This window comes from Sapajus apella, unplaced genomic scaffold (assembly GCF_009761245.1).
Source record: "Sapajus apella isolate SASKATOON/1434 unplaced genomic scaffold, GSC_monkey_1.0 scaffold67, whole genome shotgun sequence".
Classification (NCBI taxonomy): domain Eukaryota; kingdom Metazoa; phylum Chordata; class Mammalia; order Primates; family Cebidae; genus Sapajus; species Sapajus apella.
In genome coordinates, this window is record NW_022437007.1 from 7,318,482 (window position 1) to 7,390,570 (window position 72,089).

A 72,089-nucleotide genomic window follows, 5' to 3' on the forward strand; every position below is an offset into this window, starting at 1 on the left:
CTTGGGACATAGTCCCTTCTGATTGTTGGGCCTATGATATATCACTTGAACAGGAATCCTCAAATATTCCTATTCTAATCTGGGTTTTTGTTCCATTATTTTAAAAGTCTAACATCTTAGAGAAGCTACGTTGAAGCTCTGAGCCTTAGTTTGATATGTAATAGTATGGGTATTATAATAGTACATATAAAGGCTTAGAAAGGGTGAAAAAATTAAAGGAGATTTTATATTTAGATATTTGTATGTTTGTGTGTGATCCTTAGCAGAGTGCCTGTATTGCAGTAACTTAGCACTCATCTTTATAAATAAGACTATGTAATAATGAAATTGATTTAGAGCACACAGAAAAATGAGTGTCTATTAAAGTCATATGCCCTAATAACAGCTAACATATTTAAAATATCAGGGATTTTTCTAAGAGCTTTATAACCCTTAATTAGCTCATTTTATTGTTAGAACAAACAATAAAAGGTTCGTACTATTTTAATATCCACAGTACAACTGACAAAATGAGGTAGAGAGTAGCTCCCCCAAGGTAGCTTGCCCAAGGTTAGTGGTAAATTTGGGAGCAAACGTTTGCAGGCTGTTGCCAAAGGCTGTGCATTTGACCTACCCTGTCTTCTTGTTTGAGGTGAATGTGTATATATCATCGTCCACTCATGTATTCTTCTTAGGGTGATCTGATTAACAATTATATTTTTTTATTTTGACATTTGGGATATAGTTCAGACTATGTTTTACATATATTTTAGAAATTAAAAACTTCAAAATTCCATGGACCATTTTTAATAAACATTGACTTCAAGGCTTCCTTAGCTGGACTAATCAGATATTAATATCTACCTACAATGTCTCATCATCCCAGCTGAAGATACCACTAACATTTTGTGACACATGTAAAATTAGAATACCCACTTACTATAGCGTGATGCTTTGTTGAACTCTAGGGTTACGTGCCCTGGGTATATTACATTAAAATCTAGGTATTTCTCCCCTTTAATCAATATTTTTATAAACTACAATTAGGTTTGCATGGGCAGCAGAAGCACTTTGGATTAAAAAGATCATAAAACTTCTGCTTAAATATAAGGACTAAGTAGAGGGCATACTTTAAAAACAATGTGTCTATATAAGTAGAAAGTGATTATCAAAATTTTATCAATCCCATATGGCACCCAAGTAAATAAATACTATTGTTTATGTATCACACCTTTTAGGATCAACTGTTGGAACTACTATCCGTTTTTCTTCAATCCTAAGAATCACAGAACACTCAAGTGTACTGGGTCTGAGGCAAAGATCCACTTAGTCTTGGTATAGAAAGAGCTGTGTTCTGTCTGTTCCAGTCTTGCCAAAGTTTGCCCAAATCCTTCTTTCCTGTGGTTGTCCCATAAAACTCCATGACTCTTGGATCAATGAAGAGAAACAGCCAGACAAGAATAGAGGCGTATTGTTTATAGCTTGTGAAAATGGTCCAATTACTCCACAGCTTTGTAATTTATGTTTTAAATGATGACGGAATTAGCAAAAAAGTAAGGGAAGGAACAGAGACATATTTAAGATGGTTATTGAATTTAGATTATTTATTAAATGGAAATATTTAAGAATCTGTTTTCCAAGAATGCTAAATTTAGTTTAGAAGCATTAGGTCATTTATAAGCTTTGATTGTATCAAAAGAGTTGTTATGCCTGAAGATTTGAAATTAGACATAATGATGCCTTTATGTGTGGCAACTCAGCAAACAGTATAGCGATTAGAACACAATCAGCAATATACATTTATTTTACAAAGAAAAGAAAAAATCCTTTCTTTGAGTTCAACTAATAGTGCATATGTTAAGATTCTATAATTCTAAAAGTGACTGCCAGGCTGGTCTGAGGCAGTGATGTTTACAACAAATTGATCACAATCGGTTACAGATTCCTTTGTTCCTTCTCCATTTCTACTGCTTCACTTGACTAGCCTTAAGAAAAATAAAAGCAATAAATAAATTTGGCTGCCAGAATTCCTACCATGCCTTCTGGGTGAAGCCTTCTCAATATTGAGTAGCTATGGCAAAACGTGTGTTTCAGTGATGAGGCAATGGACAGCTCGGTATGACTCCTTCACAGCGGAGTCTCTCTCCTCTGAATCCTCTCAAGTAAGGTAAGCTCTCTTTCTACTGTGTACTGATCTCTCATATGTGGGCCCCATTTCAACCCCACCCCCAAGAGAACGGCTAATTTTGTGTGTTTTGTAGAGATGCAGCTTTTCGCCATGTTACCCATGGCAAACCACAGCGTCCAGCTGACAGTGCTAAATTTTATCAGAGCCCTGTGAGCATGGAAAATAGTGAAGATAAGGAAATTCCCCCTTCCCTGTTTTGTTTCAGGAAATTATCTTGGTGCTAAGGATCACTCTGCCCCATATAACTTATATATTATTCATTGATGATCCTCGTTTGCCTGTGTCAAGGAGAACCACAGACCCTCCAAATTCCCATATTTTGCTCATAATTAGATGAAATGCTTGACCCAACTGAACAGTTGTAACAAAATTCCTGTTAATAAACTTTGGTTAAGTTTTTCTTCTTCCCTCAAGTCCTTGAACTTGGGCTCATCCTCCACTTGAGCCAGCAGACAGCCCTTTCATAAAAGTCCTACCTGAGAAGAGTCAGGTCTCAGGGTGAACATCTTTTAATCTACTATTCAATCATACTAGCATTTTCCCATAGCCTGTTCTTCCCAACCTTATTTACTCCTTCCTATACAAGCAAATCTCTTTTTACCTAGCCCCTGAGATGCTTGCTGACCTTATGGTTAACTTTCTTTCTATTGCAATACTCCCTTTTAGATTTGCAATAATCCTTTTGGATAAAGTCTTGCCTTACTAAGTCTGGATTTCTTTTTATTTGCCACAGCATTAGTTTCTAGGCTTGTGGTTAGAGGGCCAGCATTTCCCCCCACCTTTTTTTTTTTTAAGAAAAAGTCTTAATTCGCTGTGATTTAATATAAAAGACTTTATGACGACCTTTATAGTTTGTAAAATTCCTCATTTTCAGCCTGGCAGTGGTTACAAAGTAAATTAGATGAATTTTCTATTGTGTTGCAGTCATTTTTTAAAAAAGCATTTTACTAATGGCCTCATCAGGACAGTAGATATTTCTATTTCTTATCAGTAATAATTAGAAATAAAACCAGTGTTGTCTCATGGCCCTTTGAAAATTCTCTATCATCCTTCACTGAGGAGATGAGTTTGGAGAAGTGCTAAGTAATGAAATCAAGAAATTTAAAAGTAATGGCTTTGATTCCATAGTGACAGCATTGTTTTTAGAGTTTCTCTAATATGTAAACTTCTATAGGATTAAAAGCAATGCAGAAAAAAGTGTCCCTTTTCTAAGAAGAAACTGATTATGCTAATCACAAGCTACAATAGAATATTTCATCTTATCATTTTCAAAAGCTATTGACAGCTGAAATCTACAATTATGATGGGTCCTGTGGAATACAGCAATGCTTCTCACATAGGCTCTGTCCCAGATTTTCTGAATCAGAAACCTTTTTGATGTGTTCTAAGTATCCATATTTTCAAAAACCATTATAGGTTATTCTTACCATGGTAACATTTATACACTATTGACAGACCAATATGGTATTAGTAGAATATCAGAGAGATGAATAAACATATAGTTTGCTTTGCATAGAATCTGATGACATTTATTATTTTCCTAGAGAAATGCACCCAAAAACCTACATATAATTTTACAAAAAATTTGAGGCATCAAAGATCTTTTGAAAGCTGAAGCCTAGATTCGCTGTTATCAATTAAGAGCGCCTGTTTTCATCTCTTCTGTATTTAGAGTAAAGATGAAGAAACTGTAACCTGGTGTGTTAATATTCTGACCAAGATCACACATACAGACTACATACATTTTCAGTTTTCAACAATTTAAAAGTTAAATTTACCTAGGATTTAAGCAAGCAAAAGAAATGATTTTCAAATAATTTATTCTAAGATAACTTTTTCCTCTGTTGCAAACATAAAATCACAATCAGTAAATTCAGTTTGTGAATTCAATTTGAGAAAAATTAGCTTTGCTTCCTAAAGAACATTCTTATTTATGGAGCTATTTACTACTGACTTTGAAGCCACTGGAATTAATTCTGCTTGTTACATTGCATTTTAGTCCCAATAGAAAATGCATCGACGTGTATTAAAAGTTTTGTTTTGTATTCTGGGCATTTTAGAAATTAAGATACCATGCTAAATTCAGTTTTCTGGAATTAGAATGCAAAAATAGAAATTATAATTCCAGGCATTCCTTTATAACCACATTCTTTTTTGCCCTACCACTCTCAGAAACGATTCCTCTTACTTTCCTCTCCTTACAGAATTCATTTCATTAAAAGCATTCACCCCTTAAAAAAATGTGTGCATAAATATCTTTAGTCATGTTAAGAAAACATACTCCTAAAAATCCAGAAGAAAAGAAAAAAAAATGTAATGACATGCAAATGAGGAAAATGTATGAATAGATATGGAGTAATGTTCAAAATAAGAAAGCCAGTGTAGGGCACATCAATGAATCAGAGAAATCACTAGACAGACTTTCTAACGGGAAGAGAGAAACAAGGAGAGAGAGAAAAATAAACAGGCAAATGGAAGAAACAAGGCACACCAAGCAGACATTTCCACCTTGCGCTGCAGTTTCTACCGTCATTATTTGTTTGGGAGATCCCTATATGCCTGCATTTTCCCACAAATTACTTTAAATTATGTTCCAAATTTAAATTGTGCTAAATATCGGTAATAACTGTGTACACCTGTGCTTCACTGTTGGATGTTCCTGCTCTGTTGTACTTTATAAGCATTTACAGCTTTAATGAGCCTGTTTATTTGTAATTGGTCCCTTTGGTCCCTATAGGAGCCTGCTGCTGCTTTTCATCCAATTTAAGTTATTTTAAGTTATTCTCTGGAGGTGTTATTTGACATAAAATATATGAAGTTGCTTGTGATCCTGGAGAAAGATATTTCATATCAGACATTTTTTAAATAACTGTACCCTAATCTTGCCTTCAAGGTTTCACAATTGCTATTTCCCACACTGCTGATCTCATTCTTAACTGGACACCTCCAGCCTATTTCCCAAAACCAAAGAGGCAGTATGAGGATGCAAGTCAAGAACATCTCTTATTATCTTTCACCTGAACTTCCTCAACATTGGATCTTGGGAAGGTCAGTCTTGCTGTACCTCAGTTCAGTTATCTGTCAACAGGAAAAAAATAGACCTTCTAACCTCACGTGATGATTGTGAGGGTGCAATGAGATGTAAGAAAGGTTAACTGAGCTTTTTATTTTTGAAATTGTCATACAAGCTCTTTTGAAACCCAAGCATATTAAAAGGAGCTTAGGATTCCTTACCTTACTTGAGTGCAGGGAACCATTTTCTCAATCAGATAAAAGCTGTGGATTCTGATTGCTTCGGACTTTGACTTTCTCTCTCATATTTACTTTAATTAGCAGAACCCTTCTTTTGGGCCAGTGATAAGATTTTCGTCTGTGTTTGTTTGTTATTACACTTCAATGTGGTTTTCTCTTGGGGATGTTTTCATTCTTTATTTCTGTGGCTCTCCCTTTTTAGACAGTACTGTTCAACCTCATTGTTCTAGTTAAACATTTTTGAATTTATGGGGGTCTAGTTTTATTTTATTTCCATTTTCTTCTGATCATTCCTTTCTGTTTTCTTCCAAGATGAGATCTTTGTTTATATGTCTTTGATTACTATATTTCTTTCTTTCTTCCTTTATTTCTCATTCCCTTTTCCTTTTAATGCGTTATAATCTTTATCACAGATAGCATGTTGCTGGGCTGTATTTTTCATTTGTTCATAATAAATGTGGCCAGCCTTTCACTTAGTCTATCTTGTAAGTAAAGTTTTCTTTACAAAAATTAATTTCCAACTTCTCTGGGTTGTTTGTCTTCCCTCCAAGCTACAGTTAAAGGGGGGTTTTATCCTGTTTTTGCAGTGAGAGAGTATGGAAGAATCTCCGTTGAATCTTCTGCTGTTTCTGTTAAGATTCTGGTAAATGTCCTATACCAAAATTAAGGTACCTATTTATATGAGGAGAAGAACATTGGGCTTTTAATCAACACCACATTTCTGTAAGAAACGCCACTGGAAAATGTCAACATTTGACACTTTTCTTGCATCTAATAAAATCTTATGTCATATGTAAAATCTTCTGCTTTCAATAAATGAAGTTTGACTTTTCCTCAGACTGCCTGCACATTTCCTTAGTTCACGGTCTCCAAATTCAAATGTTATGATAGTTCTCACGGTTGTGCCATTCAGTCATTCATCTTTCTCTCCAAGTACTAATTCTAGAGGTGGTTGTGTGTGTGTGTGCTGGGCATGGTGTGGAGAGTAAGCTAATGTACCAGAACATTTATTTACCTTTTTGAAGTGAAGTTGTATCCTTTCATTTATAGCTACCACTAGGAATTTCTCCCTTTTATGATTTGTTGCTTTATATTCATTTTATTTGGCATTGGGGGAAAAATTCTATGATTCTAGTTTCTTTCACCATCCTTTTTACTCACCAGTGTATTTCTCAGTCTTTTTTCTGTGAACTCACTGATGACAGAAATGAAATTTTATACTCTCTTAATAACTTCTCTAGTGGAATTCTGTGGCTTCCCCCTGACCCCACAAAGAGCTTTCTAGCTACAGAAAGAGGAAAAGTTAACACTGTGTCTGCATATTCTTTTGTTAATGTATTTAATTGTGTCGTACTCTCCTTTCAAGCATATGCTTATTTAGTGCACAAAAGTAGAAGCTCTGATATTGGTGGAAGTTTAGGAAGGAATGTCCTTTGATGTCCTTAGATCTAAACTGAATGGAAAGCTGAATGCAAATTTGGGAAAATGAAAGAGAAGACTGTCTTCTCCTTTCCGACTGGGGAAGATGAATTATTACAACCCCATCTGAGACAGCAGAAGGACCTAAGCATATTAGTAAATCAACCATTTCCTCTTATTTTTTTTCTGACTAATATGAAAAGAAAATCTTTTAGATAAGTTCTATAAGGAATGCAGGAGGATTAAAAGAAAGATCTTTTGGCATCTGGAATTTGTTTTCATCCTGCATTTGGTTTGTAATATCACATAATGTCACATGAGCCAGGTTCTCTAATATTTAAAGCAAATGATAGCATAAAATCATCAGTATCCCAGCATAAAAAGGTGATTAGGCATGGCGCTTCTGTTTTCCTTCAGACATGATTAGATGCCTTAATTGTATTCTTTGCTATCTGCATTTTCTCTCAATTTACTAAGAAGTGCTGATTTTTTCAGCGGAAAATGTCATTTCTACAAAACTTTATGCAGGTGATTTTTTCAAAACCCTGTCAGGTTGACAGGTGCCATAAAATAATAAACCTCATCTATTATGCATTCTTTCTCCTTCTCTACATAATAACAGATTGATGTGATGGAGGGAGGAGTTGAATAATGCACTTAACATTGTTAACATTGTTCTCTGAAGAATGACTATGCATGTAGTTAAGAACATTTCACTCTCCAAAATATGATTGCCAAAGGGGTTGTCTTTTACCCAAAGGTCAACTAAGTAGCAAGATTTATTCTGAAGTAAATTTTTTGTACTTGAGTGAATCTTCTAATCCTCTTTACCAAATGCATTTACTGACAAAATCTCATTAAGTTTATTGTGTGAAATATTTCAACCTTAATTTTTTTAACATATTGTAATGCATATGTAGAGTCACTGCTCATGTGTCTGGGGAGCACTGAACATGAAGCTGCCTCCATGGTAGAAAATAACATTTATACCAGCAAGAAGGTTGAAAATGGAAGGCATATAGCCCAACAGTACTTTTAAGTATCAAAAATACTGAGAAAAATGCTTTGTAAGATTTTCTTTTTAGTTATACAGATTTCAAACTCATTATTAACCAATTTCTTAGATGCAGAGATATCTACTTTGACTGTATATATATATATATATATATATATATATATATATATACACACACACACACACACAAATACATATATATATTCAGCATAAAATATTTTTTTACAATAAAATAATATATTGCCTTATACTTCTGAGAAAAAACGGGTATCTTATTTTGGAGGGAAATTTAATGGAATATTTGAAGCAATGCTATATAAGAAAAGGATAAGTCAACAGTTCTTGGGAATATTGTTGAGCAAAGTTAGAGGCTCTTTAGGAGATAGTCAAGTGACTCACCTGCTCTTCCAAAGGAGGAAGATGGATGCAGGATACTCATCAGCAGCCTAAGGAAAATGTCAGAAGTGTGTTCCTCCCTTTCTAGTAACTTGAGGTGTTGTAACCCAGCGAGTTAGAAGGAACCCGTGCTCTGAGTTCCAAATTAAGAGTCCTTTATTAATTAGCCGGTGACTGAGAGATGGCTAACGCTCAAAATTCTCTCAGCCCCAAGGAAGGGGCTTATCTTTTTTACCTTGATTTAGGTGGTGGAGGGGAGTACCTAACTGAAGTGGAATTTTACAGAAGCAGAAAAGCAGGTGAGAAGAAGGGGTCGTGGGTACAGGTGGTTTCCATACAATTACCAAGAAGGGGAGTTATTAGGCTCTTTCTACACAATGATCAAAGGGAAGCTTTTTTCTTACAATAGCAGGGGGGTGGTATGCCAAGCAGGATGTGGTACAATGGTTACAAGTGTTAAGAACAGTACCTTCAATGCTTCTAAGTGTAGTATGACCCAGTTATGCACTCAGAGGGGCTGTGGTGGGGAAAGCCAGGTTGGAGTTTTCAGCTAAAATGCAGTCAGTTATGCTAGCCCAGGGTAGGTTATTACAGAGGGAATGGACGATTAGGACTGAGATTCATAAGATTCTGTGTTTATTGTTTCTTTTCCTTCTCCACTTTATACACAGCTTCAGAAGAGAGGAATGTAGTAGTTACCTGTCTCTTTCTCTCTATCTATCTATCTATTTATCTATCTATCTATCTATCTATCATCTATCTATCAATTATCTATCTATCTTCTATCTGTTTCTTTCTCTCTTTAACATCTATCATCTATTCACTTATAGTGGTAATAAAAACTGTTTTTAAAGTCCTTGCTTTTGTGTGGTTAGTAAATACTGCTCAGATTTTGTTTTCATCATCATCTGCATTTTGTTCACTTAAGGTACCCTATTATTATTCTCAGTGGACAGTTGTTCATCATATTGAGTGATCTGGGGTCTCATATGTAACAATATTATCTGACATTCATTATGTAAGCAGAGGCAAAACGAAATTAGTTCTGATGGCATGCAGATAGTAAAAGTTTGAGAGTTGAAGCTGGTAGAAATAAGAAAACTATATATGGCTATGAAAAATTTTATTTCTTATTCATATCATATAATGTCTCACATAATACCTAGTTCTACTGATATTTCAAGTATGAATGTCCCGTTTTAAACAATTGGAAAAAATACTGATAATTGTCATTAATAAAATGCTTAATAGTTACATCTATAGTAGGTGATTATATAAGTAATCTCTAATTCTTATCACAAAAATGCAAGGGAGCCATTGGCCCACTTTACAGAGAGGATGATGATGTTTAGAGAAGTTTCTAGGCAAAGACCAAACAGTAAGTGATAGACCTGGAATTTGAACCTACATAAAGCAGTCACTAATCAACTTTTTCTGTGCCCTTTGCATCATCTCAAATAAACTGTAAATTCTTTTTGGGGGGATGTAGCAATTCTGCCTCATATCTGAAGCCATCCTTGCCTAATCTTTTAAAATTTTATCTCCATCCCCTCTTTAATTTTTAATAACTTACAAAGTGCTTATTCTGTGCCAGGCACTGTTCTAAGTATTTTTCAATTGCTAATTTATTTAATTCTTATGACAACTATATGAGATAGGTATTATTACTATCCAAATCTGATGAAAGCAACAATGTACAGAATAGAAAATCTCAGTATAATTAACTTGCAACTAAGTGGCTGACCTGAGAGATTTCTGTTATACCAGGGGCTAAGCGTAAATCTCTGCTACTAGCATGTGAGGCATTCAGCAGTACCTATACCTGATCTACTGTGTTGTTTACCCCATGTGTGACCTCCATCTCTGCCACCGTGGTCATTCCATTTATGAATCTTTCTCCTGTGTATGTGATAAGATTGTTGAGGAGAGAGACTCACTGATAAACAGAGGATGTCATCCCATCTACCTGGTGTTGGGCCTCTCATGTTTTGGATACTCTTTGGTGGGATTAATGTCAGACACATAAATTGCTACTTCCATAGGTTCATTCTCATGTTTTTTTTTGTTTGTTTGTTTTTTCTGGAATTTCTTATCTCTCATCTTTTTATTATGCTCTTTTTAAACCTCTGATTAACCAGTCACACCATTTATTACCTGAAATTGGCAACCTTTCAAATTCCCTGATAATGGATTGGAGAAGTTTTCCTAGTATGGTATATGTTATCTCCAAAATACAAAGAGGTCTACCAAATGCCATTCCACTTAGTGACTTAATGGTAGAGGAAGCAAGGTGCAACAACTTTTTCTTTAGCTAACATAGGTTGTCCTGGTTTGCCATGGACTTATGAAGTCCTAAAAACTTTACTGCATCTTCATCTTTTCCTGCCTATCTCCAACCGGAATATATTTGAAAAATGTACTTGTCATTTCCTGTCCATCTGGTCAATTTCTCATTGTTGTCATATGGTGGAAAAATGTGGTCTTTAGAAGAACGTTGATTATAAAAGATCATAAAATTGATGGGAAGTATAAATGACTGGATATTTATTTTCTGTACCCTTAACAAAATGTTACATGATTAAAAAATAGTTTTTCACAGTTGTATTATTCTCTCCTAATGAGTCATAAATTTATTGAGCACAAAAATACACATTTTATTTTTTATAACCACTAATTACTATAAATGGTGAATTGAATTGAATAAAACTAGTTTAGTAACTCTGAAGATATGATTGAAATATATGACCTGAGTAACTTGGGGAAAATGCTATGAAATTAATTAAAGAAAATATTCGACAATATCGCTGGCAGAAAAATAAGAAAAATGCATCAAGAGTGAGAAAGCGTAGGAAACTAAGAAAACAAGTATTTTTTAATGTGCCTGTTATGCACTGACCATCTGTGCTTTGTGCAAAAGTCAGCAATGTGTTATGCTTACTTAAGGAGCGAACACCATTACTGAAATTCAGAAATAAACCTAGGGCATTTAGGCACGGCCCTTCAAAACTCTTTACCCTTTGATAAATTTCTGTTGGTGCCAGAAAACACAGGGCATCATTTTCAAGTGTATGTATAGTCAATTACATGAAATTACTGTGAAGAAAGCATAGTTTAATTAAATTTAAAAAGAAACACTCTGAGAGTATTTCCACATATAGTAATCAGTATCATGTGTCTATATCATATCTGTCACAGTTCTTAAAGAACAACCTCATTACGGTTATCATAGGTTCAAGAAACCCTTTCTCATATTCTTAATTCACTTTCTGGAATTAATACACACACATATATATGTGGTTCACCATGTTGCCCAGGCTGGTCTCAAACTCCTGGGCTCAAACCATCTACCAGCCTCTGCCTCTGTGAGTGCTGGGATTACAGACATGACCCACCACACCAGGCTCAGCATATACTGGTGCTACATAGAGCATCACAAAATCCATTTAAAATGAGGCATTGCACTGTATCCTGTAAATATTTACAATTATTATGTGTAAAAAACAAAACGAAACTTAAAAAAAAGTAAGGAACCTGCCGGGCGTGGTGGCTCACGCCTGTAATCCTAGCACTTTGGGAGGCAGAGGCGGGTGGATCACGAGGTCAAGAGATCGAGACCATCCTGGTCAAAATGGTGAAACCCCGTCTCTACTAAAACTACAAAAAATTAGCTGGGCATGGTGGTGCGTGCCTGTAACCCCAGCTACTCAGGAGGCTGAGGCAGGAGAATTGCCTGAACCTATGAGGCGGAGGTTGCAGTGAGCCGAGATCGTGCCAGTGCACTCCACCCTGGGAAAAAGAATGAAACTCTGTCTCGACACAAAAAAAAAAAAAAAAAAAAGTAAGGAACCAATCATGTCCTTGGATAAGAATGATGCTATTTTGTAGGAAAATGGCTAAAATCAGATAAAACCCAAATTTTAATGTGTCTTTAATGACAAATATTTTGTTTCTTAGGCAAAAAAAATTCTTAATTTTCCTCTAAATATCAAGTTCAGTATGTAAGTTTAAATAATACTAAAATCAAGCAAAGTTACTAAATATTTTTTTAATGAATGACAAAACTGGTTCAGATTTCTTCTTGGATTTGTCCTTTTATATTTTACTGAAATTTTACTGAAATTTTTTATTTTTTGAAAACTCCAAGTATTTAAAGTAAAAAAAAAGAACTTTAAAAATTTGCCTTTAAAAATCTTAATGTATTATTATTTTCTTCATATTATAGTACATTCAAGAGACAGCATTCGCTCCCATTCTCCCCATAGGTAAAAAGTATCCTAAATTTTGTTATTTGTATGCATATTTTATACATATCAAAAGTACATTAGTATATATTTTTAAATATTTTCATGCTCTATGAATTAAAATTTTGTTGTTTTCTCAATACTGGGGTTATGGATTTGGGGAAAGAATATCATTGAGATGAAATGCTATCTTTATCTCCTCATATCAGAATAGTCTCCATCACTGAAATCCATTACCACTTTGTTTATGAGCCCATTGGTAGGACATGGGTGACTGAGAAAGGGACTCTTTGATATTGCAGAATGATCATCTTATCCATGTGATTATTAAGGTTCTCCTCTAGTGGTTTCTCCTTGGTGAGTATTCACAAGGGAAACAAATATCCTTATACTCTCTGACTTTGGGGTGAGGTCTCCTAATCTAGTGGATTTACACCCACCAATGCAAATCTGACTATAATAACTGCTTCTTGACATATATATTAATAAATATATTTAATAGTGTTGATCATCACTAGCCTTCATGACACCATTCTCTAGGACAACCATCCCATCACTTTGAGGCAGATTGGGTACATTGCACCACATTCGCCATGGAAGGAGCATCCTTTTGATATCAGTTCTTCTGTACATAAATTTGTCTTTTCTGCTCTCAATGTTTCTGCCAAAATTGATGGACTTGTCATTCTGTAAATGACATGCTCATAGTCTTGGTGTTGCACACAGCATTGCCTCTGACCAATGAAATCATTTTATAATTCAAAGCTTTTATCATGTTCTCCATTAGTCTGAAGTGCCTGAACAATTAGAACAGTGAGATAGCCTTTGGAATATTAAATGTGAAGATTCACCAACTTATTGTCAACACCTTGAAGGATGAAGATTATATCTGTCTGGATGTGTTTTATAATTTAAATCAGTGATGACTAAAAGTGCTGTTTCTCTCATAGCCAGCATAAATACATCTCAGAATCAAGTGGTAGAAAACTACTGACTCTTCTTATATGTTTGCTTCCATTTTTGTGCATGTGCGCTTTGCTGAATTTGAAGTCTTAGTTTCCAAAACAGAAATATTTTTTACCAGAAGACACAGCAATATAATGAATCTGCAATCTGACCAATGGACATCAGGGAAAAAAGGCTTTAATATACTGGCTGGGGTGATTGATCCTCACTATCAAAAAAAAGTTATGTTGCTAACATGCTTGAGTATGGAAATGGGTTGGGAAGTCAGAAAATATCCTGGATACCTTTTAATACCTTCATAGTTCTTTGATAAAAATTGATAATAAACTATAGCAACCCAGTACAAGCAAGCTAGTTAATGGCCTTGACATTTCATGAAGTTTTGGGTTACTGGGTTACCCCCAGGGAAGAAACCATAACCAGCTTGAGATGCTTGCTGAGGACAAAAGGAATAAGGAATTGTTAAGAAAGGGAACATTTCTAAATATCTGCTACTATCATGTATTTAGTTGCAGAAATAAAAGCTGCATTTGTTATGATGCTCTTCTTTGAAAGGAGTATATTTTAATATATATGTATATATGTAAAATATAAAATACATATTTGTATATATATGTCCTATTATATGTGTATGTTCTCTATATAAAATATAAAATAAGATATTTGTGTATGTGTTAATTGTGTTTATATGGGTTAACACATATATATGATTTAATTAGGGTTACCTTAAAAGATATCAAAGAAAGATTGAGCATCAGCTGGGAGAGGAATGACCATCATCACTCAAAGATAAATAAAGTGACATATAAGACTTCGTTCTATATTAGGGTAAGAGCTGTTTTCAACTACAGGAGAAATTATTATATAGATGGAGTTATAACTATGGATTTGCAAATTAAATGCGTCCTAAAGAGTAGTGTACACTTGTTAACTTGTAAAGAAGACAGCTGCAATGGGTTTGTACTTTGTCAAAGTAGCTAAGCTGGAACTACCTTTCCCAAAATTCACTTCTCTTTATGGTTTCATATTACTTTTGGCTGCAAGAAAAAAAATTAGGAGATTCAGAAGGCAGAAGTAAAGCAGCAGGTTAGTGTCTAGTGTTAGGCACTACTGGGTCAACTCCGCATTGGTGATGAGTTTGTTTGCTTCACCTTGATGTGATACAGCACTCAGGCTCTGTTTTGTGGCCTTTCCCAGATCTCCTTTGTCAATGGGGCTAAGCAAATTGTGAAAGGCACTGATTTCTTATTCATGTTACCTGTATTATCAACATCAAATGCAGTCAGAAAAAAATGTGAATTTCTGTTTGCTTTCATGGGTTCTAGCTTTTCATCTTGAATTCCAGTTTTTTCTTCTGGGTTCCAGATTATCTCTGTGAGAACCATTTGTCATTGCTTTTCCCTGATTCGTGTTCAGCTGTTCTTATCAACTACGTAATCTATTAACAAATGGCAATATCAGGCCACTACCAGACTCATACACTTTCTCACCAGCTCCCCTTTGTTCTTCCTTCTTAATGACTATCCTTTGATCATCTGACTCTATGGATCTAACTTACCCAACAGTTATATAAGGTCAAATTATTATAAATTTCTTTTTTTAATAATACTTTAAGTTCTGGGGTACATGCACAGATCGTGTAGGTTTGTTACAAATGTATATATGTGCCATGTTGGTTTGCTGCATCCATCCCCCTTACATCATCTATATTAGGTATTTCTCCTAATGTTATCCTGCCCCAATCCCTCCATCCCCTGCTATCCCTCCCCTAGCCCCCACACCCCCAAACAGGCCCCGATGTGTGATGTTCCTCTTCCTGTGTCCATGTGTTCTCATTATTCAACACCTACTTATGAGTGAAAACATGTGGTGTTTGGTTTTCTCTTCTTGTGTCAGTTTTCTGAGCATGATGATTTCCTGCTTCATCCACGTCCCTGCAAAGGACGTGAACTCATCCTTTCTTATGGCTGCATAGTATTCCATAATGTATATGGGCCACATTTTCTTTATCCATTCTAATGTTGATGGGCATTTGGGTTTGTTCCAAGTCTTTGCTGTTGTAAGCAGTGCCACAATAAACACATGTGTGCATGTGTCTTTATAATAGAATGTTTTATAGTCCTTTGGGTATATACCCAGTAATAAGATTTCTGGGTGAAATGGTATTTCTATTCCTAGATCCTTGAGGAATTGCCACACTGTCATCCACAATGGTTGAACTAATTTACACCTCCACCAATAGTGTAAAACGTTCCTATTTCTTCATGTCCTCTCCTGGCATCTGTTGTCTCCTGATTTTTTAATGATCACCATTCTAACTGGCATGATTATTATAAATTTCTTATTCCATAGCACTCTTATTCTTCTGCTTCCAAATTTCACTTTCACATATCTACCTGTTTATCTCATGTAATACCTGCTGGGTAATTTACTCAATTCTGCCTTGAAATTTACTAATTCTACATTTTCTGGCAATGGGCTATGAGAGCATCTGCTATTATACATTTACCCATTTTTATTTTAAATACATTTGTATTTCAAATATGATTTTTTAAATTCTGGGTTTTTTTATTATATATACGTACGTATGGCATACAACATGATCTGATATACATATAAATAGTAAAAGAGTTACTGCAGTCAAGCAAATTAACATATCGCTCACCTCACAGTTACCTTTGCGTGTGTGTTAAAAGCACCAAAAATCTAATCTCAGCAAATTTCCAGTATACAAAAGAACATTATTAACAATAGTACTCATGCTATGCAATTAGATTTTTAGATTTATCTATCCTACATAACTGCAACTTTGTATTCTTTGGGCATCTCATTACCACACTCCCCACTCCTGGTAACCACCATTCTACTCTGTTTCTGTATGTTCATTTTTTAAAGATTCCACATGTAAGTGAGAATATGTAGCATTTTCTTTATGTATCTGGCTTATATCAATTAGCATAATGTCTTCCATGTTTGCCTCAGTCTGTTTTCTGCTGCTGTAACAGAATAGCACAGACTGGATAATTTATAAAGAATACACCCTTATTTAGCTCATTGTTTTGGAGGCTGGGAATTCCAAGAGCATGGTGCCAGCTTCTGGTGGGGACCTCTATGCTGTGTTATCCTACGGCAGAACAAGAAGTCAGCACATAAGACAGAGAGAAAATTGGACCAAAGTCATTCTTTTTGTGAGAAATGACTCTTGTAGTAACTAAACCAGTTATCATAACAGCATTAATTCATTCATGAGAGTGGAATCCTCATGACCTCATCAATTAATAAAGGCTCTGTGTCTCAGTACCATTACAACAACAATTACACTTCAGCATGAGTTTTGGAGGAGGTCACTCAAACCATTGGCATGGTATATCCTTCTTTTCACAAAAAGATCTCCATTTTTAACATAAAATTATACATATATATATATATATATATATAATTCATCCATTCATCCCTTGACAGTCATTCAGATTCCACATCTTGGTTATTGTGAATAATGCTGCAGTGAATGCCAGAGTACAGATAGATCTACTCTGCTGCTGATTTTATTATTTTTGGGGGTATATACCAAGAAAGAGATTGCTGGGTTATATGGAAGCCCCAAGTTTTATTTTTTTGATAAACATTTACCCTGTTTCTCCTAATGGCTGTACTAAGTTACATTCCCACTAACAGTGTATAAGTTTCCTTATTCTTCATACCCTAGCCAAAATTTATCTCCTGGCTTTTTGATGATGGCCGCCCTAACAGGTTTGAGGCTATATCTCACAGTAGTTTTGATTTACATTTTCCTGATGATTATTGATATTGAGCACATTTTATCTATCTGTTAGCCATTTTTATGTGTTCTTTGGAGAGGTGTCTATTCAAGTCCTTTGCTCATTTTTTTCAGGTGATATTTTTCTTTTTCTATTTATTTCCCTTTGGCTCTTCAATTGCGTGAGTTTCTTGTATATTTTGGATATTAAACTATTGGTATTTTTTTTCACAGAATAAGGAAAGCATTCTAAAATTCATATAGAACCACAAATGACTCTGAATAGCCAAAGAAATCTTGAAAAAGAAAAACACAGTTGGGGGCATTACACTTCCTGATCTCAGATTTTATTACAAAACGATAGTAATCAAAATGGCATAATGTTGGCATAAAAACAGTTACATAGAGCAATGGGACAGAATAGAGAAACCAGAAATAAACTCAAGCATATATGGTCAGCTAGTTTTCAACAAGGATACATAGAAGATACGATGGAGAAGGATAATCTCTTTAATAAACGATATTGAGAGGACTGGATCTCCACAGACAAAAGAATGAAATTGGACCTTTATCCTACATCACAAGATCAACTAAGTGGATTAAATACCTGGATGTAAGTCCTGAAATCATAAAACTAGAAGAAAACGTAGGGGGAAATCTCCTTAAATATCATTGACCATGGCAATGGTATTTTTGTATATTTTACCAAAAAATCAGGCAACAAAAGCAAAAATAAGTAAGTGAGACTACATCAAATTAACAGCAAAGTAAACATGGTAAAATAACAACAAACTAAAAAGGCATCTTACATATTGTGAGAAAATAATTTTTAGTTTAAGAAATTTTATTCCAAGTTGCCTTTTCTTACATTTTGTTTTATTGTTTTATCTGTAAAACAGATTTCCTTTCTTAGACTAATAATTTTAGATGTACCATTGTATAAATTTCATACTTTTTTTTTTTGAGAGAAGGCCTGATTCTGTCACATAGGTTGGAGTACAATGGTGCCATCATAGCTCACCACAGATTTGAACTCTTAGGTTCAAGGAATTCTCCTGCCTCAGTTTCCCAAGTAGGTATGTGTCACCATAGCTTGCTAACTTTTTGTTGTTTAAATTTTTTTAGAGAAAGGGTTTCCCTATGTTGCTTGGGCTGATCTTGAACTCCTGACTTCAAACTATCTTCCTGCTTCAGCCTCTCAAAGTGCTGGGATTACAGGTGTAAGACACTGTACCCAGCCTGGATAATATATTTCTGATTGTTAATCAGGTTGTTAATCTGCTCTTTGCTGTGTCTATTGTCACTCCTTTGTTATAAATTCTTGTGAAATTTTAAATTTTGAAACATGAAGTCATCTTAGATCTTTTCCAGTGGCAATTGTGTGATGAGGTTCAGGATATGCTATTCCAAAATGTGGCATGTTGGCATATTGAAGATTTTAAGCTGAAGGAATTTGAGAAACAAAAGGCAGATGCAGAAAGGAGCCTTTGATTTTCCTTCTTTCTCCCTTCTCCCCTCATGTGGGTCATAGGACCCTCATGTAAGAGATTCCCTCCCTATACGTGGACTAAAGGAGCACCCAGTCTCTAAAGATGGAAAGATGCCAATAGAGATCCAAATCCAAATGAGCAAGACTTGCTAAGTTTCCCCCAGTGTTTTGCGGTTAGCTCATGCCCTGTTTGTCCTACTGTATTTTTCCAGGACTTTCCATACTTCATCAAACCTAGTATAAAAACATGCAGGTTTAACCATTTCTTTGGGCTTTCATTGTTTTATGAAGGCCCTTGTGTTACGTAAAACTTTTAAATTTTTATGCTTTTCTCTTGTTAACCTTTTGTAACAGAGACCTTCCTGATAATCAAAAAGAGTAGAAGAAAAAGACGTATTTTAGTACATAGTGTATATTGTCTAGCATCCTCACTAAATTTACTCTTAAGTCTGAAATTATTTACAGGTGTAGGAATTTAAATGCATGATTACTTTGTTCAAGCCTGGACTGTATAATTCAATAAGGAGAAGCAAGGTACTTTTAGATTTAGATATTATTAGTTAATTTTACTACAATGCCATATTAAATTAAGCTCTTACCATGAACAAAATTTAAGAATTTTAGCATTTTTGATATCTATACTTTTATATTTTAATGTATTTCATTTATTAGGCTTTAATAGTTAGAATGTGAGTCTCTTTTAACTTGAGCTTACTCTGTGTGTCTTGATAAATTATTTAATATTTCTGAGAAATTACCTTATAGGAATAACAATAAATTCAAATACAGAAAATGAATTGATTTGTGGCCTAAATCCTAACGAAGAAGTATGTGCCTGCATAATTACATTGAATGCAGAAGAGATTTCATTCACATTTTAACTGTACAAAAAAATCATCATTTAAAATAAATTTATATATTAGGTGTTTAAAAAATTATTGACTACAGCAGTTACCATTTTCGTTTTCATCTTCAGTAGCTGCAGTTTAATTTTCCATGGTTTCCGTTACTCAGTTACGCATGTGGTCTGAACAAAATTACATAGCAAATTAAAAAAATAAACAATTTATAAATTTTAAACTGTGTGCTGGTCTGAGTGTCATGGTGAAATTACATCATCCAGCTCCATCCCACCAGGAAAGGGTATCATCCCCTTTGTCCAGCATATCCATGCTGCAGACATTAGTCATTCAGTAGTTATAAGTTATCAGATCAACTTTCATAATATTACAGTGCTTGTGTTCAAGTAACACTTATTTTATTTAATAATGACCCTAAAGTACCAGAGTCGTGCTGCTGGCAATTTGGATACACCAAAGAGAAGCCACGAAGTACTGACTTTAAATAAAAATGTGAAAGTTGGTGACGTCATAGGGAAAGAAAAAAATTATATGCTGAGGTTTCTAAGATCTATGGTAAGGAAAAAAATCTATTCACGAAATTGTGAAGAAAAAGAAAGAAATTTCTACTAGTTTTGTTGTCACAACTAAAACGGCAAAAGTTACAAGGACAATGTGTAATGAGTGCTTAGTCAAGATGAAAAGGTTATTAAATTTGTGGGTGGAAAAGATGAACAGAATGGTGTTCTAATTGCTGGTCATCATGTTGTTGGTACTATCTGTGGTTTTAAAAATCCACTGGAGTCTTGGAATGTTTACCCCAAAGATAAAGGGGGACTACTGTATTTAATATGTGTCAAGAAGTGTGCTAGATACTGGGAATTCACTGGTGAAGAAAATCTGACGCATTTTCTACCTGTATGACTCGCACACTAGTGGAAACGATGAGTACTAATGATATGATAACAGAAAACAACATGAAATTACAACTGAGTCATAAATTCAAAAATGGAGTAAATAGAACAGCTCTAAGAGTAGATGGAAGAGAAATACAGCCTAATCTCTAGAGTCAAGAAGTGTTTCCCTGAGGAAGTGCTGCTGGAGGAGATATTCTAAAAAGTTAACTAGGAGAAAATGAAAGGCAATTAGGGGCGGTGGTAAATGTTTGGAAGATGGAACAACGGGAACTGATACATCTTTAATTTCAGGGAGTTGAGAAAAGGGCAACACACCCAAAGCTTGCTGAGTATAAGGGGACCATGATACATGATGAGGTTTGGGAATAGATGGGACATGTACCATGCAGGCTTTTGAGGTCGTAATGAGAGTTTTGGCTTTTCATTCAGGAGTCATTGAAAATTTCACAAGTGCACATAGGCAAGAGAGTTTTCAAGAAAGGCTGTTATTCGAAAATGACTATTCTTTTCACCTGTGGTGGCTAAACTATTGTTAATCTCATCTTAAATATTTTTATCTCAGGTATTGCATTTTTCATCTTTAGGTGTTCAATTGCATTTTAAAAATATCTTTCATGTATTTCTATAAAATGCATATTTTGGCCAGGCATGGTGGCTCATGCTGGTAATCCCAGCACTTTGGGAAGCTGAGGCAGGTGGATCACCAGGTCAGAAGTTCGAGACCAGCCTGGCCAAGATGGTGAAACCCTAACTCTACTAAAAATACAAAATAATTTATATAAGTGCGGTGGCAGGTGTTTGTAATCCCAGCTACTCGGGAGGCTGAGGCAGGAGAATCCCCTGAATTCAGGAGGTGGAGGTTGCAGTGAGCCGAGATGGCAAACTACACTCTAGCCTGGGTGACAGAGCAGGTGCTGTCTCAAAATAAATAAAAGTTAAAATTAAAAATTAAATGCATATTTTTCTTGTTCCTCCTTAATAATATGTAATATGTCCTTAATAGTTTTTTTTTAAGCATCACTGTCTTCTAAACCTACATGTGTCTAGATCTATATGTGTCATTTCTGAGACTTTTTTCAATGATTGATTTTTTTTTTCTCATTAGAGACCTTTTTTTTTTTTTAACTTTCCCTGCAATTTTTAAATGAATGCTGTACATTGTCTATTTTGCTTTGTTGAGTGCTTGAATTTTTGTATTTCTTTATACGTTTGATTTCTTTTCTGAGACATACTTAAGTCACTTAGAAGTAATTTGATGATCTTTTTAAGGCTGAGTTTAAATTTTGTTAAGCAAAATTCAGAACAGCATTTCAGTCTAAGGTTAATTTGGTCCCACTACTGAGACAATACGCTTCTGAGGACTCTAATTTGATGCCCCATGTATTAGGAGGTTTTTCCACTCTGGCATATCTGAACAGGAACCAATCCCAGTCTTTTATAAATTTTAGAGTTTATTACTCTCTGTCATTTCTGGTGGTCTTTTCCTGGGCTTGTATAGTTTCCTTACTGGAAGCTCTTTCCAGATAGTAAGCATGGGCAATTATAAGGCTCACCTTATTTGTTTTGCTTTCCATCCAGGATCACTGTCCTGGCCTGCCTGTAATCCAATATTTAAAAAGTAATGTTTCATATATTTGTTTATTTCCCTTAGTTGTTTAGAGTGGGCTAACGTTTCGGTAGGAAGGTGAATTAAATGTCTGTTAATGCATTAACACATGAAAAGAAATGGCAAACAGATTTCAGATATTAAATCTTGCTATTGTGTGTACATATGCTATTTTTAAATGTTTGTTTTCCACCTCCTCTAATAGAATGTAATCTCTATGAAGGCAGAGATTTTGTATGGTTTTCTCAAGGCCTTGTACCCAGACACTGTAATAGAGTCTAGCACATAGTAGGTACTCAGAGAGTAAAACTGAATCTATTTTGCATGTGGGTCTCAGATATATACATATGTGTGTGTGTGTATAAAAGAATGTATGTAAGAATATATATTTTAAATAAATGTGTGTATACACACACATATTTGTTTTATAGTCAAAATTTTTAACTTTCTGCTGAATAACATATCAACTGATTTTATCTTCTCAAATTTATTATTCACCAAAAACATAGCAAAATAAATATATGAATTATCAGAAATTGGGAGATTAATTTCCAAGTATTATCTTCAATAACTTTCACTTGAATATTTTTATTCTTTTTCAATATTTCTCAAAAATTTAAAAAAATTTAGCCTATGATGTCACAAAGTCACAAATGTATCAAATTAGTTTTTCTCAAGAACTGGTAATACCTTTTCCTACTAGTTGAGGAGCAGGAATTGCTATTGTCGTTCATTTTCTGTTCCTAGTTTCATCGCAGTGGCTAAAATTACCTGGTCTAAATATGTCTCAATCTGATGTTATTGCTATACTTCAATGGAAAAATAAGCAAACAAAGAAACAAGCTAAATAAACAAAATGAAATGAGAAGAGAAATTTCTTTATTCATTATCATTCTAGAAAACTGTGAAATGAGAAAACCTATTTTTTACTGCTGATCAGAATATTGCTGTGAACGAGAAGATTTAAAAATTTTAAGAATGCCTTCTATTACATGAGTTGTGGAGAGAAAATAATACAACCAAACTAAATCTCTTCAGGAAGTAATTGTGTCATTTACTAGGAAAACCAGCCTGGTAGAGAACTTCTGATGAGTAATGTACTTTTAAATATATGTTCATTTTTATTTTTATTTTTTTGAGACAGATTCTCTTGCCCTGTTGCCCAGGCTGCTGGCATGCAGTGGTGAGATCATGACTCACCACAGCCTCAACCTCCTGGGCTTTAAGTGATTCTTCCACCTCAGCCTCTCAAGTAGCTTAAATGAGTGTATTTTCATATATATATATATATATATATATATATATACACACACACATATATATATTTATATATATATATGGTAATTGAATTACATTCTCTGATATTGCACTGAGTATAATCTTATTAATATGTGTTGGATTACAAGTAAAATATGACCAAATTTGATACAAGACAATGGAAACTTTGACATGATTTTCATATGCATCATTTCTGATACAGATGAAATAAAATTCCTATTATTCTTTCTGGAAATTTTGAAAAATGATTATTTATAAAACTTTGAAAGAGCATTATTTGTCCTCCTGAGAATAGTGCAGAAACTACCTTTCCTATTTCATGGTTATTCTTTTATAGTCTTACTGTGCTTACAGAGCCTAACTCTAAGAAATAAAATGAGTAATTCTTAATTATCATAGATGCATCCAAGTTTCAGGAATAAACATCTTATTCATCGCGAAGATAGATGATTTGTTCATGGTCATGAAGTTAAGGGCAGTATAAAATATTTATTAAGTATTGTAAGTTTTTGTTTGCTTAAAAAATATGTATGTTCTCTTGAATTGAGAAATATTCTCCATTGGGTTTAAAAACATGTAAAATGGAAAATATTGAAAATACAAACATTGACATAGACATCCTGTCATTGAGCTTGGGCTCAATATCAATTTATTTAGATACTTTCTAAGTGCTTATATGTTTTTCTATGGTAAACTGCTTGATTCTGTTCTTTGGTCAATTAGGATCGTTTTTTTTTGTAAGTACAAGTAACTATGGTGTCAGAATTCGTTGATGTCTTTTTGAAATTAAATTTCAACTTTTTGAGTAAGATATTATGTTATATAGACACTACTGTGTTTAATGCAAGAATATTATATACATTCTTAAAATCATAACTAAGAGTTTTCATTAAATATTGCTAGTATGAAATAAAGCATAAATGATGTTTTAACCTATATGACAAGTTCTATTGGATGATAATATGGTTTGGATCCATGTCTCCACTCAAATCTCATGTTGAATTGTAATCCCTAATACTGGAAGTGGGGGTGGTGAGAGGTGAGTGGGTCATGGGGGCAGATTTCCTGCTAGGTGCAGCTCTAGTGATAGTGAGTGCTAGATAAATCTGGTTGTTGAAAAGTGTGTGGTGCCTCTCCATTCTCTCTTCCTCCTACTCCAGCCATGTAAGACGTACCTGCTTCCCTCTCATCTTCTACCATTTTTGTGTTTCCCGAGGCTGCTTCAGAAGCCAAGCAGATGCCAGCATTGTACTTCCAGGACAGCCTGCGGAGCTGTGAACAAATCAAACAGCTTTTATTTACAAATCACCCTGTCTCAGGTATTCTTTACAGTAGTGTGAGAAATGACTAAGTATATTTTTTCGTAATAATTTTAAACCACGCATAACAAATTAAAGCATTCTTCTAAGAAACATGTTTTTAAATTAGTGAACCCATCCAAAACACACAGTTCTTTTGGCCTCGGAGTATGCATTAATCAAGCTTCAATTCTTGTAACTTTTCAACTTATGACATAATTTTCCAGATTAAAATGTTTTTAAAAGCCCATAGGCCTTTTTCTTAAAAAAAGTAAACAATTTCAGCATACAGAATAACATACAAATTAATGTATTCTACATCAAGTTTTATTAAATCTTAATTTCAGATTTCATGTGTATATATTCATAAACCCTACCTAGAATTTTTTGAGATTTTTAGGTTTATTTTTTATTTTATTTATTTATTTATTTATTTATTCTGAAACAGAGTCTCACTCTGTTTCACAGGTGTCCAGGCTGGAGTGCAGTGACATAATCTTGGTTCACTAAAACCTTTGTCTTCTGAGTTCAAGCAATTCTTCTGCCTCAGTCTCCTGAGTGGCTGCTATTACAGGCATACAGCACCACATCTGGCTAATTTTTGTATTTTTAGTAGAGATGGGGTTTCACCATGTTGGCCAGGCTGGCCTTAAAATTGTGGTCTCAAGTGATCCACCTGCCTTGGCCTCCAAAAGTGCTGAGATTACAAGCAGGAGCTACTGCACCTGCCTGAGATTTTTAGGCTTTAAATGACTTTTTAATTTTTGTTTTGTTTTGTTATTATTTTCATTTTTAAGAAATTGAGTGGTTAGCTTTAAGTGTTCAATATGATAAACTTTTATATAGATATGCAGCTGCGCCATCATCTATTTGACCAAGGTATAGAAAATTTCCAAAATTACCTCACAAAGTTGACTTGCGTGTATTTTCCATCAATACTTCCATCAACCTCCAGGAGTAACCAATATATTGTTTATCTCTATAGATAATTTTCCACTGTTCTTGAATTTCATATAGCTGTAATCATACAACATATGCCAGTCTATGTCTAGCTTCTTCCACTCAACATTCTGCTAAGATTCATCCATATCATTGCATATAACTGTCATCTTTTCCTTTTTTATTGATGTGGTAGCTTAGGAGCCAGGCAATAACTTACACTGTATTTGTAAGCAGATTTTTGTGCTGCTCTTTATATGGCCCACTCATGTTCAGGACTTTGCCCCTCATTTTTCAGCTACTTTCGTCTTCCCACGTCTCTGGCCTTGGTCTTTCCTGCCAATAAGACCACAGCATTCTTGGGTTCTCAGCTTCTGCAGGAAAAACTTGGAAATGGCCTCACTAAAAGGACAGGGCTTATGTGAATGTCACTTCTTGTACTTCTCTTAAGAATAGTAGACCCTTAGTTACCTCTTACATCTTCCACTTCCTTCAGACCATTTTCTTCTATTTGTTACTGTTCAAATAATTGTTTTTGACAAAAGTTATTTTGATACCAGCCCTTCTATTATCCCTGAATTATGGAAGGCCCTGTCTGTGTAGATGTTTTAAATTGCAGTGTGGTTAATTTTTTTTATCTTTTTCTTTCAGATGATTTGTGTCTTCTTAAAAAATACAATCTAGCTATGAACTCATAAACATATTTAAATATTTTATTCTTGTATAATTTTTTTAAGATTGTGCATTTTTGTTTAAATCTATGATTGGGCTGGATCCAATTCTTGTATGTATTTTCTATTTGGATGTAATTTTTTTCTTATATAGATAAACAGTTGCTTGAGCAAATGATTTATTAAATAGTGGATAGGCTATACAATTCTGCGTAAATATGCATCAGAAGCATTATGTATTTAATAGAGTAAGGATTTTTAAATATGCATTTAGATTACATTTATTGTGATGCTTATTATGCAAGGCACTGTGATGAGTACAGCAGAGACTATAACTGCATTTTTGGGGCTGAATTCTGTTAATTTAGAATGTTTAAATTCTAAAGCAATGCACTATGACTGAGGAATCACTTTGGCTGTATTTGCATGATGCCAGCTTTTTATGGGTGAGGGTTCTTCAGGGAAACAGAACCAATAGGATAATAGGATATGTGTGTGTGTGCTTGTATATATATATGTGTGTACTTATAGGTGTAGTATCCCTTATTTAAATTCTTAGGACTAGAAGTGTTTTGAATTTAAGATTCAGTATTTTTATTTAGAAATATTTGCATATGCATAATGAGATACATGTATATGCAAATATCTTAGAATGAGACCCAAGTCCAAACAGAAAACTTATTTTATGAATTATATATAGTTATACATATGTGCAGAAGGTAATTTTACACAGCATTTTCAACAATTTTGTGTATAAAATAAAGTTTATGTACACTGAACCATCAGAAAGCAAAGATGCCACAATTTCAGCCACCCATGTGGACAATCTGTGATTGTTTGGCATCACTGTTATTCCTGACTCTGAGTTAATAAGTTACTAGTACTATTTTCTTACACTTAAATTTAACAGTAAAAAATATAACATAACTCTAATAAAATTAAAAACAATGTGTTCAGCATAACTAAGCAGCGCAGTAGCATCACTAGATACTTGTATCAGTTATTAAACAACAGAACAACAAACAAGGCCAGCTTTTAGTTTTCATCCACTATGCTGTGTTTTGGTGAAAAGGTGAATGTAAATTTTTAGGTGAGAAGAAACATGAGAAGCAGTTGAGAGACCAGAAAGTGGATCCTCTAGGGATGAGTAGGCATTCTGCTAGATGGCTTTTAAAAATGTTTCCTCCAGAGTCATCTGCCTAAAGAACAGCAATTTTTTTTTTTGTCTCAAAAGTCTCTTTGATTTTATAAACTGCATTGGTTTCTTGTTATGTTATGAATGCACACTGCTCTAGGACTTCACTAAGCCCATTACACATTTTTGGTGGAGCCTTTAGGTTTGGCCAAATATGAGATTATGTCATCTGCAAACAGGATAATTTCAGTTTGTATAGTTTCCATATGTTTGTATAGTTTCCAAAGATACTCTTGTTATTGATTCCTAGTTTTGTGCAATTGTTGTCAGAGAAGATACTTGATATAATTTTAGTTTTTTGAATTGCTTAAGTTTAGCTTTATGGCCTAATATATGGTCTATTTTTGATCATGATCCATGTGCTAAGGAAAAGAATGTGTATTTGAAGCCATTGGATTAAATGTTTTATAAATAGCTATTAGTTCCATTTGGTCTCTAGTCCAGATTAAGTTTAATATTTCTTTTTTGATTTTATGTATGCATGATCTGTCCAATGCTGAAAAATGGGGTGTTGAAGTCTCCAGCTTTTATTGTATTGGTATCTCTCTCTATCTTTATTTCTAATAATATTTGCTTGATATATCTGGGTACTCCATTGTTAGGTGCATATATATTTAAACTTGTTACATCCTCTTGCTGAATTGATCACTTTATCATTATTTAATGACCATAGATGTCTCTTTTTATAGTTTTTGTCTTGAAATCTATTTTGGTGATATAAATACAGTGATTCCTCCTTTTTTGTTTTTTTGATTTGCTTGGATTATCCTTTTTCATTCCTTTATTTTCAGTCTATGCATGTCTTTACAGGTGAAGTGTGCTTCTTCTAAACAACAGATAGTTTGGTCTTGTTTTTTTAATCAAATGAGCCACTCTATGTCTTATAATTGAAGAGTTTAGTCCAGTTGCCTAGTGTTACTATTAATAAGTAAAGACACACTACTGCCATTTTGTTATTTGTTTTCTAGTTGTTTCATCATTTTCTCTTTCTTCTTCATTCCTCTGTTCCTTTTTATGAAGGTGGTTTTTTCTAGTGGTATGTTTTAATTTCTTGCTTTTTATTTTGTGTAACATTTGTAGGGTTTTTCATTTTCAGTTACCATGAACTTTGCAATTAACATCTTATAACCCATTATTTTGAACTGATGACCACTTAACACTGATTACAAAAACAAACAAAAAACTAACAAGCAAGCAAAGAGAGCACTAATAAAAACTACACACTTAGCTCATCCTCCATGCTTTTTAAATTTGGTTGTGTCTAATTCTATCTTATTATACAATCTGTGTCTTGAAAAGTTGTTGTGGTTATTTTTGGTAGACTTATCTTTTAGTCTTTCTACTCAAGATATGATTAGTTCATACACCACAATTGCAATGTTATAATATTCTGTGTTCATGTGCTTAGTATTTCCAGGGAGGTTTGTATCTTCAGATGATTTCTTATTGCCTGCTAATGTCCTTTTTTTTTTTTTTTTATCAGATTGAAGAATTCCTTTTAGCATTTCTTATAGAAAAGGTCTGATGTTGATAAAATTACTCAATTTTTTGTTTGTCTGGGAAAACATTTAATTCTCCTTCATATTTGAAGAATATTTTTGCGGAACGTGCTATTCCAGAATGAAAGTATTTTTTCTTCAGCACTTTAAATATGTCATGCCACTATCTCCTGGCCTGTAAGTTTCCCACTGAGAAGTCTGCTGCCAGAAACATTGGAGCTTCTTTCGATTTTATTTGCTATTTGTTTCCTTATTGTTTCTTTCAGGAGCCTTTCTTTATCCTTGAACTTTGGGAGTTTGATTGTTAAATGGCTTCGGGTAATCTTTGGGTTAAATCTACTTGTAGTTCTATTACACTCCAATGCTTAAATGTTGATATATTTCTCTAGCTTTGGAAAGTTCATTTTGAATAAACTTAACATCCTGATCTCTCTTCCTACTTCCTCTTTAGGGCAAATAACTCTTATGTTTTCCCTTTTGATACTATTTTATACATCTTGTAGATGTGCTTCATTTTTTAAATATTCTTTTTACTTTTGTCTCCATTGGCTGTATATTTTTAAATAGCCAGTCTTCAAGCTCACTCACTCTTTCCTCCACTTGATCAATCTTGCTGTTGAATCTAATGCATTCTTTAGTAAGTCAATTAAATTTTTAGTTTCAGAATTTCTGCTTTGTTTTCAAAAATTATTTCAATCTCTTTGTTAAATTTTATGATAGGATTCTGGACTTCTTTCTGGGTTATACTGAATTTCCTTGGGCTTACTTGAAACACATATTTCAGATTTTCTCTCTGAAAGGTCACATATCTCTGTCATGATTAACCAGCATGCTTAACCAAGCATGTCTGACCGTTGATGAATTATTTGTTGTAATCTTCAGAGTTCGGACTTGTTTGTACCCATCTTGGGAGGGTTGAGCCAAGCACCCTTGTGGCCACCACTACTGGGACTGTGCTGGATCAGACCCAAAGCCATCACAGCACTGGGTCTCACCCAAGGCCTGTGGTGACCAGCACCTGTTTATTGCCAGTGTTCGCTCAATGCCCAGGGGCTCCTTAATCAGCAGGTGAATTCAACCAGGCTTGTGTCCTATCTTTCATGGTGATAAGCTCCCCTCTGGACCACAGCAGGTCCCAAAATGCTGTCTGGGAGTGCAGCCTGGATTCAGGAACCTTAGGAATCTTCTTGCTGCTCTATTCTACCACAGCTGATCTGGCACTCAAGCTACAAGATAAAGTTCTTCCCTTTATTTTTCATACAGAATGAGTCTCTCCCCATGGCCTGCAGTAATTACTGCCCAGCTATCACTAATGTTCACTCAAGGCCCAAAGGCTCTTTAGTCAAGTGAGCCTCTGATGAATTCTGTCAGGCCTAGGTCTCTCTCTCTTCAAGGCAAAGGGCTCCCTTTTGGCCTAGGATGGGCCTAGAAGGGCCACTGAGGGGCTACGGCCTGAAATCAGGAACCCCAGAAGCCCACTTGAGGCTCTATACCACTGTGGTCGAGCTGGTACCCAAGATGCAGGACAAAATTCTCCTCACTCTTCCCTCTCTTTTCCTCGAGGTGGAGCTTGTTCCCATGGCTGCCACAGCTGAGAATGTGCTAGGTCACAACTGAAGCCAGCTCAGCTCTGGATCTCATCCAAGGCTCATGGTGAAAAGTGTCTGGGTGCCACCGATGTTTATTCAAGGCTCCAGGGCTTTTTTTTTTTTTTTTTTTTTGAGTCGGAGTTTCGCTCTTGTTACCCAGGCTGGAGTGCAATGGCGCAATCTCTGCTCACCGCAACCTCCGCCTCCTGGGTTCAGGCAATTCTCCTGCCTCAGCCTTCTGAGTAGCTGGGATTACAGGCACGCGCCACCATGCCGAGCTAATTTTTTGTAGTTTTAGTAGAGACGGGGTTTCACCATTTTGACCAGGATGGTCTCGATCTCATGAGCTCGTGATCCACCCACCTCGGCTCCAGGGCTCTTTAGTCAGTAGGTGATAAATCCTTCCGGGACTGGATACCTCCCTTCAAGGACGCAGAGAAGTGTTGACTGCAGGCTAGGGCCTGGAATAGGGATCTCAAAATTCTGCCTAGTGCCCTGTTGTACTGGGCTGAACTGATTTCCAGTGTGTAAGAAAAAGTTATCTTGAATCTTCCATTTCCTTGCTTCAAGAGGAAGGAAAAGGTCTGTCCTGGAGCTGCGAGCTGCATTGTAGGGGGCTGGGGAAGGGATAGTGTAAGTGCCCCTTGGCCATCCTGGCTGGTAACTCATTAGTTCATGTGCACTACAAGTCCACTGGCTCTGAGCCCAGCACAGCACCAAGACTTGCTCAAGATTGCAGTCCTTGTGGACTAGACTACCTTTCAAGTTTACTTAGGACTCCAGAGCCCTTTACTCTCCAGTGACAGGGCCTGCTGGAGCTTAGGTTTCAATTGCTATCATGGACAATTCCTCTTTGACTGTAGAATAATTCCTTTCCGTCTAAATGCTTCCTTTGTGGGCACCAGCTGAATTCTTTCCTTTGTTGCTTTCTGGCTGTGACAGGACAGCACTGAGTTCCACAATCACTGTGATCTCTCTCTCCTAAGCATACAGATTCCCTCTGCATGCCACATGACCTCTGCCAGAAATGAGAGAAGAGTGGTGTTGGCAATTTAAAACTGTCTTTCCCACGATTTTCAGTCTTTCTTTCTTTAATCTGATGTTAAAACCAGGTACCATGATTATTCACCTTATTTTTGATTCCTGTGATGCTGTTTCCTTTTATGGATAGTTCTTCTATTTGGTGTTATGTTACTGTCAGGAAGATGATCACTGGAGGCTTTCATTTGGGCCATCTTGCTTCACTGCTTCTCATAGACATCTTTTGTTATGAGAATTTCAGCTGGGGATAAGCAGAACAGTTGTCAAGAAATAGAAATTTTGTAGTCATCATCCAGTCCAACTTCCCTGCAGTAACGTAAACTGCTTGTACAAAATATTTATTAAACCAATCAGCAAAGATGTCCCTGGTGATCCATGCCTATTTGTTAGCATATTAACAGACTGGTTAGAAATTTACTTTTTAAAACAAAAGACACAAGCTTTTGCCTGTCACAGCAAGCTTGCACTTATGCATGCCAGTACAGGTATTCTGTCCCTGTCATCCTTAATTCCTATAAGAGGTTTCTCATCAGCTGTAGTCAGTGTCCTTCAAGGCAGTCATGCCAAATAATGATGTTTAATTAGCATCATGGGCTTATCTTAATATCAGATATTTTTATCAGCGATAACGTTGCAAATCATCAATGAATTTCTCTTCAGCTTCATGATCAGCAGATGGTTTATAACCACAAATCTTTAAAAATTTAGCGCTGGTCCTTTCCTTAAATCTCTGCAACCAGCCTATTGAATATACATGATTCCCTTCAATTTTCAGTTCATTGTCATAAATATTTGCTTATTTCATGATTATCCTACCATTATGTGACATTTCTTTACTATTATGCTGACAGATTCATGCTTTCAATACACGATTTATATCTTTAGCTTTAACATTATGCAGTGTTTTTCTATTTTTTATTAACTTCCATTAATCACTTTCAATATAGAACTTCAATAGTGTATCCTTCTGTTTCTTCAAGTCATATATGGTGGTCATTCCAACACCATACTCTTCTGTAAGACGTTTCACATTTACACTACTGTCCAGTTTCTCTAGCAGTTTGACACACTGTGCTATAGATAAACAGAAATACTTTCTCTCTATTTTTTTTTATCGTGGTTACCCATAAGTGTATTCACAGTTTTTTTTTAATTTTTTCAATAATATCTTTATACTACAGAGCAGAACATAAACAATAAAAATGCAGTGAGTAATGCATATAGATCTTGGCCCTATGCAAGTTATCATGGGGAATCTGCTGTTAGTGTGCCCATCCTGGGCATACTACTAAATTACCCTTTGTGGGGAATATGAGCATATGTGGAAAAGATACATAGAAGCTGAAGGGGTACTGGGAGGCTATTTTTCCCTTAGGGATGTTGAATAAATTGAGTGTGTGTTGTGCATCTCTGTTTTGACTGTAATGTGTCACATGAGGTCAAGTGTGGAATTTTCCACTTGTGGCACTCAAGCATTCAAAAAATTTTGGATTTGGGGGCACTTCATATTTTTGGATTTGGAATGCTTAAACTGTGTATGTGTGTGTATCTGTGTGTGTGTATGTGTAAGTGTATATCTGTCTGTGTGTGTGTGAAAGAGAATGAGAGAGAGAGAGAGATTTATTACAAATAATTTGCTCATGTGACTATGAAGATGGACAAGTCCCAAGATATCCTGAGTAAACCAGCAAGCTGGAGACCCAAGAGAGTCAATGACTTAATTTTTCTGAGTCTTAAGGACCTGAGAATCAAGAAAGAAGATAGTGTAGTTCCTATTTGAAGGCTGGTAGGCTCAAGGCCCAGGAAGAGCTTGTATTAGCCCATTCTCACATTGCTGCAAAGATACTATCCAAACTAGATAATGTATAAAGGAAAGAAGTTTAATTCACTTATAGCTCCACATGACTAGGGAGACCTCACAATCATGGTAGAAGGTGAAAGAGGAGCAAAGGCATGCCTTACATGGTGGCAGGCAAGAGAATATGTGCAGAGGAACTCCCCTTTCTAAAACTATCAGATCTCATGAGACTTATTCACTATCATGAGAACAGCATGAGAAAGACTTGCCCCAGTGATTCAGTTACCTCCCAGCAGTTTCTCTCCATGACAGGTGGTAATTATGGGAGCTACAATTCAAGATGACATTTGGGTGGAGACACAGACAAATTGTATAATTCTGCCCCTGACCTCACAATTCAAAACACAATCATGCCCTTTCAACAGTCCCCCAGAGTCTTAACGCATTCCAGCATTAACTTGAAGGCAAAAATCCAAAGTCTCATCTGAGGCAAGGCAAGTCCCTTCTGTCTATAAGCCTGTAAAATCAAAAGAAAGTTAGTTACTTTCTAGATAGAATGGGATTACAGGCATTGGGTAAATATAGCAGTTCCAAATGGGAGAAAATGTCCAAAACAAAAGGACTACAGGCCCCATGCAAGTCCGAAATCAAACAGGGCAGTCATTAAGCCTTAAAGCTCCAAAATGATCTCCTTTGACTCCATGTTTCACATCCAGGTCATGCTGATGCAAAAGGTGGGTTCCCATGGTTTTGGGCAGCTCTACTGTCCACCTCTAGGCTGCTTTCATGAGCTGGCATTGTGTGTCTTAATCTTTTCTAGGTACACTGTGTAAGCAGTGGATGGATCAATCATTGTGGGGTTGGGAAGACAGTGGCCCTCTTCTCAGAGCTCCACTAGGCAGTGCCCAAGTGGGAATTTTCTGTGGGGTCTCTGAACCCACATTTCCCTTCTGCACTGCCCTAGCACAGGTTCTCCATGAGGGCTCCACCCCTTCAGCACACTTCTACCTGGACACTCTTGTATTTGTATACACCTTCTGAAATCTAAGCAGAGATTTCCAAGCCTCAATTCTTGACTTTTGTGCACCTACAGCCCAATACTATGTGTAAGTGCCAAGGCTTGGGGCTTGCATCCTCTGAAGCAATGGCCTGGGCTATATGTTGGCTCCTTTTAGCCATGGCTAGGACACAGGGCATGAAGTTCTGCAACTGCACTAAGCAGCAAGGCCCGGGGCCCAGCCCAGAAAACCAGTTTTTTCCTTCTATGCCCCAGGTTTGTGATGGAAGGGACTGCCATGAAGACCTCTTGCATGTGCTGGAAACATTTTCCCCATTGTCTTGGTGATTAACATTTGGCTCCTTGTTACTTCTGGGAATATCTGCTGCTGGCTTGAATTTCTCCTTGGAAAATGTGTTTTTTCTTTCCTATCCCATTGTTAGCCTGCAAATTTTCCCAGCTTTTATGCTCTGCTTCTCTTTTAAACATAAGTTCCAACTCCCAACCATATCTTTTTGAATACATAAAACTGGATGCTTTTAACAACACCCAAATCACCTCTTGAATGCTTTGCTGCTTATAAATTTCTTCCACCAGATACCCTAAATCATCTCTCTCAAGTTAAAAGTTCCACAGATCTCTAGAGCAGAGGCAAAATGCTGCCAGTCTCCTTGCTAAAACATAACAAGAGTCACCTTTATTCCAGTTCTCAACAAGTTCCTCGTCTCCATCTGAGATGAGTAGCATTTGGTCAAAGCTATTCAATGAGTCTCTAGGACGTTCCAAACTTTCCCACATCTTCCTGTTTTCTGAGTCCTCCAAACTGTTTCAACCACTGCCTGTTACCCAGTTTCAAAATTACTTCCACATTTTTGGGTATCTTTATAGTAACACCCCACTACTCAGTACCAATTTACTGTATTAGTTCATTCTCGTATTGTTGCAAAGAGAATACCAGAGACAGAGTAATGTACAAAGGAAAGAAGTTTAATTGACCTACAGTTTGGCATGGCTGAGGAGGCCTCCCAAACATGGTGGAAGGCAAAGGAGGTGCAAAGTCACATCTTACATGGTGGCAGGCAAGAGAACATGTGCAGGGAAGCTCCTATTTATAAAACCATCAGATTTCATCACATTTATTCACTATCATGAGAACAGCACAAAAAAGACCTGCCCCCATGATTTAATTAACTCTCACCAGGTCACTCCCATGACATGTGAAAATTATGAGAGCTACAATTTAAGATGAAATTTGAACTTTGAGTCCAAAGGCAGTTAAGAAGTCCATGTGTCAGTTTGAACTCACTCAGGCAGGAAAGAATTCTCTCTTACTCAAGGAAGGTTTACCTTTTTGTTCTATTCAGGCCTTCTACTGATTGTATGGTCTCACCTACATTATCTGCTTTCCTTAGTCTACCAATTTAAATATTAATTTTATCTAAAAACATTCTCACAGAAATACTCAGAAGATTGTTTGACCAACTATCTAGACACCTGTCTTGGTAAAATCAACACATTAAATTAACCATCACCGACTAAGTAGAAATGGGTCGTAGCCATCAGACACAGTAATGTTTCCTGCCAATTTATATTTGCCATAATAAGCAACAAAGCAACATTACATAAGTACTATTCATCTATTTGAAAACATTTATTGAGCCTCAGTGAATATCATAGATACTGAAAAGTTACAGAATACTTTGTGACAATAGAGTAAATCCTGGGATATTGCTGGATATTTGACTAGGCCAGGAAGAGATATGCATTCAGAAGGAATGAGTGGCCTGCCAATAATTCTAAGTTAGGAAATGAACTTGGTCTATAAAAACGCAGAAAAAATGCCAATCTGGTGAAGCATAGTATGGATCACATTAAAGATTTGGGTCTATATTCTAAGAAAAATGAAAATAAATTGACAGCTTGTAAGCATAAGAATAACATACCTAATTTTTATTTTTGAAAGGCCATTCTACTGTCTATATAGAAAATATGTGAGATAGGATCAAAATTGGAGGAATTAAGTACAGTTATAAAAAGACAGTGAGATTTGGACAACAGAAGAGCTATGGAGAACTGAATACATATACAAGATAAATAAGAATTAACAGCATTCAGCAATTAACTGGGTTTAGGGTAAAAGAAAGGAAAGTGTCAATAGTAATCCTTGTTTTTTTTGGTCTAAGGAATTGTATCATTTGCTGAGATGTAGACCCTTACAGGAGAAGCAGGTAAGAATGAAGGAGATCACAAATGTGCTGTATGAAGTTCCTGTTCATTGTGAGTTATGGAAGTATATGCTGCTTATGGTAAATACATGAATCCAGCAGTCAGCAGAACAGTTTGGCTTTGTACACATATATCTGGATGGGCAGTATTAAATATCATGGAGATAAATGGGGCAACCTAGGAAGAGTACAGAGTGAGATAAAATGGGAAGATTGACTGCCCTGAGAAATATCAACTTGCATTTTCAGATACGTTAGAATGAACTCCATAAGAGCTGAGAAGAAGCCATTGAAGGAAAACCACCAGAATGTGGGACAACAAAGGCAAAATGAAAAGAATGTCTTAAGAAGGTTGGAAAATAATAATAATGATAATAATGCCTGCAACAACATCAACAATATAAGCTAAACTGCAGTATTTACCAAGTTCCAGGCCCTTTACTAAGCACTTTATGAGCATTATCTTGCTCAGTCCTTACAAACCTATGTGAGGTCGGTTTCTTATTATCATCATTTTACATGTGGTATAACTGGAATTTCAAGAAGTTAGTCCTCTTACTGAAGCCAGACTGAAAGTCTGACTTTACAATACAAATCCTTAACTACTTAGTTAAGCTAACTCTCAAATGTGATAAATAATTATATTATTCAGGAACATTTTTATTTGTAACTGACAAAACACAACTTCAAGAAAATAGCAGATTTATTTGGAAATATGTGTATTAGAGCTTCAAGTGTGATGGTATCTAGGGACTGAAACACACACACACACACACACACACACACACACACACACACGTGAATTTGGTCCTTTTCTTTCAGTTCTATCTTCCATTGTAACAGTGCACAGAGACTAAATAGGTGTGCAGAAGAATACAGAAGCCAGAAACCAAGTTAATGATGATCTCACTGAAGCATTTGCCCTTTATTTTTTGATCCATTTTCCAGGTTAATAAAAAGGAACTTCCTCCTTCATGGTCAGTAAGTCAAAATCAGTAGCGTTAAATGCTAATGGAGTTCAGTTAGTTCATTTGCCTTCTACAAATCAATTACAGATGCTAAGGATATTGTTATACATGCTTCAATTAATCAGGATTTGGCTACATGTTGCCCCCCTAGACCTGGAATGAGTCTCAATTCAACTCCACATGGGCTAAGAATGGCTGAAGATGCCATCACTAAGATAATACATGGTAAACTGTCAACAACTCTGCTTCTCAGGTATCAAGTCAGATGGGGATTTAAAAGTGTCTATTACATTTAGCACCAGTTAGTTTACTTTACCAAAGCAATTTTATTAAAGCAATAGATTTAGAAGACAAATTGGAGTAGGATGAAGGGTTAATGGGAGATAAAGAAGATACATGTATACATAAAGGAAAATGCATATTTGACTGAAGCAGAGCAGAGAAATCAAACTTCTGTTTATATTCATTGATTAGCTTTGCATGAGGAATCATCGGTCAGTAATAAAGATGCAAAAATTTGATGTCTTGCTCAACATCTCAAAACTCCAAATAAAATACCCTGAAACTCTAATTTGAACAACAAATACACTCTTTTAAAACTCCCCATCACTATACACATTAATACATACAATTTTATTGTAAACCATTTTAGTGGTTTAACTAAAATATGGGCTTGGATGGCTTTATCATTTTTATTTTTTGTTTGTTTTATATACTTACATATTGAGATCATTCCATACCTTAGCTTATCATACATGCCCAATCTTTTCATATTTTCATTCATCCTCCCACTTCCTAGTTGCCTTTTGTTATGCTAGACTCTCTCTTGAATGCCATGCTGACATTCCCAGCACAGCTCTCCCATACTGGAGATTCTATGTAGTTGGCTCCCATGCCCTCTTGATTTGGGCTATTGAATCACATTAATATCAAACCCTTTGGTACCTTTTTTTTCAGGTGGGGGCATGAGAAAGTTAATCTGTTGAGACTTTCCTTGTCTAAAAATATCTTTATTTTACTCTTATATTTTATTGGTAGCTGTGCTCAACAATGAAATTCAAGATTGAATGTTTTTTTCTTCTGAATTGTATTATTATTATTACTATTTTTAGAGACAGAGTCTCTGGATTGTAGTGGTGCAACCATAGCTGCAAACTAGGGTGCAATGTTGCAGTCACAGCTCAGTGTAGCCCTGAACTCCTAAGCTCAGGTGATGCTCCTGCCTCAGCCTCCCAAGTATTTTCTTCAGTCTTGAAGGCTTTATTCTGTTGTCCTTTAGCTTTGCGGAAGACTGAACCCTGAACCCATCTTACCATTTTTAGTGTTGATCCTTTGGATATGAGTAGGAGCTTGTTCCCCATAGTTTATAAAATTTAGTAAATCTTCTTTCTACCTTCCATGTTCTAAAATTTCATGATTTCCCTCAGCCTGGGACCAGTTTTATGCACTATGCTAGACACTTTGGTGGCCAGTTCAAATAGAGTTGACCTTTCAATTGATTAAATTTTCCTGAACAATTTTTGAGGACATTACTTTCTTCTGATTATTTTTGCTATTTACCATTAATACTTAATCAAAATGAAAGCATTATCAAAATATTTGGCCACGCTAGTAATAGAAAATAGGTCAAATTGTTTCTTTTTCATATAACTTTGAGATTCTTAGTGCAGTGAAAGAAATGGATAATGTTTTTTCTTATTATAAAATAAGTAGACAGTTCCACTTTTTGCTGTTCCTTGCTCTATAAACGTAGGCAGAGAATAAAGTGTCAATTAGGCTATTTACAGAGTATTTTACAAATAAAACTAAAAAGATACTGGAACAAGTGGTAAGATAAGATAATCAGATATTTCTTTTTATTGTGAATTTGTTGTCAATTGTCAAAATCTGGGAGTCAATCAAAAAGAACATAAACTGTCTGCAGATATCAAAGAAAACCCATCAGTTTGAATCAATTGTATTCACTGGTTAGAATTACTAAGGTCAGGTATAAGTTTACTCATTCACTCTGCTGCCATTGGTTAAATAAGACAGCCCACTTGGTATAGTGAATGAAATACTATACATCATCAATTAAGTCAGACTTTCCCTTTACAATAATTTGTGTGTAAGGTATTCCCCATAAGTACAACCCATTAGTGATTAATTAAATGCCTATTTTTATTGAATTAGTTAAATTTTTATGCATGTTTTTAAATCACTAAAGCAAGGCACATAAACGACAGAATGTGAGATCGGTGAGTGGTCATCACCCAAGCTAGCTCAAAGTGGTAGACTCAAATAAGAAAGGACAGAAGTCTTCTAGAAAAGCATCTGGAAGTCTTACACCAGAGCATGAAGTCCAGTTTTCTTGCACATTCGCAGAGACTCAGTTTGAAGCCACTCATCTAGCTTCCAGTCAGGTGGATAACTGTCAGCCTTAAAAAAACAAAATATCCACAAGCAAATCTCAAAGATAAAATTATATTGTGTATCTGTGGGCAGATGAAGATGATCAAAGCATCTGAATGTTCACTAGGGCTCCTTTGGAAATAGAATGTTAAATACTAACAAAGGATTTAGTCCAATTTAAGTTATTTTTCTCATGTCTTGGAAATGACAGTTTTCTCAATAGCACTGAGAGGTATGTTTTGTACTTTAGCTATATCACATCACATATCAGTTCAAATATGTTGTTAATTAAACAAGTTGCAATAATTGTATAATAATTGAAAGGCTAACATTATATTTGAGGAACTCATAGCAGCTAGTGTTGTGTCTCTCTTTTTAGGTTTTTGTACAGCATTATTCATCTGCCTTTAGCTTATCATTTGAAATATTACAAATTTGGGCCAGAACATCACGTGTTTTCTGTTTAGTTTTTATTACTGAGTAATATGGTTTGGCATCCTCAACCAAATCTCCTTTCAAATTATAATCCCAATAATCCTTACATGTTGGGGGAGGGACCTGGTAGGAGGTGATTGGATCATGGGGGTGTTTTCCCCCATGTTGTTCTTGTGATAGTGAGGGAACTCTCAGGAAATCCGATGGTTTTATAAATGTCAGTTTCCCCTGGGCTTTTCTCTCTGTCCTAACACCTTGTGAAGAAGGTGCCTGCTTCCCCTTCACTTTCTACCATGATTGTAAGTTTCCTGAAGCCTCCTCAGCCCTGCAGAACTGTGAGTCAATTAAACCTCTTTCCTTTATAAATTACCTAGACTCATGGAAGTTCTTTATAGCAGTATGAAAATAGACTAATACACTGAGGTCATATGGTATTACTTATAATATATTTGTATCTTTTCAAAGTTTCTTGCCATAGATTCTTTTAGTAGTTGTCTTTTTAAATTTTTAGACTTTAACTTTTATCAAATTAGTTCTCTCATATCCTCATTTTAATTTATTAAATACAATAATCTTAGAACTGCCTAGAAAATATGCTTAAAGGTAGAAGAAATTGTTCATAATAAATTTTATTTCTGAATCTATTTTTTAGTACTATCTTCTAATGTAGTATTACATTAGAAGTAATCTTCTAATAGAATGTGTGTCTGTGGTTCTGGCTATCAATATAGTTGAAAATACCTGGTGTCTCAGCCAAAAACTGGGGATTTGATTTTACCGGGTTCTGTACTGAAAACACATAAATGGTACATATCTGAAACATTCAGCAACTTGAAAGACGGTTAAGGGAAAACTCATTCTCACTGGCCAAATTATAGTTATGAGAACAAATTTGGTACATGAGATCGAGAAATAATAAATAAATGACTTGGTTGTCCATGGCCCCACTGAGTATTTATAGAAAAGCAGGAACTAAGACACTTACTTATTTTATCTAATTTATATCCATCTATATCATTATAGCTCTGATCAAAGTCAGATTTGTTATCAGAACTATTTGATAAATTTTTCATGACCTATGTAATCAATCTACTTCTTAGCTTCTACAACTTATAGACCATGCTTTATGGCAGCGTCCTTAGTCCTAGACGCACATTAGAATCACGTGAGAAGCATTTACAATAACATAATTATCCAGATCCTGTCCTTAGATTCTGATTTAATCTTTCTATAGTTGTTATCTTAAGACTGATGTTTTCAAAAAACTCTCTGAGAGAATCTAATATGCAGTCCAAAATTAAAAATATCTACTCTGGATTCAACTGGACATTTTCAGGCGCTCAAGAGCATATCAATCTAGATTCAATAATTAAAAGTTTACAAGTAAGATTAGAATTCATTAATTTATCCTCCCCCTCAAACAAGAATGTATCTTATTACATTGCCGATGGATAATTCTCCAGTGTTGGTAAAATCTCATACCATGGCATTTCTGATGACTGCAACGGTCTTTTTTAATCTAAACCAAAATGCTCTTCCTTCTAAGAATTACCTTTGTACTTTGGATTTTTGTTTTCTGAAGCGTGGGATAATTTATTGTTTTTTTCTCACATATTCAAATTTTCTCTCACAATACTAGTGGCTTTATCTACTGAATCTCAATATTAAATATTTTTTCACTGGTTGTGCATTTTGAGTCATTTTATTATTACTTATAAGAAATCTTCTTGTCTTTCTTTTTCTTTGCTTTAAAACAGGTTTGAGTGTTCTGACCTTCAAATTGTAGAGGACAAAAAGCCTCCCTATCAGTAAACCACTTTTCTAGCTCTAAAGACTAATAGTGGTTATGAGTTGCAGTTTTATTCAGTGGAATTAGAAAACCAAAGCTCTATATTTGAGTTTCCACCTTGCAATTAATATATGAACATGGATCTATTGAGTGTCCATTACATGCTCAGGACACTGGGAGTGATCAGAATATACAGAAGAATAATAATAGAAAGGACGACAATGTACATTTATAAAATATATTACAGAGAAATACAAATTTCTTGCTCTGGAATAGCCCTGAGTGAGTTTTAGAGATAAGAATATGAGAAAATATAATGAACAACTGCAAGGAAAATCATTATTGACTTATATGGTAAACCATTGGTTCTGTGCGATTTGAAAGTATAGGAAAATGTATAATGATAAGTATATATGGAAACTCTTAATAAAGAGAAGAACCTGAAGATAAGAAAAGTGTTCTATGTAAAGAAGATGGCATAAGGAGACATTGTGTGTGTGTGTGTGTGTGTGTGTGTGTATGTGTGTGTGTGTGTGTGTAGACACAGAGAGCAGAGCAAAGAGGTGAGATGGTGAAGGAGAAGCAAGGGAGAGAAAGAGACACGGAATTTGATTCTAAATGAAAAGAAAAAAATGTTGACATTAGGAGGAAGTGAAGATAAGTAAGCGGTGGGCAAGAAATAGAGTCGAGTAGTTCAGAGCACCAGCTTTGCAGCTTGGTTGTTATGAGTTATATTCCTACTCTACTCTCACCAGCTATGTCTGACAAGGGGCAAGTTATTTAACCTCTGTAAACATCAATTTTCTTCTTATTGAAATAAGAACAATACTACACCTACCCTATTCTGCATAGTAAAGGAGATAATCCCTGTTGAGCACTGGCTTAGCGTCTGTGCTCAAACAATATTAGGTAAAACTTAAATGAAGCCAGGCAAAGAAACAATGCATTTAATATGGTTGGAAATTAGTTCTCCCTAAGGCTGCAAAGCAGGGAGCCACATTTGAGTTAATTCAGTCTGGCAATAGGAAGCAGAATAAAGGTAGAGAAAGTTTAGAGTTAGGGAGATCATCAAATTGAATATTTCAGTAACTCGTGCTTGAAAAATGTAGAGTGCGACACTCATGGCAGTAGAAATAAAAATGATAGGCCAGATGAAAGAGATTTCGAAGAAAATGTGCAGTATGAATCACCAAGGCTGACTTGATTCTTCGGAGAAGAAAAGAAGCTGTGGTTAATGTTGAGTTTCAAATGGCAGGAAGATACATGAATACAAGAATGTGAAAGATAATTTGAAATAATGGCAAGAGTTTCTATGGAATAACAGAAATGCACTTACAGATATGAAAACTGTCAGTACAGAAATAAGAATTGAAGCCATATAATAGGATGAAGTCCTGGTAAGAAAGTGTACTTGTTCCGCCTTTACGAAAGGGCGTGTGGGTGTCCAATCTATCTAATTGTTATTGGGTGTCTCCTTATTGCAGGCTCTCAAAAGTTATGTTCCAGAGCTTATTGATTACTGTTATTCCCATGCACTACTGGCTTCATTTTTTTCTCTTCTGCATATTCTTCCCTCTCACGTCATTACTTTCAGACTTGCTGAGTTGACATTGGCAGCTTCTATTAAGCAGAGGTGAAAGTTTATTTTTTGTGCATATTTCTCACTTCGTCCCTTATCAAGTGGTCTTTGAGAATAAAAATTAGAGTAGATCAAGCCAAAGACAAAATTACACCTTCTGGTTTCTGTATTAGGCATTTGATTCTAAAAGTATTTTATATTATCAGGCACATATTGAAATTCTATGGCTTAGTTCTTATATGAATACATGAATGAAAATTGTATGTTTATTCATTTTTATTGACTTAAATTTTCTTCCTTTGTTAAATTCAATCACACTAGTTTCTCCTATTCTGGGAAATGTAGAGGACATTCACACCTTCCCTTCTCCCCAAATATGAAATTTGGGTTTTGATGATGTTTAAAGAGACAGTTATTCTTTTTTGGCATACCATTATCTAATAGATGGAGCTTTTCTCTTCATGGTCATACTTTGAATCTGCTGTTGTGTTTGAAGCATACGATCACTGGATATCCCAGGCTGCAGGCTGTACTCCCTGGGTGAGCAGGGACTAAGCAGAGCCTCCAAAGATACACTATTTCTCTTCACAGTTTTATTGTTTGCCTTTTCTGTACTACATAGTAAAACTTGTTCCATGCTATCTCATTTCTTTCACACAGAGGGGGTTGGAGACAGAAGTTAAAAAGAGTGGGAGAAGATCCTTTTTCACCTTGTCGTAGGAGGCCTTCTGGGGGCATATACTTGGTGGTAAATGAATGTTTATGTAGCTACAAAGAGGAATAAGTAGCCACAAAGATGACTAGCAGATGGTGTGCTTCAGAGGACATGTGGTTCTAAGCCAATTTAATGGTTACTGCTTAGGCTCTGGGCCAGACAAGATGTCTACATGGTCATTTTTATTACTGAGGTGCTGAGAATCACAACCTGTCTCAGCCACAGTTGACTTTTGCCAACCTGTGCCTTGCACAGCCTCTATTATGAAGTGCCCTGGGTGGTATGCAACAGATGCAAATATGAAGTCATTATGAAAATGAACCTTCACTCTCATTAACTCATACAAGGTGTTTATGAGGGTCATCACACCTTTCATTTGGCACCTATGTGAAATCTGACTCTTTTAGAGATGATGCTAATTCATTTTCAGTGGTGATTTTTACTGTATACACAGACTGGTTCTGAAAATCTCCCAGATGAATGTGAGAAAAACAGTTTCTTAAAGACTAGGTAAATGACAAATGAGAATAGAATCATTCCTCATATGGATAAGAAAGGATGTTTATTGTACATATACATTGCCTTTATTTTTCAGGACAACTATTTTGGTTTATTTGCACAGTTTAGTAGTCAATACATGTGTGTAGATACAAACCCATCAACTTTACAATAATGAATAACATGTAAAACCAAATTTTGCTTTGAAGGAGAATATAGTTTGGCTTAATCTATATCTTAGACAGGGATAAACTAAACAACCCTGTTTCAAGTGAAAATATATATGTCTAGAGGCATAGAAAATAAATCATAATTAAAGTAAATTGTTTAATTAGAACAAACAATTAGTAGATCACTGTCTGCTAATAATTGGTAGAGACTAATCTTCTCAACTTCAAAAGTTATAAAAGCAAAAAATTTTCAAAAATCCAAAGAAAATGAGGCTACAGTGTTCTTACCACAGGAATGCATATGGGAGTTAATACATGTGTTAATTAGCTTAACTGAGTTACTCCATAATGTATACATAGATCAAAACATCATGTTGTATATCATAATTATATACAATTTTATTTGTCAATTAAAAAAAGTAGGAAAAGCAAAGCTAGGCTACTCTATTTTGAGCAAGTGGATTTTTAAAGATATTTCTTTTTGACAGGTACTCTCATGAAATGTAAGACTTTAAAAATGCGTGAGAAATGAGAAGTTGAAATCACAGGAATAAGTAATTAAATATATCACCCTAAATTTTCTAACCAATGTTGAGGAGATCTTTGAATTGCAAACAATAATTTAAAATGCTGCTTTTACAATTTTTATTTTCAAGTATTAATGTTGATATTTATGCATGAGAAAGTGATAAACAACTTTCTGATTTTACAATTCTACTGGGAAAAAAGGAGCATCTTTGTTATAATGTTCTTCCTTATAAATAATATAATCTTACCTCTTTTAAGACGAAGTACCATAGTTTTTAAGAGAAAGAAAAGTGTAACTTTAAGTCTTTTAATAAACGGTTTATTTTCTAGCACTGAGAATGCTAATTCCAGAGAAGATTATGGTCTAACAATCTTTTAATTAACCACATCTATTTATTTATTAACACTTATTTCTAGCTTTTTATAGTATACTGAGACATTGCCCACCACCTGTGGAAGTCTGGCCTGCAGACCCTGACTCAATGATGGATGAATGAATGCACTCTCACACCATTACAGTGATACAAGTTGGCTAAGGATGGCTGTTGGCTGCTTTCAGAGGGTGAAATGCAACCAATCGACCAAGACCCTCTGTCCATCCACACATTTATTCATAACAGAGGTTCTAAGTCAACACACTTGTGGATAATTAACATGGTTAACAGAGTGGTTTTATGAATGATAAAAGCTTTAGGTTCCGGGCCCAGAGTAAACACTATTAACAGGTAATTTCCTTTTGATCTCCCCCTGAGAGGATCACCCAACACAAAGTTAACGTGAGTAAACAGAGTAGAGACAAAGGGATGCGGGGTAAACAGACTTAAACTGGGAAAAGCCTCTTACTGTCCCAGTCTTCTCCCTAACTTAATGGACCGGCTGGCAGCCTTTGACCTGCCCCGGTAAAACCTTTTGGCCTTCCATAAGGTTTGAGACTACAATCTATAAATTTCCCTAAATATTTTCCGTAATATTTTGCTGGCCACCCTGAGTAAATTCCAACAGTATACAATGTCAATCATAAAGTATTTACTCATGATTTTGATTTGTGATGAGAAAAGATGAAGTAATATAGTCACAAAGATAGAATTTTTCAGTTACATGGAACAAAGCTTACTTGATTCAAGTAGCTCAAATACAGGTATTGTTCGACTTACTACCTTTTCAACTTATGACCATTCGACTTTACGACCACAATCGCTAGCCACAACTGCTCCGCTGTAGATTTTTGGAAACACTACAATATTTTGATGTGTATCAAGAATATTGCTACTGCCTTGGAGGCCGTAACGACAAAGTGCATGAATGGCATCTGGAAAAATTGTGTTAAGTGCTATATTAATGATTTTGACGGATTTGACAGTGAACATGAACTTGAAACGATTCGGGAAAAAATAGTAAAACTCGCTGAAGACCTTTCTTTGGAGTGTGAAATGGAAGATGTCGAAGAGTTGCTAGACAAAGAATCCGGAGAACTTACAAATGAAGAGCTAATCGAACTGGAAGAAGAAAGAGTGGTGGAAGAAGAAAGAAGAGAAGCAGAGAAAGAAGGGGAGGAGCCAGAAAGAAATTTCACCACTAAGGGATTATCAGACGGTTTATCTTTACTGAATAAACTTCTTATACATTTCGAAGCAAATCGAATGATTTGCAAGGATTGAATGGATCGCGCACGATGTGTTTTGTCTATATCATGAAATTTATGAAGAAAAAAAGAAACATACAATTCAGACAAAGCTCACCATGTTTATGAAAAAACCAACTCTGGTAACCCCAACTGCTGCCTCAGATGATGACATCAACGATCCGTAGACAAGAACCAGCGGCCAATAAAATGTTTCGTACATGTTTATATATTTTGACATGTTTTGCAATTGGGAAAATGTTTCCTATGGTATTTTTTAGACCTGTGTTTTGTATTTTTCTATGCACCTGTATTTTGTAATTTTGTATGTTTTGCAAATATTAAACCAGTTGTACTGGTAATGCAGTGTTTTACTTAAACCAGACGAATGTAAAAATAAGAAACAAAATGGTGTAGAGATGATACAAATGGCATAAAATGAACAAAGAAAATTATGATATCTAACAATAATGAAAGAAAATTATGATAAAATATGACTTAAAGATTTTTATAACATCATTTCACAGTACTGTACATATAGCCTACTCAACGTACGACCAAATTGTGTTATGACCGGACTGTCAGAAACAATCGTGGTTGTAAGTCGAGCACTAGCTGTAGTTGAGTCAGTAGTTTAATTTGAAGGTAGATTAATAAAAACAAAATTCATCATATAGATTTAAAAGCTTCAATACTGAACATTTCAAAGGGTTTAAAAATTTTGTAAAGATTTTACCTAAGGTCGTTAATATTTTATTAAGTTAAAAATGTTTGCCAGTTTCAACATGTACCATAATTATCACTTTTTTAAAAACTGGAAAAGTATAGACATAGCCTTATTTTCCTATTAAAGACAGAAATTAAGGCAGATATACTTGTTTCTATAAAAGTTACTATTTTACTAAAACACAAATATTTAATACTTCTAGATATAGAAATTGGCTTTTTCTGTCTCTTTGTTGACTTATATATTCATTTATTTATTTTAGAAGTGTTTATTTTGTTGTCTCCTTACCATGTACCAACTCTAAAAAGTACTTCAAGGTTAGTCAGCATACCATAAGCCAATCTCTTTGAGGCGGATCCCATTGTAAAATGCAATATACGTAATTTTGTCTGCACCACTCTGAATGATGTATTTCCAAACCCAAACATATGGCATATTTTGCAACTCAGATTATTTTTTAGAATTTGCCAATAAACCACAATGCTTAAAGTTAGTCATTATTAGAATTCTTTTAGAGATTTTAAATTTTCAGGATAAAATATTTGAGACTATATTCAATGACTTAAAGCTGTGGGGGGTTTCATTGTCCTTTAGCCTCAGTGTTAGAGTGAGCTAGAAATGATTTTCTGAGTTAGGCTGGTGTCAGACTCATATCTGTTCCCTTCGTCCATTTAAAACATTCGGAATTTGAGTAACCATATATCATGTCAGTGATTTTTCTCAGCCTTCTGCACCTATATAATGTAACAACTTTTTCCAAGAATTTCTCCTTTTTCTAAACTGTGAGGCTGTTTCATTAAAATGTAACATGTGTGCCTGAGCTACTATTTTGGGAATAAAAAACATATCTATCAAGTTTTATTATAAGAAATGTATTGGGCAACCTGAGATTCCAATTTTCACAAATCTGTATTATTCAATCAATAGGTGGAAGCCATTTGTGTGTCATAACATTAATTTAGTTGTTCCTGACCAACTTTTTAATACTGAATGACATTAGAAGAGAATAGAAAATGTCAGATTACCTCTCATACAGAAAGAGTATAGATTATTTCATTATGTGTATGTGTATGTGTGTACGTGTATCTATATGTGCTATTATATATTTTATTGTGTTTCATATAGCACTTTATATTTCATCTTTATGTTAATCTGGGCTATCATGAAATGGTGTGACTGGAATTTGTAGAAATTCTTCTTATCAAATACTGCTTTGGAATACTGTTGTCAGTTTACATCAAAAGACATTATAAAACAACAATAGCACTATCAATACTATTTTTATTTGGTAAAGGAAGTGGTGATGCTTTTATTGCCTGAGTTCTTGGACTATAGTTACGACTTTACAGGAATTCATATAAAAATTTTATTTATTTTATCAATAATGGGAATGGTTGAGATTCTTCTGACAAGTTTACTGTCTTTTCTTTGCATAGGCAGATATAAATATTGAAACATGATATAATTTGGACATATATTGCTGCCCAAATCTCATGCTAAAAAGTAATCCCCAATGCTGGAGGTGGGGCTGGTAGAACGTGTTTGGGTCATGGGGCCAAAACCCTCATTGCTTGGTGCCATCCTTGCAATAGTGAGTTCTCGCGAGATCTTGTCCTTTAAAAGTGTGTGGCACCCTACCCCCCACCAATTCCCCACATTCCTGCTTTTGCCAAGTAAAGTGCCTTCTCCGGTTTGCCTTCTGTCTGCCATGAGTAAAAGCTTCCTGTGACCCTCCCGGAAGCCAAGGAATGTCGGTGGTATGCTTGGGCAGCCTGCAGAATCATGAGCCAATTAAACAGTTTTTCTTTATAAATTACTCAGTCTCAGGTATTTCTTTATAGCTATACAAGAATCACATGATACAGAACATGATTTGCACACCCTTTTCTGACAAGTAGACAGGATATTATGACATATGTATTATCCATTAACATAGAAAATTATTTTATAATTAAATATTCAATTTTCTCTGCTGTATTAATATATTTAGTTAAATCTTGGCTATAGTTAGACTTGTAAGAATCAGGCATGTCATAAGTATATTCATACGTAGATACATTGACAAATCAACCATATGGAATAAAAATGATGTTTAAAATGATGGAGTGATTTTGAAAATGAGCTATTGGTAGGACTGATACCTCCAGGTATAGCCTTGAATACAAGTAACAAGAAACTGTGTGACCTAAATGTTTGGCCTGGAAAATTATTTTTATACACCTAGATACAATCTTTAAGGAAATAATAAATACTTGATTTATAAAGGGTATCCAACATACACAAATCTTGTCATTTAGCATTTACAATTTGCACAGTGTAAATCTTAAGATCACACATTCTGGAGCCTGAATTTATGGATTTAAATTGTTCTTTGTCCCTTGCCAACGATGTCACCTGGAGCAGAGCTCTAAGCTCCACTGTGGCTGAATATCTTATTTTTAATGCTAGACTTTACCTCTTAGAATATTGAAATATTGAACATCTGCAGTGCTGAAAATACTATTTTACTTATAGAAACAGTCTGCTAAATGTTAGTAATTATTTCCACCATATCCCTCCCTATTCATGACCACAGTGTCTTTCTTAGAAACAATTCTTGTAATGTTGCCTGTTTTCTTCTTCTTTCACAAGTCTCAGATCCTTCGTCTACAGTTCAGAGATATAGTTTTAAAGAAATTCAGAAGACTTTGCCATTTGGTTCAATAAATCAGTTTCCCTAGTCCTTTTTTCTACTTCGGGGAAACTTCCGTGGAGCATTGCTTGTGTTAGAGAAGAGAGAATCTTAAGAAAATGAGAAAAAGAAGTGACAAGAAAAATTTCCAGATGAAAAGAAATATGCAGTCAGGCGTGGTGGCTCACACCTGTAATTCTAGCACATTGGGAGGCTGAGGCAGGTGGAGCACCTGAGGTTAGAAATTTGAGACCAGCCTAACCAACATGGAGAAATCCCGCCTCTTCTAAAAATACAAAATTAGCCAGGCTTGGTGGCGCATGCCTGTAATCCCCGCTCCTTGGGAGGCTGAGGCAGGAGAATCACTTGAAGCTGGGAGGCGGAGGTTGAAGTGAGCTGAGATCGTGCCATTGCACTCCAGCCTGGGCAACAAGAGCTAAACTCTGTCTCAGAAAAAATAAAATAAAATAAAAAAGGGAAATATGCTCCGCAAGTTTTGGCATCACTTTGACATCAGTACTTGTCTCTGTCTTTTAAACAGAAGAAATGTTTATACTTAATACTTTTATTGATATATCTTTCTTTTTTGCCCAAGATGGGAGTCAGAGTGATGTGTTGTGTGTCTGCGTGTGTGTGTGTGTTATGGTTTTTTGTTTGTTTGTTTTTGATAAAACTTACTGAGTATTAGAGTTCCTATTTTTATGGTATTTAGTGAGGGTAAATATGATTTATCCTTTAAAAGCCTACTATCTCTTCTTCCAATCTATTTTAAGTCTCTCTTTCTTTTCCAATTTTCTTATTTCTTTTTTAATATTTAATAACAAGATAAGAAAGATGCCATTCATCTTCTCTTCTAGTAATACAATGTCTTGAATATATGCATTAGCCATTGCCTTCTTCTCGGAGTTATTATTGAACTGAATAATCTAGGCAAAGAAGCAAAGTTCATACCCTCTGTGAAGGAGGAATCAGGATTATGAGATCAAGGTAAGATGCTGTCTTTGAAAGAGAATAAGGTAACAACATATAGTAAGAACTGCATGCTAAGAATATTCAGGCTCACACTATATCCACCAGAAAAGCAGAGCTATTTGTGGTCCCCTGGATGTGTCATTTTCTTATTGGAAAGCTTCTACTTGTTTTTCTGTCTACTTGTCATTCAAAAATTAGCCCAAACACTGCCATCTTAAAGATGGCTTTCTTGAAGACCTAAAGGTGGATGTATGCTGTTCTATGAGCCTGTGTCATGCCTCCGCTGCAGCAATGTTGCACAGTATTGCAGGGCTTGTTTACCTGTCTCTTTCCCAGCTTAAAGTTACACAAAAGCAGGGTTTCTGTATTTCACTCACAGTATTCACAGCATCTGTTGAAGAACAGGCAATATAATAGGTTCTACTGAATTTGCTGAATTCATTTTTAAAGTGGAGTAGAATAAATGTTAATCTTCTTTCCTTTCTAATTAAAGGTAATAAGTATTTTTGACTGTTAAAGAAAATAGTATTGAATATTTGGGAGTTCTGCAATAAATAATGTATTCCTTAGAGCAATGAATAACCATGAATAACATTAGGAAACTCATTACTGCATATCAAGTTTTAATGTAAATTTTGTGAAATTTAAATGCAAAATGAACTAGTTGGATTCAGTTAAGTTCATGTGCACTTATAACTAACAGAGTTATTTACTAAAGGCTTTGCCTGATTTTTTAAAAACTTGGTAATAATTAAAATTTACTATATGGATGCCATAATATTCAGTCCAGTTTGTTCTATGAAATGTTCTACAAACTGTTTAAAGAGAGAATCTAGAACAAAGTAGCAAATAAATTTGGCCAATACTGTACTATGCACATATTTTGTCTTGGAGACTCACAATTTACCTTAGCTTTTTAAAGTCTCTGGCAAGTCTGAAAATAAAGAGACATATAATTATAAAGTATATTTCCTAATTGTATTTGACTGTATTTACACCCTAGGGAATAGTGTTTCAAGAAAAATAACTTTGAGAATATTGATCTAGTGAACAGTTTGCATCATTTTATGTACATATGGTGTTTTCTTGAAAGTTTTATTTCTTATATTAAAAAATATTAAAATTAAACTTATAACACAAAATGTCCCATAGGCGTTGTTGTCCTAAAGTTGGGCATGTGGGAACATCAATATAAAAACTGATCTGAAAGTATGAGACCAATAAAAGGGAAGTGGGAAAAAAGAACCTAACAGTGACTGCTTTCAAGGAGAACATTATCAAAGAAAATGGAATGAAATGAAACTGGGGAAATAAAAACCAGGGACAAAGAGTAAAATCAGCCTGAGCTGTAAGATATACACCCTTTACTCCAGGTGAAAGTAACAGAGAGGGTGAATTCTGCAGCTCTTCTTGATCATCTTCATCCCTCAGTTTTCCAGCCAACACATGCAGATTCATTTCTTTAACTCTTTCACCATGAGGTATGGGAAGTCTTGGAAAATTGTTAGATCACCATGTTTGAGTTTAAACATCAAGCTATTTTTGAGAAAGTTGTGAGTTTTACCAGATGGAAGTCATAGGTATTGAAATATCTCATTGTGGTGAATATTTTAGGAAGATACGTTCTCTCAAGTGCTATGAAATATGTACAGCCTTAATGTGTAGTATTCTAAAGTTACATATTTACTGAATTCTATATCACATACTAAACCTTTCTAAAGTACAAATGGAAGTGTATTTTATTGTATATATTTTCCAAAAACTGTAAGAGGAATTTTGCTTTTATGCATACTAAAATACTAATTGTCAGGGAAATATTGTTAAGTCTTAACATGTAGAATAATAATTATAGTCTATGAAACAGGGCAGAATTGGGAAACAATTTCAGGGGTCTATAGTTAATTATTGTAGGATTCTATTATTAAAAACGAAACAAACAAAGAACTTCTAGAAGTTTCGAAGAGGGTAATTAGAATGCCCCTCTACTTGAATCAGGAAGCCTATTCACTTCTCCCCTGCTTTAGGAGAGAAACGATATATTTTATATAGGGAATGGTGAAGTAGAAGGGCTGAATGATTGTGCTGAGTCTTTTTGTTTGTGTAGGTGGGTGAATTATGCCATTCAATGAGATAGGGGGCAAGGGAGAAAGAATGGGGTGGGGAAAATTTAAAGAGAGGAATTTCATGTATAAAACATAAATGTTCTTGAGATATACTGTACTAACAACTGCAAGTATAGATATGATCTCTATACTATTTACATATAGATACAAATATACAAGCATAGATTTTTTTTATTAGATAGTTAAAATATGCATCTGGAGTTCAAAGGAAGGAATGTTGTCATAATGTAGATTTGGGGATTGTTAGAATAAACAGCAGAGGAAAGTCAGAATTTCTTTTCATTATTGAAGGCAAAATAATGGAATCGTATTACAAAGGTGAAGAGATTAGAGATAAGTCTTGACTGATAATGGCTATAAGGATTGGATATGTGTAGCATCTCCACGTGTTCTCATTATGGCCTATCATTCAAAAACATGGTTTCAAAAAGCAAAGCCATGTCCATTTATCTATTTATTCATCCATTTAATTATTAGTTCAATAAGCTAATTGAAATGCACAATTTGTTCACAAATCTTTTAAAAGAAGATTATATGGTAGGAGAATATGTTTCCATCATCGTTTGCTCTAAGACTCAAAACAAATAAGTTGAATTTTATTCTAGGCTAGGCTTTTTTATAATCATTGGTTGGATTCTGGGCATTGATTGGCCTTGACAAAGAAATTTATGACTAAGTCCTCAAAAGCAATTGCAGCAAAACCAAAAACTAGGTGGAACCTAATTAGACTAAAGAACTCTGCAGAGCAAAAGAAACTATCAATAGAATAAACAACATCCAGAACGAGAGAAAATGTTTATAAACTATGCATCCATCGAAGGCCTAATATCCAGAATCTGAGTAACTTAAACAAACCATCATGAAAAATACAAATAACCCCATTAAAATATGGACATAGTACATGAGCAGATGAGTCTCAAAATAAGACATACATGTGGCCAATAAGTATATGAAAAAATGCTCTTTATTGCTAATTATTAAAGAAATAGAAACCAAAACCACAAATGAGATATCATCTTGCAACAGTAAGAATGGCTATAATTAAAAAGTCAAAGAACAACAGATGCTGGTGAGGTTGCAGAGAAAATGAAACTTATGCACTGCTGGGGGGAATGCAAATTAGTTCGGCTATTGTGGAAAGCAGTTTGAAGATTCTCAAAGAACATAAAACAGATCTACCATTCAACCCAGCATTCCTACTACTGGATATATACCCAAAGGAAAATCAATCCTTTTACCAAAAACAACACACCCACTTGTATGTTCATTGTAGCACTATTCACAAGGGCAACGACGTGGAATCAACAGAGACCCATCAGTCATGGACTGGATAAATAAAATACGGTACTGAGGGAAGTTGTTCTCTTTGCAGGTCCACAAGGGGCTGTAGTTTAAGGGGCAAGAACTTCCTAGGGCCATGTCCCCTTGCAGCTCTTTCCATCTGGGAAGATTTAACAGTTTACGTTTCATGAGCGAGGGAAGAAACTAAGTCAATCACTCAAGCGGAAGTTCTAAGGAACTTCTTTCATTGGCCTGGGGTCTTAGAGAAGGTGGAGTTCCTTCCAGGTTAAAAGTCCCCTTCTTCCACACCCCTTTGGACTCCATGTTTGGCTCCCCTTCCGTGGACACTCCCTTCATGGAAGCTGTTTTTCTTTCTCCTGGATTTTCCCTCTGGAGAACCCTTCCACACTCTCTCGTGGAAGCCTGTCTTCCCATCCTAAACTCCTTCTCTCTTTATTCCCTTCCACTCAATGTGGAAGCTGCTTTCCTCTCCTGGATTCCATCTTTCTGGATTCTCTCACTCAGTGAGAGAGTTAGTTGTTTCTTTCTCTCTCCTTCTGTTTCTCTCTCTCTTTAAATAAATCACTTTCTACAAACACTTCTGAGTCTGGCATTAACTGTGCACCATGCCATGGTCCCCTCTCTCATTCTTGAGAGGGCAGGAGACCAAGAACATGGAGAAACATCCTCTCAGTGGAGCTGAGGGCACCCTGAACCTCTGAACCCCAATATTACAGTAAAAATACACCATGTAATACTACACAGCCATAAAAATGAATGAAAGCATGTCTTCTGCAGTAACATGAATGTAGCTGGATATCCTAATCCTAAGTGAACTAATGCAGGAATGGAAAACCAAATATTGCATGTTCTCACTTATAAGCAGGAACCAAATATTGGGTACTCATGGAGATAAACATGGAAACAATACACACTGGGACTGCTTGGGAAAGGTGGGAGGAAGGGTAAGGATTGGAGGCATACCTATTGGGTACCATGCTTACTACCTTGGTGATGGGATCATTCACACATTAAGCTTCAGTGACACATAGTTTACTTATGTAACAAATCTGCACATATACTCCCTGAAGCTAAAATAAAAGTAGAAAAAAAGAGATTATTAGGAAAATTTTTACAAATTCTAGAAATAATTCTGAACCTTTAAATGTGTGTGTTTTATTTTTGTTTTTAGATGGAGTCTTGCTCTGTCACCAGGGTAGAGTGCAGTGGTGTGATCTTGGCTCACTGCAATCTCCACCTCCCAGGTGGTCAAGCTATTTCCCTGTCTCAGCCTCCCTGGGACTACAAGCATGCACCACCACACCCGGCTAATTTTTTGTATTTTAGTAGAGATGGGGTTTCACCATGTTGGCCAGGATGGTCTTGCTCTCCTGACCTTGTGATCCACCCACCTCGGCCTCCCAATGTGCTGCAATTACAGGAGGAAAAAATTGACAAATTCTAGAAATAATTTTGAGCCTTTAAATGTATTTTTGCAGCAACTTATCGATTTCAAATTACTAGAGCTACCTCAATAATACATTTAAAGATTGAAAGCCTATAACCATTAGAGAATTTTAAAAAATCAATTGTTTAACAATCAGTTTTATAAAATCATTGGTTGGGGAGTGAAGTGGCCCATTCAGGCCATATGCATTGTCACATAGGGTAGCATGATTCAAAAGGAAACTAAAGCTGATATCATAGAGCACTAACAGATGAGTCACCTATAAGCAAAAAGTCTTTTTTCTAAAGAAAGACATTTATCAGGGGTTATATGTGGACTCTTCAAAAATGCCATGCAACATTAGAAAAGAAATCATGCCAGTGGTAGACTCAGAAAATGTTTGAATTTCTGGCAAGACAGAGAGACAAGTAGACTGTGATTTTTCTTTTTTAGATCTTTTTGCTGTTGGAGAATTTTCTATAGATATTATCAGCTGCTATTATTTACTTGTCTTCTATTTCTTTGTGTGCCCATAAATAAAACAGGAATTTAAAAATAGCCTAAATTACAAAGAACATCATTGAATAACTCAAACAATTTTCCTTCTATAATTTGAAGACAAATTTTCTCCACTGACTATTAGTTTACTTCACATATTCAAAATTTATATTATTGAATTACAGAAGATTCTGAATATATTTGACTTTACTTTTAACCACCACCACCAATATCCATATGATGATTTTTCTTACTAACATAGATGAATATTTTACTCAAATTATATGCAACTTCAATTACATACTTAATACCATTATGCAAACACACATCTCACATGTTCTATGTGAAGGTTGAACATACTCATGATATTATTCTACAATAAGATAAACAAACAAAACTGGGACTTATCTACAGATTCGAAACTATTTTTCCAAATTGGCTGGGAACCAAACATGTTTGGTTTCTGAAAACTACCAAGAATATGTCCTTGAATTAAAACAATTCAAATTGTTCAAAAATTATCTTACATTACCACAGTATGTTCAAACATATTTTCTTTTTCTTTTTTTTGAGACAGAGTCTTGCTCTGTTGCCAGGCGCCAGGTTGGAGTGGCGCGATCTCGGCTCACTGCAACCTCCAGCTCCCGGGTTCAAGCAATTCCTGCCTCAGCCTCCCGAGTAGCTGGGACAACAGGCGCATGCCAACATGCACAGCTAATTTTTGTATTTTTTTAGTAAAGACGGGGTTTCACCATGTTAGCCAGGATGGTCTCGATCTCTTGACCTCGTGACCTGCCCGCCTTGGCCTCCCAAAGTGTTCAAATATATTTTCTATGTGCTCTGCTAACAATGTTGAGGCACAACCCTTACTCCTTCCATGTAGTAGGTTATCCATTTATAGTAAAAATCCTGGCCCCTCCCTACCTTCTCACTTATTCGTCTATTATCTGATTGGTGATGTTAAAAGAGAAACGTCAGGGCTAGCTTAATTCCTTCATACTCTTTTGTCTTAGGGGTCTGCATGCAAGAAGCGTACTTCTGAACTGCTTCTTCATGCTTTACAGTTTATAAAAAGCAGAGCAGAAAACACATTTCTTGAGTGCAGACTCCCAAGAAGAAAAAGACAGGAAGGAGCTGGCCTACATATGCCAATGTATTCAATAATGGAGTTGAATCAGAATTGGAAAATTTTGAATAAGAAGTTATCACCATACTTAAGCCACATTCTAATACATTTCTCTCACTGGTAATGAAGATGATATTTTGTCCTAGAGTTTGGGTGGAAAGAAGAACGTTACATGTTGAGGTTTCCCCAGTTTTGTAACAAAGAGTAAAAAAGTATTTAATGAGAATATACGAGCATTTATAATATACACATCACTGCCATAGACCCACTAGGAAAAACATGAGTATGTGATATTTCCTGACCTCAAAGAACTCATAATTTGAGGAAATAAAAGTAACTATTTTTGAAACAAATGGAGATTCATGAATTATGAATGCAATAAGAATTTTAAGAAGCATGAAGTAATTTAAGTGGGAGCAATTTTATGTACTATTATGGGGGTAAATTAGATAAAACTAGAATGTATGGAGTAAAGAAAGGGCATATTCCAGGTTGGGAAAAAATTATTTTTAATGAGCTAGGAAGACTGATCTGTATTTGATGAACAGCCCCTGCCTGATTGCCATAGAATAACGCTTTAATTCCTGGTTGAAGATGTTTGCCATAAAAGAGAGCTATATGTATCAGGAACATAAAGTAAAAACACTCTCTCTATATCTATAGTGTATTAAATTTATATAATTTGTAATCTCTTATTGGTTGTGTTTTGATATACTGCTATATGATTCATCAGGCTTCTGCATTTTTTAGCGGCATTTTTATTGTGCATAGTTTGCCAGTCAGCATTTTTTCCTCACAAAACATTTTCAAAAACACATTTACCTAGTGCTTTTTTCTAAAATCAGTTTGGGTTGAAATCCTAACATGAGAGAGGACAAGATGTCAAAGAGAGTATTATTTGTACGTCACTACCAATAGGCTTAATTTTATGGATTTCCCCATAATGAGAATATATGACAGTATTGAATATATGATAGCATCCTCAAAGGGAACCCTTTGAGATTATAGTACTGTTGTGTTCCAACTGAAACAAATTCATTCTAATTTGTGCACCTTATTGTTTGTTGCACTGAATTGCCTCACTGATCTTGCACTGAGCAACAACACCTTCATTTAAGTAAATTTTAATTTTGATGACCGCAGGCAAGAGCACGTATATGATGAAGTGTTATCACAGATGACAAGATGGTGATAAATATGAAATTAAAACAGCATTCAAATTTTGTAGACAGTTTTCTATTATGCTTACTTGGCTCACAGTACTGTGAGCTTATAGAACAAATGGCAGCCCAGTTAATCATCAGCATCATGGGGTAATTCGTTATGACAGAACACCAAGTGTGCTCATTAAACACAGTGACGCTTTCATCCCTTTAATCTTGGCTACTTCCTTTTATAATTCTTGTCTACCAAATCTGAAGACTATACAACAATAGAAAGCAAGAATTAATAACCATGCCTATCATTATATAAAGGCATCATAGAGATTTTTTGTCACTTAAAATTTGGGAAACAATTTCACTAAATGACAGTGAAATTGTCTACATTTATAAATCCTGAATTGACACACTTAATATTTGCCCCCAAACAGTATGATATGATGAAGCTACTGGACTAGGTATTACTGTATGTTTTATAAAACTGGATATTATTACATTAATATTGAGGATTCACCTAACTGTACAAGGCCATTTTCACAATATTTAGATAAAATTTAAGTTCAGATTAGAAAATATAAAATATGAACTTTTAGATTTGCATCTACTTTGTCAAAATTCATAACTTACTTTTGAATTTAGTTTTACCGTATTAACACTTTCATCAACAAATGTAATAGTTCTACCTAGACTCTCGGTTAGGCATTGCATTTACCACGTGCATTTTTCAAATTAGTAACTGTGAATATGAACATTCTTAGTTTTAGGCAAACCCAGTTTTGAAGCCTGGTTTTGTTACTTATCTACTTAACCAGAGGCAAGTTACTTAATTTCTGTGAAGGCATGATAGTCTTCAAAATGTATATTAAAAGAAGCAATTCACACAAAGCCCTGACACCTAATAGGTGCATACTAAAAAATAATCACTTCTTCAAATACTTTGTATTTGTGGATATTTATAAGTAAATAATATTGTATAGCTGAATTACAGAAAAACATTTAAAGAGTATTTCTGCTTATTGGAAAAAGAAAACCAGTAAAATAGTGCATTAAACAATTATCAAAATTTATTTTTGTCTTAAATAAAAACCAGTTTGCCATTACAGGTATCGATCGACTTACGACCTATGCAACTTACGACCATTCGACTTTACGGCCACAATCGCTAGCCACGACTGCTCTGTGTCTGGCAGGGCAAATGTTGCCCAGCTGGGCGTACAACAGTGCGGACCAGCTTCCGGCAGCACTGCCATCTCCACGTGCACCATTTCAACTGTTATCCCAGACTCAGTACAGCAATTTGTGTTTTGTGTCTTGGATATTTTTCATTAAACCCCTCCCAATAAACTTCTTATACATTTCGAAGCAATGGACCCAAACATTGAACGATTTGCAAGGATTGAATGGATGGCGCACGATGTGTTTCGTCCGTATCGTGAAATTTATGAAGAGAAAAAGAAACATACAATTCAGACAAAGCTCACCATGTTTATGAAAAAGCCAACTCCAGTAACCCCAACTGCTGCCTCAGATGATGACATCAACGATCCACAGCCAAGCACCAGCGGCCAATAAAATGTTTTGTACATGTTTATATATTTTTATGTTTTGCAATTGGGAAAATGTTTCCTATGGTATTTTTTTACACCTGTATTTTGTATTTTTCTATGCACCTGTATTTTGTAATTTTGTATGTTTTGCAAATATTAAACCAGTTGTACTGGTAATGCAGTGTTTTACTTAAACCAGACGAATGTAAAAATAAGAAACAAAATGGTGTAGAGATGATACAAATGGCATAAAATGAACAAAGAAAATTATAATATATAACAATAATGAAAGAAAATTATGACAAAATATGACTTAAAGATTTTTATAACATCATTTCACAGTACTGTACATATAGCCTACTCAACTTACGACCAAATCGTGACCAGTCTGTCGGAACCAATCGTGGTCATAAGTCGAGCACTAGCTGTATATCGTGATGATGTGTTATGCTCATATTTTTAAACTCAGAAATTTACTCCTAGGCATTAAACCTAGGGGAATTCTTGCAAACAGTACTCATAGTGGCATTGTGTATTAAAGACCCCAACTGAGGCAGCCCAGATATTTGTTAATATTAGGACAAATAAAATTGTCATATTTTGGTAATAAAGAGCATGCCATAATTCAGTGAACCTGAATGAACAACAGCAATATGAAACCACTTAAAAATTTCACAAAGAATATTGATTCTGAAAAAGGAAATCATAACAGGATAAATATAACATAATTTCAGGCTGGGTGCGGTGGCTCATGCCTGTAATCCTAGCACTTTGGGACGCTGAGGTGGGCGGATCACCTGAGGTCAGGAGTTCAAGACAAGTTCAAGTATAACATAATTTCATTTATATATACCTAAAAACAGGCAAAACTACACACATTTGTTTGTGTGTGTGGGTGCGGGTATATACACACTCAATCATGTGGTTTTACTGCCATATAGTTTACATTATGTACAGATTACCTTTGGTTATACATGTATATACATATATACACAAAGTGACTGCAGGCAGGAAAACTATATGGGCGCATAAGCGATGCTTTTAATTAAAGCTTCTAGTAAAGTTCTATTCCTGAAAATGGGATAAAAATACATAAGTATTAATATTATTATTCATGAAAATGATTATATTAATATATCTTTGTTTATATGAATTGCATGTATTTATCTGTATGTATATTTCCCTGAGTTTTCTTGTTTGCTTTTATGAAAGAAATCTCCAGGCCTTAGATTGGTGCCTGCTTTCTGTTTCTGGCATAGTTCTAAAGTTATCTTTTTATTGTATCTCAATCTATAAAGAGAAACACATTTTAAAATGTTTAGAATAAGAGCCAGACATTATAGTTTTGAAAATGTAGGGAAAAATATAACATTATAAATATCAAGCAAATACAAAAAATTAATATAGTAGTTAGAAAGATTTTTATGTGGGTATAAACAGCCTTATAACATTCAACATTTCCTTCTGCGAAATATATCAATCTTTATATTTGAAAAAAATTCAGTAGTGATTAGAAGTCTTTCAGTAATGGTACTGTGACCTGGATGCAGACTTCGTTTAAGAAGAGGAAGAAAGATAATGCATTTTAATAAATTATCTGCAAAATTTTTAAGATTAAAATGAAAAAGCCATAGGTTATCTGAAAAATGTGGATTCATGAATATACAAATGGGAAGAAACTTAGCCCTAAACTTACCTAAATCTTTTCTACTCTACAAAAGAGAAAATTAAGAACCAGAGATAAGCACCGACTTCCCCCATTGTCATTGTGAAAAGTAATGTCAAAGCTAGTTTTATATATTAAATCTTAATTCTCTATGTTTGCACCACCCCATCCCTTTATTCCCCCAAATTCTATATAAAAGATATATTAAAACTGTTCTTAAGAAACCTTATAAGCGCAGGAGTAAAAAATTATGATTAGATTGAGAAAATACATTAATGTGTTTGTAACATTCTAGACGCTATAAGCCTTATAGAAGTATTGACTCGTTTATTTAATTAATTTACTAATTAATTTTTTGAGACAGTCTCACTCCGTTCCCAGGTTGGGTTGCAGTGTCACCATCTCAGCTCACTGCAACCTCTGCCTCTAGGGTTCAAGTGATTCTCATGCCTCAGCCGCCTGAGTAGCTTGAATTACAGGCATGTGCCCCAGGCCTGGCTATTTTTTTTTTTTTTTTTTTTTTGAGATGGTGTTTAGCCCTTGTCACCCAGGCTGAAGTGCAGGGGCCCAATCTTGGCTTACTGCAACCTCTGCCTCCTTCCCGAGGTTCAAGTGATTCTCCTGCCTCAGGCTTCTGAGTAGCGGGGATTACAGGCATCTGCCACCATGCCCAGGTAATTTTTGTATTTTCAGTAGAGATGGGTGACTAATTATTTTTTATTTTGAGTAGAGGCAGGCTTTCACCATGTTGGCCAAATTGCTCTCAAACTCCTGACCTCAAATGATTCTTCTGCCTCAGCCTCCCAAAGTGCTGGGATTACAGGTGTGAACCACCATGCCCAGACAATTCATTTAACATATATAAAAAATTTATAAATTAAGCATCACATATCTGTTGCTGCCAACCAAACTAGCCCAAAACACTGCAGCTGAAAACTGCAACCATTTTCTTTTCAAACATTTTGTAATTTAGCAACTTGACCTGATCTCTAGGGCACTGAGGTGACTGTAGTGATTTGGTGGTTGATGGAGGCTGTGTGGTTGACAGTGGCTTCCCTCACACATTGGGTGATTGGTGCTGGTCATTACCTGGGCCATATGACTCTAACTGACTAGATGGCAACCCTAAATGAAAACAGTGTGCTGAGATGCCAAACCCTAATGCAGAAGCTCTTTTCATTTATTTTTAGTTTTGGTGTACAATGAAGGCAAATAGATTCCTATAAATTATTTGATTATTCTAGAAATCTGTTCTCTAGAAAATCTGCTTTAATTTTTTCTTTATATTCTCATATATTCCTTTAATCTGTGAGTTTTATTAGAATAGCTTTGAATGTCAAACTCTCTTAATTTCATTGAAAGCCAATTTTTAAAAAGTTTATGTTCTTTCAGAGAGAGGAAGGAGAGAGCATATTTCTGTGGTCAGCGTGCCTATGTTACAGTAAGAAGCTAGTGAAATCTGAGAGAGAGAGAAAAGCCCAGGGGAAGATGCTTCACTTTTAGAACCTCCTTTCTCCCAAAATTAGTGTCCAACTCATGGAAGCTTTCTTCTCTGTTTCAGTGAACACAATCATTCTTAGTCAAGAAATCATTTTTTCTTTTGAAAAATTTTTTAGCAGAAATGTTATAATCTAAACTACAAGTACATCATAATTCTCAATACAGCTTTTATCTATTAGGCTGAATGGGTGATATGTCTGTTTAGTAGATTGATCAAGCCAATTTGTTTAGGCAATTTTTAATCCAATTGTCTTTTCAGTCTTAACATGGACAGAGCTATAGGAAGACAAATTGTTTCTGTATGTTCCCTTTATTACAAGTGATCACATAAAATTGTTTAGTAATTATATCAGGATGATATAAAAATTAATTTGTTTTAGATAAAAATAAAAGTGGAACAGAATTTGTAACTGCTATTGAAATGAAGACGGGGACCTGTAATACTTTGTGCTACAATCTTAATCCATGTGAGCTAGAATTAAAGGAAGCATTTCAACAAATATTCTAAAATAGTAAATGATGATGTAAAATGTTTTACTTGAGTCAAAAATAGTCCTGTCTTTCTCAATTTATCATTTGCTTTTGCACTTTTATAGGTTTATTCACATATTACTAACTCAACATGATTTTTTTCTCTTCTTTCTCTTCACCTATCCTTCTGAAATTTTTTTCACATTCACAAAATCTGTATTGGGGTTTCCTCTTCCTGAATGTATTGTGTTCAGGAAATTACTTTCCTATTTGAAATTATATTATATAACTCACCCACAGGGCCACATGGGGATCAGAATATCAGCTGTATGAATGAGACAGATGGATTTGTGAATGCGGGTGGAACCTAGTGAGGGCTTTATAGTTCAGTGAATTGAGCTTGCCCATTCGGTGATGGGTGCACAAATGGAGACCCTGGGATGAGCTTTGGTAGGAAACTGTCTTTGCTGCTTATCACATTGGGGACAGAAGCAGAGAAAAGCTATGGTCCTTATCAGTGTACAACAAGCAGCAACATAGAAAGCAAGCCAAGAAACCAGGCCTGAACCATGAACACATGTGCTTTTCTCTCAATTTTGTTATTCATCCGGTCATACATTTTGGCAACAAGTATGTATCGAGTGCCTTCTGTGCCCCTGGCATTGTTTTAAGTACAAGAGCTGCAGAAGTGAATAAGACTGACAAGGTTCACAGAAAATTTACACTAAGGTAGGGTTCATAAACAATAAAGAAACAAATGTAGTCATAATAAAAACAGTGGTCAGAACAGAGCCATCAGAAAATAAAAATAGAGTAATGATATGAGCAGGGACAATGTCAATCTCCAGAGCAATGCTATAAATGAACAAGATACTGTTCTACCACTGCATGAGAAATTTTGAGGCGTTTCTGAAATATGGGAAAATAGAATAAGATTGAGGAAGAAACCAGAACAGAGAAAACTGCAGTCAAGAATACTTGAAATATAAATCCACTGCTCAAGTGAGAAATTTTCCATTGCAGAATCTCAGGGGAATGTCAAGCACAAAGGGAATTTCAGAAAACAAGGAAGACGGTGGGGCAATCATCAAAGCAATTAATTAAGACTATAATCTGAGATAGCTGAATCCACTGGGACATTCCCTTGTAAATAGTCTGAGAGGTAGAGCAGAGACATATTCTCCAGGCTATATCCTTTTTTTTTTTTTTCTTTTCAACTTTTAATTAGGTTCAAGGAGCACTTGTAGAAGTTTGCTACATGGGTAAATTAAATGTCTGAGTTGGAGGTGTGGGGTAAGAATAACTTTCTAAGTAAAACAATCTGCTTAGATAGAACTGCTGGCCATGTAGCTGCTACTTGGCAAAAGATGTCAGCAGAGCCTGAGATGATAAATAATATTTATAGAAGAAAACCCCAAGAAAAGTGAATTCTGGCATTAGGCCTTAGAACAAACACTCTGCAAGTCTAGCTTCTGAAGGAGGAGTTTCAAACCAAGAGACATCCAGAACAGAGGCTGTGGTTTGGGAAGTAGAGGTGGATATAAGATCAGATCGTATATTTGCCAGCTGGATTGCACCTAAACACCCGGACACCATGTTATCTGCACAACCTACCCATTCACATATCTATCTATAACATTATGCCCATGCAAACACTCTTATACACTCCTACACACATGGGGTATAATTTAAAAGACAGGACCTGCTTTCATGATCAAGAGAACAAGGATACTCATTTGAGTGGAGGAAATACTAAATCTTTTATTTATTTTTGGCAAGCCAAGAATTAACAAAGATTTTAGAAAAATCATATGAGGAAAAAGATACACTCATTATAAAAATTATCTTGGTAATCTTTTTGTTGTATATTGATAAAAATTTTTATTGTATCAACAAATTTAGGTATCTATTGGTCTTATAAATGGTAAATATCTTCTTGCATAATTTATATTTTTCTTTGTTCATGGTATATAACAAGTTTTATATTTTTATGTGCACATGAGTTTCGTTTTTTCATTTAAGGCTTATGAATCTAGTATCATGTTAAGAAAATCTTTGTTCATCTACAATGTAAAAATGGTTATATTTCTATGCTGTATGTTATTAATCTCTTTCATGTAAATCCACAGGAAGTAAATCCATAGGGAGTTAATTTTTTGTATTTTGTGGAAGAAGATTTGAGCATCTAAAAAATGTTATCACAGCACACTGAAATTTGTTATAATTACTTTCTTGCTCACCAATTTTTTTTCTTTTTTCTTGAGATAGGGTCTTGCTCTGTTGCCAGGATGAAGTGCAGTGGCATGATCTTGGCTCACTGCTACCTCTGCCTCCTGGCTTCAAGTGATTCTCCTGCCTCAGTCTTCCAAGTAACTGGGACTACAGGCGTGTGCTACCATACTCAGCCAATTTTTGTATTTTTAGTGGAGACTAGGTTTTACCGTGTTGGCCAGGATGGTCTTTATCTTTTGACCTTGTGATCTGCCTGCCTCAGCCTCCCAAAGTGCTGAGATTACAGGCGTGAGCCGCTGCACTCGGCCCGTTCACCAATTTTTAAAACCTCATTAACATACATTAAATTCTTCTTCTTGAATCTACACTTCATTCTATTTGTCTTTCAACTTATTTTTAAGAAACATCTTGATATTTAAATAATTTTAGTAGGCACTTCAAATGATATATAGTATTTATTTGTTTTTAGAGGTTTTAACATATTTTGCAGTAAATTTATGTAACATTGTATTTTATTTATGTATATTAATCTTAAGTGTCTGTTTTACTGAACTCTGTCATTTCTTTTTCTGTGTTTTTTGTTTGTTTGTTTGATTTCCTGGATTTACTTTTTAGAGAAGTAAATTATTTGTAAATAACAATACATTACCCAATTCCATCTCTTATTGCATTGCACCAATAAGATCTTTTACACGATGTCTTATAATATATACCTTTAAGATGCACTTTTTCCCTTGGGTATTTATGCAACTTCTTCTAGTATTTTAATAGCAGGTAGTTATGTTCTTTATTTTATATCAAAAATGTCATTCAACATAATATATTAAGAGACTTGTGGGTTTTTTGATGATTAAATTTTATTCTCATCAGTAGTGAATATTGAATTTCATCAAAATACATTTGGTATTCTACTGAGGTAATCATATATTTTTCTCTTTAATTAATATAATAAGTTACATAAATGGATTTTCTATGAAATCATTCTTGAATGCTAAAGTAACCCAAATTTGGTCATGGAATATTAGCCTTTAATAACACAAATGGATTCCATTTATTAATGTTTTATTTAAGACTTACGCATCTATAAGTGATGTTGTTCTAGGCTGCTGTTTTGAAAGATATATTCCTTGGCACATTGGTTTTCTATACTAGCTGTAAGATTTTTAATAAGTAATCTTATTTCGGATTATTCCAGGAAATTTGAGGATCATAATGATGGAACAAATAGTATATTATAGATGCCTAATTATGGCAAGGTAGTAAGATAAAAGAATCTGAAGAATTTTCACGTGCAAACACCTCTAACTGCATAACAAAGTAAAACCATATCCTAAAAATAGCCAAGCCTATTTTTAGAAAAGCATGAAATGAATATGACATATGTCCTTTAAAATGTCTGTTACAAAACCAGAGAAATGACAATGGTGCTGTATAGAAAAGCATAAATCATATGTGAACTAAGTGCCTCAAATCAGACCCAAGTATTTATGAGAATGTAAAAGACCCTTGCATATATGGATGTTAGATAAATAATAAAAGGGGAACAACAAAATTTAAAGAAAAGACAGATCATTTAATATCTGTTATGGGGAAAACTACTACACTACAATATGGTAAAATAATTGAGTTCAACTTCAAATGAATTAAACAACTATTTGTGAAAGTTAAAATAATAAAAGTAACAGAAGAAATATCAAATACAATCTTTATACACTATGTATGGAAAAATAATGCAAACAATACCCCCATGATGTCAAAACTATAGATCCCAGAAACATTAAAAGTAGTGAAACAGTGTGTGATGCTCCCATCCTTGTGTCCATGTGTTCTCATTGTTCAACACCTGCCTATGAGTGAGAACATGTCTCACCCATGAGACATGTTCATCCTTGTCCAGTCTATCATTGATGGGCATTGGGTTGGTTTCAGGTATTTGCTATTGTAAACAGTGCTGCAATGAACATACATGTACATATGTCTTTGTAATAGAATTATTTATAATCCTTTGAATATATACCCAGTAATGGGATTGCTGGTTCAAATGGAATTTCTATTTCTAGATTTTTGAGAAATCGCCACATTGCCTTCCACAATGGTTGAACTAATTTACACTCCCACCAACAGTGTAAAAGTGTTCCTATTTCTTCATATCCTCTCCAGCATCTGTTGTCTCCAGATTTTTTGATGATCGCCATTCTAACTGGCATGAGATGGTATCTCAATGTGGTTTTGATTTGCATTTCTCTAATGACCAGTGATGATGAGCATTTTTTCATGTTTGTTGGCCTCATATGTATCGTCTTTTGAAAAGTGTCCGTTCATATCCTTCACCCACTTTTGAATGGGTTTGTTTTTTCCTTGTAAATCTCTTTTAGTTTTTTGTAGATTCTAGACATTAGGGGGTGGGTTGGGGAGGGACAGTGGCGGGTGAGGAGTTTGGGGAGGGATAACATGGGGAGAAATGCCAGATATAGGCGATGTGGGGGAAGGAGGCAGCAAACCCTCTTGCCATGAAAGTGCCTATGCAACAACTCTGCATGATCTGCACATGTACCCCAGAATCTACAGTACAATTTTTAAAAAATGAGGAAAGGACAGGTAAATTGAGAAGGTAAAGAGGTCCCAAGGATGGAAATTTCCACAGAGGCTACTCTCTTTTTAAAGACCCGAATCTGAAAAGCTCCCCCTTTTCCATTAAATAGAGTGCTGAAAATAGATGGGCTCCATTCTGTGTTTCTCTCACTCCTTGCTAGAGGTAACGCCTTAAAGAACTTTGTAAACTTCACATAACTCTTCGTTAGTCTGAGCTTAGCAAGACAATGTAGTCCAAGAAGGGCCAGACCTCATTGACCTCCTAGTATCTAGGGACTTAATGAACATGGAACTAGCGAAGGCATTATGCCCATATATAAATGTTTTAAATTGGTTTATTATACCACATACTGTTTATGCCTTAGTTTTATAACTTAATGTCAATGCATAAGAATTTCTTCATGTCATGAAGTATTCTTTGAAAACATTACTCCTGTTGCTATCAAATTCATCATAAAGGTGCATCACAACTAATTAAAGCTTTCCCTTCTGGGAAAAAAAAATTAATGAAACAAAAACTGTGAGAAAAGTATGAATTTAAAAGGTAATATAAATATTTTAGTAGTAACAAGGGTTTACTTTAAAACAAATTGAATTATTTGGAATAGAGGATAATTATATCCTGAAGAATATTTACTAGGAATATGCAACAGCTCTGAACTAGTTTGCAGTTATCTAATAAGTTTAAAGGCAAAATTGAATCATCTAGACATTATGTACATCATACTGGAGTATTTAATGCAAGTGGCAAAAACCAGTACAGTTATAGACAATATTAGCAGCACAATTAATAAACTATATCTAGTGAACATAAATCTGTCACACAATGTGTAAATAAATGAGAATTTTTTTTCTCTATTTTTTTTAAGGTGGAGACGCACTCTCGTTGCCCAGGCTGGAGCACAATGGTGCAATCTCAGCTCAACACAACCTCCGCCTTCTGGGTTCAAGGACTTCTCCTACCTTAGCCTCCTGAGTAGCAGGGACTACAGGTATGCACCACCATGCTCAGCTAATTTTTGAAATTTTTAGTAGAGATGGGGTTTCTCCATGTTGCTCAGGCTGGTCTCAAACTCACAACCTCAGTTGATCCACCCACCTCAGCCCCCCAAAGTGCTGGGATTTCAAGCATGAGCCGCCTCGCCCAGCCTGCAGTAAATAAGACATTTGCTATAACTGGAAAGGAGGGTAACTCACCTATTACAGAGAGAAAAGATTTTTGGTTGTTTCCAAAAGCAATATTTGATTACACACACAAAATTATACCAAAAACAAAATTATTCAGGAATTCTAAAAATAAAGGTAATAGCAAAGCCACACCTGGAAAATTGAAACAGTGACAAAGGAGAGCATGCGATTCTAATATTAAATAATGAAAATTTTAAGGCAAAATATATTATAGGAGACAAAGAAAGACACTTTGAGACGCAGAAATTCATAATTTATAATGAAAATGAAACATTTGTGAGTACCTATGCCCCAGGTATCTTACCAAATACCTTTATAAGTAGAAATTGGCCAAGAGATGCAAGAAGAAAACCACGTTAGCAACAGGGGACTTGATCATTTCAGTCTTGGTAAAAGATCAAACAGCCAGAAACTACATAGGAGTATAGATGTCTACACAGTGCAATCAACTAGATAAATATTGCGGATAAATATAGACAGTTATACTCTAATAATAGAGAATACATTTTATTCTTTTACAGAGAACAATCACAGCATTGATTATATATTAGGCGTAGACATATTACAAACTGAGCCCCAACCAAAATGCAGTCTAAGTAGAAATTATAAACACACTTTAAAAGGATTTTTCATGTGGATATTACAAATTTCTATTAAAAAATACTTGGGTGAAAAGGTAAATGCCAGTTGAAGTTACATAATCTCTAAAAACTAATGAGTGAAAAACTGCTTATCAGACATTCTACACTCTATCAAATCAGTTAGGAGATGAACAAATCATAGCCATAGATATTTATATCAATAAAAATGAATGAATAAAAATACATGAATTAATTTCCTAATTCAAAATGCTGGGGAGGGAGACAGAAAACACAAATTAATACAATAGAAAGGTGAATAAAAGAAAGTTTAAAGTAGAAAGCCCATGAAGTATATCATAGACAAAGAGTATCTTTATTTACTGTATTGAAATCCAGTCCTTTGAAAAACAGACAAAATATGTGTTAAGTAAGATGCATAATTATAACTTAGGTTTTAAAAACTTTATGAATTCAGAATTCTTTTAATGAATTGGCTCAGAAAAAAGTAGGACCTGGCAAGACTGAAATCTATTGAGGCATGGGTGATGTTGCAGTCTTGCACACAAAAACTGGAAACTAAGATAAGATTTCTATGTTGCAGGGTGGAGGCAGAGATCCTTGGGGTACTTTCATCTTTGCTCTTCAGGCCTTCAAATAATTAATGAGGTGCAATCGCAATATAGAGGGTAATCTCCTTTACCCAGTCTACTGATTTAAATATTAATCACATCCAAAAAGCAGTTTCACAGTAATGTTTATTGGTGGGTGAACAAACAACTGGAGATCATAGCCTGGCATATTATTGGAACAATTCTGTAAAGCAGAGTATTAACATGATTACTGGCACATATGATGACAATATGCAATAAAACAACTTTTGGGAGGCATTATTGGGATATAGAATAAGAACGGTAGTCAGAAAATAATACTATATCATGCTAATTTCCAGATTTCAATTATTTTATTGTGGTTAAGTAATAGAAAAAACACACTGAAATATTAAGGAAGAAAGGAAGATT

At 35.1% G+C, this 72,089-nt stretch overlaps 1 long non-coding RNA gene across 1 annotated transcript; it reads right to left on the bottom strand.

Annotated features, from left to right (window-relative positions):
- Nucleotides 1-14,646: 14,646 nt before the first annotated feature.
- LOC116530559 lies at nt 14,647-33,910 on the bottom strand. Its single transcript, XR_004260063.1, has 3 exons — nt 33,762-33,910; nt 29,675-29,680; nt 14,647-14,658 (listed from the first exon to the last, which is right to left on the bottom strand). It is a non-coding gene; the product is annotated as an uncharacterized LOC116530559 (long non-coding RNA).
- Nucleotides 33,911-72,089: the final 38,179 nt, after the last annotated feature.